The sequence below is a fragment of the Chiloscyllium plagiosum genome, unplaced genomic scaffold (genome assembly GCF_037043375.1).
Source record: "Chiloscyllium plagiosum isolate Xiang-an unplaced genomic scaffold, Cpla_swu_hap1 HiC_scaffold_37, whole genome shotgun sequence".
Lineage (NCBI taxonomy): Eukaryota > Metazoa > Chordata > Chondrichthyes > Orectolobiformes > Hemiscylliidae > Chiloscyllium > Chiloscyllium plagiosum.
This window is the reverse complement of record NW_028270175.1, coordinates 60,479,807-60,551,895: the sequence shown is the minus strand read 5'-3', so window position 1 is coordinate 60,551,895 and position 72,089 is coordinate 60,479,807. Positions and strand designations below refer to the sequence as shown.

The following is a 72,089-nucleotide window of genomic DNA, read 5'->3' as shown; positions in this document are numbered from 1 at the left end:
ATTCACCTAACCTGTACATCTTTGTGACTGTGGGAGGAAACCAAAGTACCCGGAGGAAACCCACGCACAAACGGGGAGAATGTGCAAACTCCATCCCAGACAGTAGCACAGATGATAACTATCATCTCCCAGTCCCATATTCCCATCCATCCCCTGTGTTCATCTTCCTTAGCTGTCAGGCCCCTCGCATTGAAATATATGCAGTTTAATCATCAGTTTTTCCCTATTCCCTGCTATGTTCTTGCCTGCCTTGTCTGTTGAAATTGCTCTCTTTAACTTGTGTACCAGCCTCAATCTTCTATCTGTCTTTATGACCGTTTAAGGTGCAACAGCCTGCCAGACTAGTTTATACACTCTCAAGCCGCTCCAGTAATTTGCCCCACCAGAATGTTGGTCCCCATCACACCCCCAGGTCAGGTCCATTCCCCACCCTGTCTCCCTTCAGGGATCTATGGACTTGTCCACCAAGGTACCTGTGTTCCTTAGTACTCCACAAGGACCTACCATTCACTATGTCTGTCCGTCGCTTCTCATTCCTCCCACAGGGTATTATCTCACTTCGATCACTACTAAACTCTGCTAAAATTATCATCTGAAAGACATCGGACTGTAGACTGAGATCATCCACCTCACTGTGGGCAAAACCTCACCTTTCAAGTCATTTGCAAGCCTACTAATGGTTCATTCTGCTTTCACATCCGAGTTGTTAATGCACATAATAACCAGCAATGGTTCCTGCACAGATCCCTGTGGTACACCCACTGGTGAAGGAATTTCAAACACGAAGCAGTCTGTCCATCAATTGTGGATCCAATTTACCAACTTGCCTTGGAACCCAATGGCTCTTTACTTTTGGATCAGTCTTCCGTGTGTGAACTTGTCAAAGGCCTTATTCAATTCCATGTAACATTTGCATTGCCCTCATCAATACTTTTAGACACCATTCCAAAAAGCTCCACTGAATTTCTCAGACAGTATCTTCCTGTCCCAAATCCGTGAGGATTGAGCCGAGATGATCCTCACCTTTGTAAGTGTTGATTCATCCTCAGAATTGTTTCCAATAATTTCCCTCCGCCTGTTATCAGACTATCTGCTCTGTAATTACCTGGCCTATCCCTGCTGCCCTTCTTAAACAAAGGAACTACATTAGTGAGCCTCCAATCATTCAGCACTTCACATGTGGCCAGAAAACTATTAAATTATATCCACCAGGGCCCCAGCAACCTCCTCCCTTACCTCCCACAGCAGCCTGGGATACATTTTATTGGGCACTGGGGATTTCTCCAGCTTTATGCCTATGAAAACATTTAATACCTCCTCCGTATTGATCTTAACATGTTCTCGAAACTCACCATCCCAATTAAAATCCCTGGCTCCTGTGTGAATACAGATGAGAATTATTCATTGAACACCTCACCTACTTCCTGTGGCTTCATGCACAGATTGTCTCTTTGGTTTCTAACAGGCCTCACTGTTTCTCAGTAATCCTCTTATTCTAAGCATACTGATAAAATACCTTGTGACTTTTCCTTAATAGTATCTGACAAGGATATTTTATGGTCGTTGTGTGTCCCTCATTTCTAAGGATATCCTTGCAGTCCCTATACTTTTGAATGGCTTCGCCTGGTTTTATTGCACTGTGTTTTCTTTATCAAACTCACGATGTCGCTTGATCAGTATTTACTGGATTTGCTGCCTTTACTATTCCCTCGTCAGGAGCACACTGGCCCTGAATTCTCACTGTATCACTTTAACATACTCCCACTTTCCAAATATGGACAAACTGCAGATAGTCTTCCCAGTATATGTTTGTCAGATCCTCTCTAATGATAGGGATACTGATTGGAGACTCAATTGTGAGGGGGGACAGACAGGAGACTGTGTGGCTGCAGAAGAGACCGCAGGATGGTGTGCTGCCTCCTGGGAACCAGGGTCAAGGATGTCTCTGAGCGGTTACTGAACATTCTGAAGGGGAGGGTGAATAGCTAGAGGTCATTGTGCACATCGGTCCACATGACAGAGGTAGACGATGGGACGGGGTCCTGTGAAATGAGTATCAGGAGTTAAGTAAGAAGTTAAAAAGCAGGACCTCAAGGGAAGTGATCTCCAGATTGCTCCCAGTGCCACCTGCCCCAGTGAGGATAGAAATAGAAAGATAGGCCAGATAAATGTGTGGCTGAGGAGCTGGGGAGGGGAGTGGGGGTAAGGTTTGGATCATTGAGATCTCTTTTGAGGTCGAGGTGACCTATACAAGATGACGGGTTTGACTTGAACCAGAGGGACGCCAGTATCCCAGCGGGGAGATTTGTTAGTGTTATTCGGGGAGGGTTTAAAAAAGTTTGGCAGGGACTCTCAATAAGGGAGTGTCATGAAAAATGCATCAGCCATCGAGAACAAGTGTGCTATTCTGGATATCCAGGGGCACAGACAAGGGAGGGAAAAGACTTTTGGTTTAACATGCATTTATTTCAATGGACGAGGCCTGACTGGTAAGGAAGACTAGCTCAGAGCATGGATTTGCTCTGGGGACTGGGATATTATAACCATAACAGAAACATGGCTGAGAGAAGGGCAGGACTGGCAGCTCAGTATTCCAGGATACAGAAGCTACAGGTGTGTCAGAAGGACAAGTAAGTGAGGAGGGGGAGCTGCCCTTTTGATAAGGGATGGCAGAACAACAGCGCATCGAGAGGATACTCTTTAAGAGTCATCAAATGAGGCCATATGTTGAGACGTTAGAAACAAAAACGGGATGGGCACTCTGTTGTGACAGTGTTCAAGATTCCCAAATTGCCAGCGGATACTAGAGGAGCAGATGTGTAGAGCGATTACAGGTATCTAATGAAATAATAATGTAGTATTGGGTGTAGATTTTAACTTCCCCTGGATGGACTGGGCCACCCACAGAGTAAAAGGCCCGTACGGAGCGCAATTTGTCAAATGTGTCCAAGAAATTTTCTTAAATCAAGATGTAACTTGAACAAGGCCTAACTCTACTCAGGTGGGTGTAACACTGGACCTCCCCTCAGACAACATGGTCAGGCAAGTGACTGAATAGTCAGTCAGAGAGCACTTTCGATCCAGTGACCACAACTGTCTTAGTTTTAACTTCGTTATGGAAAAAGATCAAACAGGTCCACAGAATAAGGTGTGAAACTGGAGCAGGGCCAATTTTGAGGCTATTTGGCAGAATCGAGCCGAGGTTGATCGGGTGAATTAAAAAAACACACAACACCAGGTTATAGTCCAACAGGTTTATTTCGAAGCACCAGCTTTCGAAGCGCAGGTGATCATCCTAAAAGTGGAAAGGCAGAAACTAAATGTGTTTGATATTACATTCCATGACACTGCAATCCTGTTGCTATAAATTCTGTGCCTTATGATTGTGCTCCACAATCACCTGATGAAGCAGCGCTCTGAAACCTAGTGCCTCCTAATAAACCTGCTGGACTGGAAGCTGGTGTTGTGATTTTTAACATTGTCCACCCCAGTCCAATAACGTCTCCTCCACATTATGATTGCCATCGATTGGGCGAGTCTGTTTGAAGGAAAAGTAATGACAGACAAATAGGAGGCTTTTAAAAGTGTGATCTCAAGAATCCAGGGCCAGTATGTTTGAGTGAAGGGAAAATCTGGCAGGTTCAGAGATCTCTGGCTGCTGAGGGATATTGAGGCTCTGTTCAGGAAAAAAGAAAGCAGCATACATTGACTTTAAGCTATTCGTATCTTTTTCCAGTCAGAAAGATACAATCAATCTGTGGAGACCGTACAATCCTCTCAGGTCTGTGCAGTACCCCTGATCTGTAGAACTCACTCCAATGTCTGTGACTATCTGATCCACTTCCGAAAAGCCTCACTTTATGTGTAGCATCCTCCTGTGGCAATCACCCATCCTGTCAATGCAAGCTCCTCCAGTCTCTCCATCCAACTACTCATCTCCATAACCTTGTCCAGCACTTACACCACTATCTGTGTAAACGTTACCCTCCCTGACAACCCTTCCCACTTTGGACAAACTGGAGGAGGTTACTATTGCTCCCTTATCTGTGAAACTGTCTCCAACCAAAGTTACTGTCCTTGCCTGCTGGTAAACATGTCCAACTCTGCACCTTCTATACCTAAATACCTGCAGAACCTTAGCCTTTCTATAAGTATAAACATCTTCAGTCGCGACTGCTCTCCACATAGCTGTGTGTTCTTCTAATCTATAAAAAGTCTTGATTTCCATAATCTGCTCCAATCTCCAAAAACATTGCTGTCTGTGTGAAACACCCCATCCTACCAACATCCTTGTGCCTGTAAACTGCTGCATCTCTCCCAACCTCCAATCTCCATGAACACCTGCAGGTCCTATAGCTCTTCACGTTTCTGTAACCTCCTTTGCGTCTATGGTCCTCCCTCCCTGTGAAACCACCTCCAGTCCCCGCACCCCTCCCAGTTTGGGTCAACTGTTCCATATCAGACCATTGCTGTCTCTGTTACATCCGACAATCCGAGCACACCTTCCTATTTGTGTCTCTTCATTCAGATCCCATCCTCTCCAGCTTTCTGAAACCTCTTTGTGCCATTGTAACCCTCCCTATTTAGATCGGAGAACAGGACAGCACAGCGAAAGGCCCTTCGGCCCTCAATGTGCCAATCTTTTATCCTACAGACCCTACATTTTACTATCAGCCATGTGCTTGGCTAAGAGTTCATTAAATGTCCCTAATGTATTGGACTCTACTACCACTGTTGGCAGGGCATTGTACGCACTTGCTACACTATGTGCAAAGAATCCACCCCTGACATCTCCTATAAATCTTCCTCTGATCACCTTCAATTTTTGTCCCCTCGTCATTTCCATTTTTGCAACGGGAAAAGTATGTGGTTATCCTCTCTATCTAAGCCTCAAATCATCTCGTTCACCTCCAATAAGTCATCTCTTGTCCCTTTTCATTCCAAAAAGTAAAGCCCTAACTCCCTCAACCTTTCTCCGTAAGATCTCTCCTCCAGTCTAAGCAGCATCCTGATAAATCTCCTCTACCCCTCTCTATAATTTTTACATCTTTCTGATGATGAGGCAACCAGAACTGAACACAATGTACTAAGTGTTGTCTAACCAGGTCTTGATAGAGTTGCAGCATAACCTCAAGGCTCTTAAACTCAATCCCCCTGCTAATGAAAGCCAACACACCATATGTCTTCTGAATAAGGCTAACCAATTGAGTAGCAGCTTTGAGGGATCAATTGACGTGGACCCCAAGATTCTTCTGTTCCTCCACACTGTCAAGAATACCGCCTTTCTCCCTGTAAAAGTTTTCCACGGAATTCTTCAATCTTAAACCCTCCCTATTTTGATAACTTCCTCCAAATCCTCCAACACTCGTAAACTGACCTGGTGCTGCTCTGATAAAAAGTATTCTCTGTGCATCTGATAACCTTCAGATCGATGTTACTGACCAGAGCTCACCTCATCGAACCCTTTCTTTGGAAAGTTCTTTGTTATGTCATTATTTTCAAACTGACATTTCGCGAGATGCAGGAATTGGGGAGTTTCCATTTTGAGGTTTAAGTTTTGAAAAAGAAGTAAACGTATCTCAGGAGAGAGTGTGAATCCTTACGAGAGTATAAAGGCAGTAGGAGTATAGTAAAGCGGGAGATCAGGAGGGCGAAAGGGGGACATGAGATAGCTTTGGCAAATAGGGTTAAGGAGAATCCAAAGGGTTTTTATAAAAATATAAAGGACAAAATGGGATCTAGGGAGAGAATAGGGCCCCTTGAAGATCAGCAAGGCAGCCTGCACCTGGAGCTGCAGGAGGTGGGGAGATATTAAACAAGTGTCTTACATCAGTGTTTACTGTGGGGAGGACATGGAAGATACAGAATGTAGGGAAATAGATGGTGTCAACTTGCAAAATGTCCATATTACAGAGGAGGAGATCCTGGACATTTTGAAATGCATAAAGGTGGATAAATCCCCAGGACCTTATCAGGTCATAGTCATAGAGATGTACAATATGAAAAATAAACCCTTTGGATCAACCCGACCATGCTGACTAGATGTTCCAATCCAACCTAGTCCCACCTGAGCACCGGGCCCATATCCCTCCAATCCCTTCCTATTCATATACCCATACAAATGCCTTTTAAATGTTGCAATTGTACCAGCCTCCACCACTTCCTCTGGCAACTCATTCCATACACGTTCCAACCTCTGCATGAAAAAGTTGCCCCTTAAGTCTCCTTTATATGTTTCCCCTCTCACCCTAAATCTATGCCTTCTGGTTCTGAACTCCTCGACACTAAGGAAAAGACTTTGTATATTTATCCTATCCATGCATCTCATAATTTTGTAAACCTCTATAAGGTCACCCCTCAGCCTCCGACGCTCCAGGTAAAACAGCCCCAGCCTGTTCAGCCCCTCCCTATGGCTCAAATCCTCCAACCCTGGTAACATCCTTGTAAATCTTTTCTGAACCCTTTCAAATTTTACAACATCTTTCCGATAGGAAGGAGACCAGAACTGCATGCAATATTCCAACAGTGACCTAACCAATGTCTTGTATAGCCGCAACGTGACCTCCCAACTCTGATACTCCATACTCTGACCAATAAAGGAAAGTATACCAAACACCTCCTTCACTATCCTATCTACCTGCGACTCCACTTTCAAGAAGCTATGAACCTGCACTCCAAGGTCTTTTTTGTTCAGAAACACTCCCTTGGACCTTTCCAGTCCCTGAGCAGGTGTACCCTAGAACTCTGTGTGAAGCTAGGGAAGTGATTGCTGGGCCCCTTCCTGAAATATTTGTATCATCGATAGACACAGGTGAGGTACCAGGAGACTGGAGGTTGGCTAACGTCATGCCACTATTTAAACAAAATGCTAAGGAAAAGCCAGGAAACTACAGACTGTTTCGCCTGACGTCACTGGTGGGCACGTTGAAGGAAGGAATCAGGGAGTACACGATTTGCATGTGTTTAGAAAGTCAGTATCTAATTAAGGATAATCAGCATTGCTTTGTGCGTGGGAAATCATGTCTCAAGAAATTGACTGTGGTTTTTGAAGAATAAACCAAAAGGATTGATGAGGGCAGAGCCGTCAATGTGAGCGATATGGAACTAAATAAGGTGTTTGACAAGTTTCCACCATGGTTAGCAAGGTTAAATCTCATGGAATGCAGGGAAAACCAGCCAATTGGATACAGAACTGGCTCAAAGGTAGAGGACAGAGGGTGGTGGTGGAGGTTTGTTTTTCAGACTGGAGACCTGTGACCAGTGGAGTGCCATACGGATCGGTGCTGGATCCACTATTGTTGTTATTTATATAAAGATTTAGATGTGAACATAGGAACATATTTAGGATGTGAACATATTTAGTAAGTTTTTAGATGACACCAAAATTGAAGGTGTTGTGATAGCAAAGAGTGTTACCTCAGATTACAGCGGGATCTAGATCAGATGTGCCAATGTGCTGAGGAGTGGCAGATGGAGTTTAATTTAGATAAATGTGAGGTGCTGCATTTTGGGAAAGCAAATCTCAGCAGGATTTACACACTTAATGGTATGCTCCGAGGGAGTGTTGCTAAACAAAGTAACGTTGGAATGCAGGTTCATAGCTCTTTGAAAGTGGAGTCGCAGGTAGATAGGATAATGAAGAAGGTTTTTGGTATGCTTGCGTTTGCTGATCAGAGCATTGAGTAGAGGAGTTGGGGGGACATGTTCTGGCTGTACAGGACATTGGATAAGTCACTTTTGGAATATTGTGTGCAATACTTGTCTCCTTCCTATGGGAAGGATGTTGTGTAAATTTAAAGGTTTCAGAAAAGATTTACAAGGATGTTGCCAGGATTGGAAGATATGACCTACAGGGAGAGGTTAAATGGGCTGGGGTATTTGAGGCTGATGGGTAACCATACAGAGATTTATAAAATCATGAGGCCTGGATAGGTTTAACAGACAAGATCTTTGAGGTAGTGGAGTGCAGAACCGGACAGCCTAGCTTCAGGGTGAGAGGGGAAAGATATAAAAGGAACCTAAGGGACAACATTTTCAGACAGAGAGTGATGCGTGTCTGGAATGAACTGCCAGATGAAGTGGTGGAGACTGGTACAATAACTGCATTTAAAAGGCATCTGGATGGGTATACGAACAGGAAGGGTTGAGATGGATTTAGGGGCAAGTGCTGGCAAATAAGACGAGATTATGGTAGGATATGTGGGTGGCGTGAACGAGTTGGACACCGAAGGCCCTGTTTCTGTGCTGTACATATCTATTTTCTGTAAATGTTTTCCACTGTCCATTTCCAGCCATACACATCACTGTTTCCCCTGTTTACCTTGGTCAGTTCTCCCATCAAACACATTCAAATGGCTTTGGTTGTGATTGTAGGGTGTGCTTTATGGTCACTTTAAAAATCCATCATCTCTTTGAATTCCACTACACTACAATTTCCCAGAGGATATCTCAGTGTGACATTACTCCTTCACTCAGCGTCATCACCCAGCGGTCGATCTGAGACAGTCACGTCCCTGGCCATTTGCACAATGTATTATTCAAAGAAACACTGACAAAAACATTCGGAGAGGAGTTCGGAGAATATCATTTTTGACAAAGATTGAAGTCTCCCAAAATTTGCTTTACACAGGAATTCATTGGAATGTGTAACAGGGATGAGCAATTAAATATTGTTAGGCAGCCTAAAAACTGTTCTCTTGCTTGTGTTTTTGACACGTGTTACCGAGAATCTGCATCAGGCTGATTCAGCTGCATCATCTGATGCCAAATGCTTTCTCTGTAATATCTTTGTTCCCCATTACTGTCAGGGTTACCCATCCTGCACTCCCTGAGACCCTCAAGGATGGGTACAATTGAATATTTATATTCAACCTTTTGTTTCTCCTGTAACCGCATCTTTCTGGTGACCGAATATTATTTATCTGTGTCACAAGTCTATTACCTTATTGCAGGTACTTTGTCCATTCCAAAGAAAGAACATTGTAATTTACCTTTTCCCAGAATGTCCTGTCACAGCCTAATTCAATGATAGACAGTTATAGTTAAATCTGTCCCATCCTGTACCTTTCCGGTTGTCTTCAGCCACATTCCCATGCTGTTCCAATTCTTCACCTTTTCTATTTGGACTTGGAAAGCTCCTTTCATCTGAACCCTGTCCAAGCATCCTCTCTGTCAGTTTACAGCCCGGTCCATAAACCTACAAACATGATTGGCCAGGACACTGCTCCCAGCAGCGTTGTTTTTAATTCAATCTTGGGATTTTGCTGTCTCTTTCTAGCCAGCATTTCATGCCCACCCCCGAGCTGCCCTTGAGCTGAGTTGCTTGCCAGGTCATTTCAGGGGGCAGTTGAGAGTCAACCTCCTTGCTCTGCGTCTGGAGTCACATGTAGGCCAGACCTGCTGTCGATAACCGATTTCCTTCCTTAAAGGATATTAATCAGTTAGATTGGTGTAGTTGACATCGGCATTAAATTCTGGATGAACAGTCGGGTGAGAATAACCTGAGGTTATCACCTGTCCCACTCGTAGTTCACCCGTCACTGAGTACTGATCCCCGTGCACTATGAATCGAAACCCTTTCACCATGACCATTGTTTGATCCTGACACCTTCCAGCACTCTGGTGATAGCACTCATTATCTCTCCATGTGGTATCCCTCACTGTGTGGGTCTAATTGCTGCCTCTGTCAGCTCCTCTCACTCTTGCAGCTGATCTGAGATCCTGATCCAAAATAATCCTCTGATCAGCAATAGCACAGACCAGGGACAGAGACTGGGATTTTCGTGATCTCTGCTGGACTCAGTGCTACTCAACATGAGTCATCCTCACTGCATCAGTCTAATTTTCCATTCTGTCTATTTCTGTCTCATGCAGGTAATCAGGATGTTGCTAACTCCTCTCTCATCCATCACCTCATTGAAGATGCTTGGTCAGCCAGAGAGAGATGGAGAGGGAGGTCTGGAGCCTTCAGTAAATCCTGCAGCCGGTAAGATCACTCGCAGTAAACAGCACAGGGAGGACTTTGTGGCCTTATGTATTCAGACCCGGAAGACAGGACATAGACACAGAACTGGGCAAGGAACAGCAACATTCTAGGCTTCATTCACATCATCTTGTCAGGGTCCTGCATTCACCTTTGCTGTACTGGTCCTCACAGAGACAGCACAGAAGCCCCAAGCATCAATCCTGGCCCATGTTGTACTAGTGATCTCTGTAATATCCTCCAGTCCCGATAATCCTTCCTCTGTTTGGAAGCTCTTCTAGTCCACACAATGCTCTCTGTTTCTGTCAGGTTCTCCAATCCCTAACACCCTTATCCCGAAACCTCTCCAGTGGATACTAAATTCCTTCATCCCTGTAAACCTCACAGTCCTGTCTGTCCCTGTAAGCCCCTCCTAATAACACCACTCTCTATGTCAATGTATTTGCCTTTAACCTCTCCATCCGTCCCTATCTGGGTAAACTTCTCCAGCTCCTACAACCCGTCCTTTTCTGTGAAAAAAATTGTAACTTCCTTATCGTTCTCCAAATCTTCAATCTTAATCTACATAAACTTCACCCTGTCTCCACCAACCCACCTGACCACAGGAACCTCTTCCAATTTGTGCAACCCTCCCCATCTGTATTACTGTCTCCAACCCCGTAACCTGGCATTCTCCATTGCCTTCCGATCTATGGAGCCTTCCTGAACCTAGAAGCCTTCTTATATCTGTGAACGTGTTCAGTCGCTATAAACTTCCATATCTCTGTTATACACACAATACTCTTCTCTCTGAAACACCACTTGTCTGTGCCTCACAGTCTGCCTACCTCTCCCTGTATCCATCCCTATCCCTATCTCCAGAAGCTAATCCAGCTCCATCTATCCGTATAAATTCCTCCAATCCCCAAACTCCTTTGTCCCACTGACATTCTTGACCAGATGTAACTTTGTTTAACTCTAACATCCTCCAGCCCCTGTAAGCCTCCCTATCTCTGTAACCTGTACCTTCTGTTCAACCTCACACTACTGAGGAATGACTCCCTGCATTCGACATAAGGCAGATGGAATGACAGTGAGCAGATATGATGGAACTGTCATTCTGGCGATGTAAAAACAGAATGATAATCGCTGGGAAGGGAATATTGAAGGTTTGTTGGGATCGAGGCAGGCTTGGCAAAAAGCCACCAAGGAGTGAAGAAAGGATGAGCTTAATGCTTTAATGAAATTGCAACGTGAAACTGAAATCCAAAATTTGGAGGCTATTGGATGGAGCTGGGAATAAACAAGCAGCAACAATCATTGGCCGGAATTCTTTTATAGGGACCAACCAGTGATGGGAATGCAAATGTGGTTACAGTCAGAACACTGAATATACTTACAGCCAGAACACTGAATATACTTACAGCAAGGGTAGTACAGCAACTGTGTGTGACAGTGGTCTCCATCCCCACTAGATAACTAATAAGTGTCAGTGCTGTATTAGATAGCATCCTGGATTGTGTATGAGATTGTTTATGATAACATCATTGAACAGGCAGAGAATAGAGGGATATGGACCATGTCGGGGCAGGTGGCATGTGTTGAGAATATCATCATGGTCGGCACAGCCATGGTGGGCCGAAGGGCCTATTGCTGTGCTGTACTTTCTAATTTCCTACTTCCCAGCATGTACTTGATCAAAGCTCTTCTGAATCTTGAATCTTACATTCAATTTTTCTGTCATGTTTTCTAAACATCAGTTGGGTGCAAACTCAACCTAATCCACCTCTTATTGGAAAATTCATCCATTTCCAGGATCAGCCAAGCGACCCTTCTCTGACCTGCCTCCAATAGAAGAATATCATTCCTTCGGGCACTCACACTGTTCATAGTATTCTGGGTGTGGTCTGACTTGTACCTTGCATAGTTTTAGCAAGACCTTCCTATTTTTAGACTCCATTCCCTTTCTAATAAGTGGTGGCATTTGATTTGCCTTCTCTATGACCTGCTGACCCTGTAAGTTACCTTTTTCAGATTGATAAACAAGAACTCGTACAACCCTTTCTGCTGTCAGTCTGAAAACAAAACAATGTTTGCCTGACAGTAAGTGAGGAGCATGCTGAAATGAGTGAGAAAGGACCTATCAATAAAAAATAACTGGACCCTTAGAAACACATTTTATAAAGAAGAATGTGTTTTTGAGCCTGTTGGATTTTAGATGTTGGTGTGAATATGAATGGCAGAATAGATAAGGGTGTGGTGGGTGATGGTATGGGGGAAATGTGCTATTTGAATTTTCAGAAGCCTTTATGCAAGTTTCAGTAAGGGCTTAAGAATACCTAGGAAGAGAATAGGGCCCCTTCAATATCAATAAGGTCGCCTATGTGTTGAACCAGAAGAGATGAGTGAGATCTTAAACAAAAAAAAATCTTGTCTGAATTTACTATGTAGAAAGACATGGAAGATCGGGAGCTTGGGGAAATAAATAGTGATGTCTTGGAAAGAATCCTCAACAGAGAAGGGAAAGTACTGGAATCTTAAAACAAATAAAGATAGATCAATCCTCAGTAGCTCATTAGGTTTATCCTCGACTATTATGGGAAGCTGGGGAAGAGATTGCCGTGTCTCTAACAGAGATATGTATATTATCAACAGGCACAGTGAGTTACAGGAAGACTGGAGGGTGGCTAATGTTGTTCCATCACTTAAGGGCTGCAGGGAAAAGCCAAGAGTGAGCCCAGTCATGGGGAAGTTGTTGGTGGAGATTCTGAGAGAAAGGAGCTACGCATATTTGGAAAGGTAAGGGCTGATTACAGATGGTCAGCATGGATTTGTGAGTGGGAAACCGTATTTCACAAACTGGATTGACTCTTCGAGGAGGTGGCCAAGAGATAGATGAAGGCAGAGAGTCAACGTTGTCCACATGGACTTCAGCAAAGCATTGACAAGGTTCCAACGTGTAGAACATCTAGTCAAGAGGAAGAAGGAAGCTTACATAAGGTTAAGGACGCAAGGATCGTTAGACTTCTATAGGGATATATGGGAGCGGCACAATGCCTGAGTGGTTAGCACGGCTGCCTTATAGCACCCGGGACCCGATTTCAATTCCAGCCCCGGGCGACTGTCCGTGTGGAGTTTGTACATTCTCCCCGTGTCTGCGTGGGGTTCCCCCAGGGGCTCCAGTTTTCACCCACAGCCCAAATCAGCCATACTAAATTATCCATAGTGTTCAGGGATGTGTAGTATTGACACGTTAGTTAAGGTACATGGAGAGAAATAGGGTCGGGGAATGGTTTTGGGTGGGATGTTCATCAGAGGGTCGGTATTGCGTTGTTGGGCCAAATGGCCTGTTTCCACACTCTGGGGACTCTGAAGGTAGCCAGGAAGGAACTAAAGAATGGACTTAGGACTGCCAGAAGGGGGCATGAAAAAGCTAATTTGGGAAGGATTAAGGAAAACCGTAAGGCATTCTCCACTTATGTGAGGAACAAGAGGATGGCCAGAGTGGGGGTAGGGCCGGTCAGGGATAGTGGAGGGAACTTGTGCCTGGAGTCACAGGAGGTAGGGGAGTTCCTTAATGTATACTGTGCTTCAGGATTCATACTGAGAGGGGCCTTGTCATTTGTGAGGACAGCATGAAAAGGACTGATATATGTGAACAGGTTGATGTTAAGAAGGAGGATGTGCTGTATGTTTTCTAAACATAAGGATAGGTATATACCAGATAGGATGTACCCAAAGTTACTGCAGAAATCAAGAGAAGGGATTGCTGTGCCTTTGGCGATGACCTTTGCACCCTCACTGTCCACCGGAGTCATACCAGATGATTGGAGGGTGTCAAATGTTACTCCCTTGTTCAAGAAAGGGAGTAAGGATAATCCTGGGAATTACAGACATCATGTTCTTATGTCTGTGGTGTGCAGATTATTGGAGAGGACTATGAGAGACAGGATTTATGACTCCTTGGAAAACCATAGTTTGGTTACAGGTAGTCAGCATGGCTTTGGTGGGGCCAGATCGTGCCTCACAAATCTTATTGAATCCTTTGAGAATGTGATAAAACACATTTATGGCTCATTCAGAAATTACAGAGGCATGGGATACAGGAAAGCTGTCTGTCTGGATACAGAATTCCTGCCTCATAGAAGACAGAGAGGAATGATAGATGGGAAGCATTCAGCCTGGAGCTCGGTGATTCTGCAGGGACCAGTTCCAGGACCTCTGCTTTTTGTGATTTTTTTAAAAATGACTTGGATGTGGGTGTGGAAGAGTGGGTTAGTAATTTTGCCAATGACATGGAGGTTGGTGGAGTGGTGGATAGTGTGGAGGTCTGATGTTGGTTGCAGCCGGATATTGACAGGATGCAGAGCTGGACTGAGAAGTGGTAGATGGAGTTCAATCTGGAAAATTGTGAAATGATTCATTGGGGGAAGATCAAAGTTGAATGGGTTAAATGCAGAATATTTGGTTGTGTTGTGGAACAGAGGGATCTTGGGTTCCACGTCTATCGATCCCTCAAAGTTGCCACCCAAGCTTACAGGGTTGTTAAGAAGGAATATGTTGTGTTGGCTTTCATTAGCTGGGGGTTTGAGTTTTAAAGCTGTGAGGTTATGCTGCAGATCGATAGAGCCCTGGTTAGACCCCACTTGGAATATTGTGTTCAGTTCTGGTCCCCTCATTACAGGAAGGCAGTGGAAGCTTTAGGGAGGGTAAATTAGAGATTTACCAGGATGCTGCCTGCGCTGGAGGGCATGTCTTATGAAGAAAGTTTGAGGGAGGTAAGGCTTTTCTCATTGGAGTGAAGAAGGGTGAGGGGCGACTTGGTAGAGGTGAACAACATGATGTGAGGCACAGAGAGAGTGGATAGTGAGACACTTCTTTATACCATAGCATAAATGGCTATTATGAGCAGGCATAATTTTAAGGTGATTGGTGGATGGTTAAGGAGAGATAGGTTCTTTACACAAAGGCTGTTAGATGGGTGGAATGCACTGCCAGCAGTGATAGGAGAGTCAGATACATTCGGGACATTTAATACACTCTTGGATAGACACATGGATGACAGTAAAATGAAGGGTATGTAGGTTAGTTTGATCTTACCGTCGGATAAAGTTTGGCATGGCATCATGGCTTAGGGGTCTTGTGCTGTACTGTTCTGTGTTCTACGTCCCGTATGGTAAACTGAGTCATAAGCTCAGGTCAATCTAAAAGGATATGGCATTCAGGAGGAGCTAGTCAACTAGATACAAAATTGGCTTGATGGTTGGAGGCAGAAGGCGGTGGCAGACATGTTTTTCTGACTGGAGATATAGGACCAGCGGTGCAGTGGCTGCAGAGTTGTTGTAATGTGGATAAATGGTTTGGATGGGAGTACTGGTTTCCTGGTAAGTTTTTTTTTGGGTGGTACTGAAATTGGTGGTAAAGTGGACAGTGATGGAGGTTATCTGATTCAACAGGATGAACAGTACAGCTGGGATAGTGGGTGAAGAATAGCAGATGGAGTTTAATTAGATAAATGTGAAGTGTTCCATTTTGATGAAACAAACCAGGGTGGGACTTGTACAGTTAATGTTCGGGCCCTGGGTAGTGTTGTCAGTCAGAGACCCAGGGATGCAGGTAGACAGTTCTTTGAAAGTGGTGTCACAGGTAGACAGGCTGGTGAAGCAGGCCTTTGGTATGGTTACCTTGACTGCGCAGAGCATTGAGAGTAGGAGTTGGGATGTCATGTTGTGGCTGTACAAGACATTAGTGATAATATAAAAGACTATAAAAGCATTGTTGATCAGTCTGAAGAACTCCTCTCATTCACTTACCTCCTTCAGGGAAGGACATCTGAAATTCTAACCTGGTCTGGCTGACATGTGCATCCAGTCCACAGCAATATGGCTGCCTCTTAACTGCCCTCTGGACAATTAACTGTGGGGCAAAGTATGCTGGTCTAATCAATGACAACTTCATCCCATGAATAAATAAATAAGTATGTATATGCTCCTCACTACCTCTGCAAACACCTCCAGCTGCAGCAATCCATACTGGCTTTGTAACACCGTTCAGGCCCTGACCACTCTCTGTAACACTCTCACCACCTTCAGCAACTTCATTTCTCCCTGTTCCTATCGTGTCATTAGCTCCTGACAATGATTCCCCTTCCCACTGCTCTCCTCTTGTTAGCAGACCCTTTGCAATACCTTTAACACTTACTGGTTAAACTCTCTCTGATTTCAGGATTTTAAATACTTTGTAGTGATCTTGTAAGCCTCATAATCTAATATGATCCATTTTGTCCTCAGTGAGGGATTGGTGGGAATTTCTTGCTGAGGATTTTCTGTTTCAATAGGATGTCCTTTTGTTGAGTGTTTTTTACACTGTTCCATCAAATGTTTTCCACTGTTCATTTACAGGCACATGTTTCAGTCTGTTTAGCCTGTTTACCTTGGTCAGTTCTCGTCTCACACTCATGTAATTGGCTGTTTTTGTTTCTAGTTGTATCTTGTCGTATTTGTAATTCACTTTAAAACTTTATATTTCTTTAAACTGCACTTACTCACAATTTCCCAGAGGATCTCTCCAGGTGACATTACTCATTCACTAAGTTTCATCACACAACGGTCGCTCTGAGATAGTTACGTCCCTAGACAGTTGCACAATGTGTTCTTCAAAGAAACACTGAAAAAATTCTACAATCCCCTCTTCGAATATCACTCTTGTCAGTGGGATTGTCAAGATTATATGAATATTGAAGTTGCACTGAATTATCACAATGCTCTTATTAAAAATTCCAATGAGTTCCTGCTTAATGCAGTGATAAGCAATGCAATGCTGTTCGGTGGCTAAAACTGTTCTGCTGCTTGTGTTCTTGTATTACATTCAGACTGACTCTACTTCATGATCTGAGACCAAATGCTTTCTCTGTAATACATTTGTTATCATTATTGTTCGTGTTGCCCATTTTGACTGAGTTTCCGCAAGCTTGTGATCCATTGAATATTTATGTTACAACTTTTGTTCGCCCTATAACCACGTGTCCCTGGTGTCTAAATCTCTGCGCCACAAATCAGTCTATCTTATCGCAGACAATTTGTCCATTCCAATAAAAAACATAATTTACTCTTTCCCACAATTTCCTGTCACAAATTGATTCACTGATGTACAGATTTAGTTAAACTTTGACTCATCCTGTTCCTTTCTGCTTGTCTTCAGCCACATTCCCTTGCTGTTCCAAAGCGTCACCTTTTCTCTTTGGATTTGGAAAGCTCCTTTCACCTGAACCCTGTCCCTGCATAATCTCTGTCAGTTTAAAGCCCTGTCCATAAACATACTGACATGATTGGCCAGGACACTGCTCCCTGCATGGTTCCAGTGGGGCCATCCGAATGGATTTTTTTTTTTTAAATCTGGTATGCGATGTGGGTGTCTCTGGCTGACCAGCCTTTCTTGCCCAGACCTAGCTGCACTAAAGCTGATTAACTTGCTCGGTCATTTCAGAGGGTAATTAAGAGGCAAACACTTTGCTGTGGGGACGTCGTGCAGACTACGTGAGGATGGGCAGATGTCCATCTCGAAAGGAGAAGTGTTTGAATTTATTGTACCTCAGTCATGGTATGTATTGATTGTCAATTACTATTTTAAAAATAATTTATTTCAAATTCCACCATTTCAGCTGGTGAGGTTCAAACCTGCCTCCCCTGAACATTAGCTGAGGGTTTGGATATATGCTCTAGCAATAATACCACTAGGCCATCACTTCGCCTGCTCACAAGCTATTCATCCCTGAACACTGATATCAGTGCATCATGGAGCCACGCCTGTTTTTGCTTCATGATTGTTTGATCCTGATACCTTCCTGCACTCTGGTGATATTACTCAGTGTCTCTCCATGTGGTATTCCTCATTGTGTGGGTCCAATTTCTGCCTCTGTCAGTGTCGCTCACTCTAACAGCTACTTCAGATCCTGAGCCAACAGAATTCTCCACTCCAGGGTGACACAACAGCACAGGCCAGGAATGGAGACTGTGATTTCCCAGATCTCTGTGGGACTCAGTGCCATTCTCCATGTGTAATCCTCACTACATCAGTCTAATTTCCCATCCTGCCTATTTCTCTGTCTCCTGCAGGTAATCAGGAAAAATAGACTTCCCAACTCCTGGGTATCTCGTCCATCGCCACATTGAAGATTGTTGGCCAGCCAGAGAGAGAAAGGGCAGGGAGATCTGGAGCCTTCAGTAAATCCTGCAGTGAGGTAAGATCATTCACAGTGAGCAGAGCAGAGATCAATGAGAGGGCTCCAAACATCAGCTAACAAGACACGACTTTGATACAGTGCTGGAGGGGGAGCACAGTACTGACACACCCTAGGACAATCACCACCCTTACTGTAAATTTTGTTGTACTGATACAGCATCGGAGTGTCACAGTTATCCATCCAGGCTTGTGAGGTCTTAGTGAACATCAGTATAACAGAGGTGAAAGCAGACTTCCCATGAGTGTGTGGGAATGCTGCCTGGGATCTTTCTGTTCTGTGTTCCCCCTCCAACACTGTACATATACAATGTCTCCTGGACCAGTGTCTTCAATACTTTTTAACTCCTATAACAGTTCCTGTCCCTGTAACCTCCTCCATTCCTGATAGTCCCTCCACATATTTGAAATATACTGCATTCCAGAGTACCATCTGTATCGCTGTAACTTGCTTCAGTGCCTATAGCATGCCTTATCTCAGTAGTCTCCTCCTCCAATAACTGGAGAAAGAGCCATGCAGAGCAGAAACGGTTCCTTCGATCCAACTAGTCCATGCTGACCACGGTTCCTGAACGAGTCGCATTTGCCTGCGTTTGGTCCCTATTCCGTCAAACCTTCTCCTCTGCATGTACCTGCCCAAATGTCTTTTCCATGATGTAATTGTACATTTGTCTACCACTTCAGCGGCAGCTCATTCAATATGTGCACCATTCTCTGTGTGGAAATGTGCTCCTCTGGTCGCTTTTAAGTATTTCCTCTCCCACCTCATATTTATGCCCTCTAGTTGTGGATTCCCTTACCCTGGGGTAGAGACCTTCACTATTCACCCTACATATATCACTCATGTTTTTTATAAACCTTTATAAGGTCACCCCTCAGCCACCTACACCCAATGGAAATACGAAGGATATTGATACAAATATCTCTGCCACGGTCCCCACTGCGACTTTGCTGCAATGTTCTGAGATACACTTTTTCAGGATCTAGGGCTTTCTCCGCATTTGTGTTCAAAGACTTCCAGCACCAACTCTTCTGTAATGGGGACTCTTTTCAATACATCACTGTTTCTTTCTTTTGTTTCATAATCTTTGTCCATAGTACTTTCTGACATGAAATATTCATTTTGGGTCGCTACCATATCCTGTTGTTCCAGGCATGGATGCCTCATTGATCTTTGACGGGCTCTATTGTCTCTCCCGTTGCTTTTTTGTACTTGTATGCTGTAGAATCTTTTTGAATTATCCCTAACCTTATTTGCCAAATCTATCTCATTCCACCCATGTTGCTTTCCAGCTTATCCAGCCTCCCTGTTTCTGTCAAATCCTCCAGTATCAGTAACTTCTTCGTCAATCTTTGCTCCATTTTCAGTTTCAGAATATGCTTCCTAAAGCAGGAGGATCAGAATTCTACACAGTACTCCAACTGGAGACCCAGCAATGTCTGATACAGCCGTATCATGATGGACCAACTCAGGTACTGAATGCTCTGACCCATGAGGGCTAGTGTGCCTAACCGCTTTCCTTGCCCTGTCCACCTGTGACGCCACTTTCAAGGAACAATGTAATTGCACCCCTTGGTCTCTCTCTGTTCAACGACACTGTCCAGAGCTCTGCCATTAATTGTATTAGTCGTCTCTGGTTTGTCTTAACAAAATCCAACACCTGAATTCAGCTCCATCTTTCATTTCTTGACCCACTGGCTCAGTTGGTTCATATCACCTTTGATAACTGTAATCCCTGCCCACTATAACACTTATTTTACTATCGACAAACTTACTAACAATAATTCATATATTCTAGTTTATGTCAATAATGCACATGCGTGGCCCCAACACCAATGCTTATGGCACACCGCTGGTCAGAGGCCCTCAGTCTGCACAACAACCCTCTCCCAGCATCCTCTGTCTCCTACTGTCAAGCCAAATTTGTGTCCGTTTTTCTCGCTCTCCCTGATCCCATGTGATTTAAGTTGAAACTTTATTGCTGGAACAGCACAGCAGGTCAGGCAGCATCCAGGGAACAGGAGATTCGACGTTTCGGGCACAGGCCCTTCTTCAGGAATGGCCCATTCCTGAAGAAGGGCCTGTGCCCGAAACGTCGAATCTCCTGTTCCCTGGATGCTGCCTGACCTGCTGTGCTGTTCCAGCAATAAAGTTTCAACTTTGATCTCCAGCATCTGCAGACCTCACTTTCTCCTCCCATGTGATCTAACCTTACCAACCAGTGCACCACGCTAACCCCTGTCTAAGGTCTTCTGAAGTCAGGATAGGGACGTCTACTGCTCTGCCTTCATCCATCTTCTTGGTCACCTCTTCAACAAACTCTATCATGTTTGAGAGGCACGACTTTGTATGCACAAAGCTATGCTGACTATCCCTAATCAATCGTTGCCTTTCCAAATGCATGTAAGTCCTGTCCTGTGGAATCGCTTCCAACAACATTGGCACCACTGACACCAAGCTAATTGGTGTTTATGTCCCTAGCTTTTCGTCGCAGCCTTTCCTAAATATTGGCACAACATTAGGCAAGCTCCAGGCTCCGAGCTCATCACCCGTGGCTGTCAGTGATAGAAATATCATTGTAAGTTTCTTCCTGAACTTACTCCAATGTCCTAGGATATACTTGATTAGTTCCCAGGGAGTTGTCTAATTTTAATGTGTTTGAAAACCTTCAGCACCTCCTGTCCTCCAATGTGGACTCTTTTGAAAACATCACTGTTTATTTCCCTGCTTCTCCAGTGTGTCTTCCACAGTAAGTTCTGACGTGAAGTTTTGTCTTGGATCTCACCCATTTCCTATGGGTTCACACATGGATGGCTTCATTAATCTTTAAGGAGTCACATTCTGTTCAGAGTTAATGATAATCTTATGTTGCTAATATACTTGTAGAATCTCTCTGGGTTTTCCTGAACCTTCTCTGCCAAAGCTGTCAGTTCCCCTTTAGGCCCTCATGGTTTCCCTCTTAAGAGCATTACGACACCCACAATGTTCTTCAAAGTATTGACTTAATCCAGCTGGCTATATAGGATATGTACCCCCTTTTGCCTTGACCAGAGCCTCAATATCCCAAGTCATCCAGTATTTCCCACTGGTGTCAGCATTGTCCTTCACACTAACAGCAATATGCTGCCCCTGAAATCTTAATTTATCTCTCTTTTGAAAGAATCCTACTTGACCAACGTCCCTTTATCTGCAATTTTTAGACAGTTTTGTCTAATACCTTCTAGATTGCAGCAAGGCCAGTTTTGACGTTTAACTTGCGGACCAGGCGTGTCCTTTTCCATCGCTATTTTCAAACTAATAGAATTGTGGTGACTTTGCAAAAGTGCTCCCCCACAAACTCTTCAGCCCCTTTCACAACCTTATTTCCCAAGGGGAGGTCAGGTTTTATCCCTTTCTCCAGTCGGGCCAGTCACATACTGATTGAGACAGTTTTCTTGAACACACTGAACAAATCCCTCCCATCCAACCTATGGAACACTCTGGCAGTCCCAGTCTAGGTTTGGAAAGTTAAAATCCCCCACCATTACAACCCATCCTTCTTATAGATATCTGAGATCTCTGACATATTTGCTGTTCAATTTCCCGCTGACTACTGCAGGCCTGTAGTACAGTCATATCAAACTGATTATTCATTCTTATTTCTCAGTTCCATTACATAGTTTCAGTGGGCGATCCCCAGGAATATCCTGTCTCAGTGCTGCAGTGATGTTTTCACTGATCGAAAACTCCACTCCCCCTCCTCCCTTGCCTCCCCATCTATCCATCCTGTTGAATCTGTCCTCTGGAACAATGATCTGCGAGTCCTGTCCCTCCCTCAGCTGTGTTTCTGTAATTCCTGTCATTTCCCAGTCCCATCTTCGCATCCATGCCGTGCGTTCATCTGCCTTACCTGTCAGGCATTTTACATCAAAGTAAATGTAATTTAATTGATGAGTATTCCCTCATTGCCTGCTGTGCTCTTGCCTGGTTATCAATTGAAATTACTTTGTTGAAATTCTGTCCCAGCCTCAACCTTCAGACTGCAGCCAGAGACCGTCCCCCTCTCTGTAGACAACACCCTCATCTTTCCTGTCTTTTGCAATCCTGATAATGATACCTTCTGCTTTCACTTCCGAGTGATTAATGTCCATTAGGAACAGCAATGGGTCCTGCACAGATCCCTGTGGTACACCTGCTGGACAAAGGCTTTCAATCACAAAACCAACCCTCCACTAATTGTGGTGCCAATTTGCCAACATGCCTTCGATCCCATAGGATCTTCCCTTTTGGACCAGCCTTCCTTGTGGGACCTTGTCGAAGGCCTCAATGAACTCCATGGTATCCACATCATCTGCACTGCCCTCATTAATATTTTCAGACACCATTTCATCAGACAAGATATTCCTGTATCAAATCCGTGCTGACTATCCCTAATCAATCCTTACCTTTCCAGTTATTAATTCAAACTGTCCCTCAGAATTGGGACATTGGGATCACTTCTTGGGTAGAGGTGACCTGTACCAGGGGATGAAAGGCACTGGATGCAGAGGGGCACCAGCATCCCAGGGAGGAGATTTGCTTGTATTACCTTGCAGAATTTAAACTATTTTGGCAGGAAGTTGAGACTCTGAATAAGACAGGGGCCATCAACTCGTCAGGGGAAAATACATCAGCCATCGAGAGCATGTTTCCTATCCAGGATATCCGGGGCACAGAATAGGGAGGGAAAAGACGTATGGTTTTCAATGCATTAATTTCAATGCACGAGGCCTGACTGGTAAGGCAGACAAGTTCAGACCATGAATTAGCTCTGCGGACTGGGATATTATAGCCACAACAGAAACATAGCTGAGAGAAGGGCAGGACTGGCAGAGCAGGGTTCCAGGATACAGAAGCTACAGGCGTGACAGAAGGACAAGTAAGTGAGGAGGGGAAGTTCTCCCTTTGATTAGGGAGGACAGAACAACAGTGCTGAGAGACAGTATTGTTGAGCAGTCATTAAATGAGGCCATATTTTGAAAAGTTAGAAACAAAAAGGGGATGGTCAGTCTGCTGGGTTGGTGTTCTAGATGCCCAAATAGCCAGCAGATATGAGAGGAGAAAATGCGTATAAAAATAATAGAGTAGTATTGGTTGGAGATTTTAACTTACGATGGATTGACTTGGTCACCCACATTGTAAAAGGACCATACGAGGTGGAATTTGTCAAATACGTCTAAGAAAGTTTCCTAAACCAAGATATAGAGGATTCCACGCTACTCAGACGGATGGAACACTGGACCTCCCCTCAGAAACCGAGGTTGGGCAAGTGACTGAAGTGTCAGTCAGAGAGCACTTTGTGTCCAGTGACCACAACTGTCTTTGTTTTAACATAGTTATGGAAAAAGATCAGACAGGTCCACAGATTCAGGTCTTAAACTGGAACAGGGTCAATATTGGGGCCATTCAGAAGGATCAAGCAAGGGTTGATTGGGTGAAGGGAAAAATCACACAACACCAGGTTAACATCCAGCTGTTTACACAGGAACCTTGATTATCTGAACGAGATGGGCGGGCAATAGTACATTCAGATAATTGGTTATTCGATTAATCGATTGCATGTCGTTCGTTGAGGGCTCAGGGTTTTCGGTAATGCCTAGTCCCCGTTGAGGTGACTAGGCAGCAGCAAACCATGCGTGAGGCCTCACGCCCCATCAGCCCCCCAAAACGTCCCACTGCTCGCCCCCAAACTCTTCCAGCACCGCCCCCCCACCCCTCAACATCGCTTCCCCGCCCGCTCGCAAACCCATCCAACACCACCCTCCGCCCACCTCCAACAGATCACCCCGACCGCCCCGAACGCATCCAACATCACCCTCCGCTCGCCTCCAACAGAGCACCCCGCCCGCCCCCAAATCCATCCAACATCACCCTCCGCCCACCTCCAACAGAGCACCCCGACCACCCCCAAACGCATCCAACATCACCCTCCGCTCGCCTCCAACAGAGCACCCCGCCCGCCCCCAAATCCATCCAACATCACCCTCCGCCCACCTCCAACAGAGCACCCCGACCACCCCCAAACGCATCCAACATCACCCTCCGCTCGCCTCCAACAGAGCACCCCGCCCGCCCCCAAATCCATCCAACATCACCCTCTGCCCACCTCCAACAGAGCACCCCGACCGCCCCAAACCCATCCAACATCACCCTCCGCCCACCTCCAACAGATCATCCCGCCCGCCCCCAAACCCATCCAACATCACCCTCCGCCCACCTCCAACAGATCATCCCGCCCGCCTCCAAACCCATCCAACATCACCCTCCGCCCACCTCCAACAGATCATCCTGCCCGCCTCCAAACGCATCCAACATCACCCTCCGCTCGCCTCCAACATCACCCTCCGCTCGCCTCTAACATCACCCTCCGCTCGCCTCCAACATCACCCTCCGCCCGCCCCAACTGAGCACCCTGCCCGCCCCCAAACCCATCCAACATCCCCCTCCGCCCGCCCCAACCGAGCACCCTGCCTGCCCCCAAACCCATCCAACATCACCCTCCGCCCACCTCCAACAGAGCACCCCACCCGGCCCAAACCCATGCAACACCACACTCCGCTCGCCTCCAACAGATCACCCTATCCATCCCATACCCATCCAACATCACCCTCTGCCCGCCTCCAACAGAGACCCTGTCTGCCCCCAAACCCATCCAACATCACCCTCCGCTCGCCTCCAACAGAGCACCCCAACCGCCCCAAACCCATCCAACATCACCCTCCGCTCGCCTCCAACATCACCCTCCGCTCGCCTCCAACATCACCCTCCGCTCGCTTCCAACATCACCCTCCGCCCGCCTCCAACAGAGCACCCCACCTGCCCCCAAACCCATCCAACATCCCCCTCCGCCTGTCTCCAACAGATCACCCCGCTTGCCTCCAAACCCATCCAACATCCCCCTCAGCTCCCCCAAACCTGTCAAATACTGCCCCGCCCGCCTCCAAAAGCGCCCCCCGCCCGGCCCCAAACCCATCCAACATTACACCCCCTTACCCCCAGCTGCCCCGCCCCCCCCGTGCGCCCCTGCCCTATCATCTCCTCCCCCTCCTGGGCAGTCAGAACGGACACCAACAGTAAGACAGATGGGTAAGTCTCCAAATAGCGCACGCGCACATGCACACATACACGCGCGTGCACATGCACACATAGCTACACACAACTTTTCCTTCAACATTTTGAAAAGTTACACGTCTGCCCTGTGCAGGACAATGTTCGAGAGAATATCTGGGGAAGGGGGATTTAGAATTTAGCCCTATGCAGAACTCCACTCTAAGTCTGGAGAGCCAGACAGGGTGGGAGGTCAGTCATTTGGAGATGTAACCTGGGCTCAATATCTCAGCAGTATTTCAGTAGCTGAGATCTGTTTTAATCAGTGTGAACAAAAAAACACGCAGTCAGGGTTCAAGCAGCTCTTTGATGTAATGTTTCTATCGGGACCTCGAGATCTCCTTTGGATAATCCGATATTCAGATAATTGATACTTGGATAATCGATGACCCACTGTGTTTGGAAGCACTAGATTTAGAAGCACTGGTGATCATTCAAAAGATGAAAGACTTAATCAAAACTTGTTTAATATTTCATTCCATGACACTACCATCCAGTTACTATAACTTCTGTGCCTTATGACTGTGCTCCACAACCACCTGATGAAGAAGCAGCACTTCGAAAGCCAGTGCTTCTAAATAGACCTAGTGCACCTGGAAGCTGGTGTTGTGTGATTTTTAACTTTGCCGATCCCAGTCCAACACCGACACGTCCAAATCATGGGTCAGTCTGTTTGATGGAAAAGGAATAACTGGCAAATGGGAGGCTTTTAAAAGTGTGATCTCAAGAATCCAGTATGTCCCTGTTAGTGTGAAGGGAAAATACCCTACAACCCTTCCCACTTTGACCATTCTGGAGATGGTTACTAATGCTCCCTTATCTGTGAAACTGTCTCCAACCAAAATTACTGCCCTTCTGGTAAATCTGTCAGATACCATACCCTTCATATCTGGCTCACCTGCAGAGCCTAAACCTTCCTGGATCGATAAACATCTTCAGCCATGACTACCCTCCATATCTCTATTTGTTCCTCCAGTCTATACAACCCACTTTATCACTGTAATCTGCTCGATTCGCCTGAAACATTCCTGCCTGTATAAACCGCTCCATCCAATCAACGTCCTTATCCCTGTCAACTGGCCCATCCCTCCCAACCTCTCCATCTCCCTGAAATCCTGCAGGCCCTACAGCTCTCCGCATTTCTGTTCTCTCCTATGGCTCTATGGTCCTCCTTCCCTGTGAAACCACCTCCAATCCCCACACCCAGCCCAGTCTGGGTCATCTGCTTCAGATCAGGCCACTGGTGTTTCTGTTACCTCTGGCACTCCGAGAAAACCTTCCTAATTGTGTCTATTCATTCACATCTGATCCCGTTCAGCCTCGTGAAACCTCTTCCTGCCATTGTAACCCACCCTGTTTGGAACACAGAACAGTACAGCACAGTTTCTCCTGTCACCACATCTTTCTGGTGACCAAACCTTGCTGATACTTTGACAATTCAAAAAAAAAAACTGAAATTGACTTTTTCCTAGAATTTCCTGTCAGAGCCTAATTCACTGTCCCTTCCTGTTCCTTTCTGCTTGTCTTCAGTCACATCGCCATGCTGTCCTGATGCGTCACCTTCTCACTTTGGATTTGGAAAGCTCCTTTCACCTGAACTCTGTCCCTGCATCCTCTCTGTCAGTTGAAAGCCCTGTCCAGAAACCCACTGAAATGTTTGGCCAGGACACTGCTCCCAGAAGTGTTGTTTTTAATTCACTCATGGGATGTTGCTGTCTCTGGCTGGTCAGCATTTCATGACCACACCCAAGCTGCCGTTTAGCGAGTGGCTTCCCGATCATTTCAGGGGACAGTTGAGAGTCAACATCCTTGCTCTGGGTCTGGATTCATATGTAGGCCAGACCGGCAGTCCATAACAGATTTCCTTACTTAAAGGGTATTAATAAGTTAGATGGGTATCCCTGCTACCGGCGTTAAATTCTGGATGAGGAATCGATTGAGGGTAACACTAGGCCATTGCCTAGCCCACTGATTGCTCACTTATCCCTGAGTACTGCTCCCAGTGCACCGTCGTCCTGACCGTGATTTGATCCTGATACCTTTCAGCACTCTCGTGCTATCACTCAGTATCTCTCCATGTGGTGTCTGTCACTGTGAGGGTATAATTGCTGCCCGTGGCTGCACCTTTTGCTGTTATTCCAGATCCTGACCCAACAGTATTCTCCACTCCAGGGAGACGCAGCAGCACAGGCCAGGGATGGAGTCTGGATTTTCCAGGTCTCTGTGGGACTCAGTGCCATTCTCCATGTGTAACCCTCACTGTATCAGTCTAATGTCCCATTCTGTTCATTTCTCTGACTCCTGTAAGTACTCAGGATGCTCCTGACTCAGCAGAATTCCCAATTCCTGTTTCATTCATCACCACATTGAAGACAATCGGTCAGCCAGAGAGATGAAGAGAGACATATGGAGCCTTCAAAAAATCCTGCAGATCTGTAAGATCACTCACAGTGAACAGAGCAGAGTGTATTTAAGGGATCGAACTTTGGTCTAGAAGACATGACATAGATACAGTGTTGAAGAACGAACACAGTGCATGATGGTGCCAGGCTCAAACACCCCCCTCTTGTTAATTTTTAACTCTGCTGTACTGAGCCTTCCTGTGTCAATCCAGGCCTGTGCTGTCTTAGTAAGGATCTATACAATAGAGGGGAAAGCAGGCCTTCCTCAAGGTGATGGTATTGAATCCTGGGATCTTTCCGTTCTATATTCCCTCCTCACGCTGTCTCTTGTCATGTGATAGAGTCATACAGCAAGAAAACATGCCTTTCGGTCCAACTCGTTTGTGCCAATGTCTTGAATGCTTGTAATTCCCAGAATTTTTCCTATTTCTGTAACCTCCACCACTATCATATTCCCGCTGTATATTTGAAACCTACTCCGATGCTGACAACACTCCCTATGTGTAAATTGCTCCAATGTCGATAACATGCCAATCTTAATCATCTCATTCTGCACCCAGTAAAATAATTCCTTTTTCTGTAGTTTTGCACAGTATTTACAGTGCCCCCATCTCTGTAAAATCATCCAGCCGGGACCAAAATACCCACGTGTGTACTTTCCTCAAGCCCCAAGAGAACATGATGTCACTGTAACCTTCTGCAGTTCCGATCACACTCCTGAATCTTGGCCTATAGCACCACACGACTTGAGTAACCTTCTCCCATCCCTATCACCTTCCTTATCTGTATAAACACCTCCAGACCTTTTTCAAGCCACAACAGCAGGCCACATCTCTGTTTGCTCGTCCACTCCCTACAGTCCTCCCAGCATCTCAAACACGCTCCGCTTGCGTAATTCTGCAATTTGGGGCAGCACGGTGGCTCAGTGGGGTACAATAGTGCTTCACAGCACCAGAGACCCAGGTTCGACCCCAGCCTCGGGTGACTGTCGGTGTGGAGTCTGCGCATTCTCCCCGTGTCTGCGTGGGTTTCCTCCGGGTGCTTCGGTTTCCTCCCACGGTCCAAAGATGTGCAGCTCAGGGGAATTGGCCATGCTAAATTGCCCATAGTTTTAGGTAAATTGTCGGAGAGAAGCGGGTCTGGGTGGGTTACTCTTTGGAGAGTTGGTGTGGACTTGTTGGGCCGAAGTACCTGTTCTCATGCTGTAGGGAATCTAATCTAAACTCTCCCTCTGCGTTCCATATTACTGTCCTAAATATATCCCTCTATCCATAAACAGTCCCAAACCCTTCACACCTCAAGACTCTGTGAACTCCCACAGCTCCAACATCCCTCCTTCACTGTGTAACCTTTTCCATTTCTGAAACACTCTGAAAATGTGGACATCTGACAATCCTCCCTATCTGCGTAATCCTCTCAGGTCCCTGTAAAACCCCCGATCTGTGGAAACAACTCCAATGCTTGTGACTCTCCCGATCAGTTTCTACAAGACTGGCTATCTATGTAACATCCTCCTGTCGCTATCACCAGCCCTGTCAATGTAAGCTTCTCCAGTCTCCCCAGCAATCTAATCATCTCCATAACATTTTTCAGCTCTTAGACCCCTATCTGTGTAAACGTTACATTCCCCTACAACTATCCCTAAAGCAGAAACCTCCTCCAGTGTCTGTAATACTCCCTATCTGTGTTTGTGTCTCCAGGCTCTATTGCTGTTCCTGTCTCTGTAAGCTCTGACAGATTGTACAGCTTTCCGGTCCATATAATTTCCAGAACCTCAGCATCTGACATCAACAAATGTCTACATTAACTACAGCCTTCCGTATCTCTGTTTGTTCCTCAATTCTATACAACTTCATAGTCTCTGTTAATAGCACCATTCCATAAAATACTCCCTGTCTGCGTAAACTGCCCCAATCCTCCACTGAGAAGCCTCCCTGTCCTTTTGATCACCTGTAATCCCTTCAGATCTCCCTGTATCTTCCCTGATTCCATTGAATACGGTTCATCTCATATTGTAACTCCTCTAACTCATGTGTTACTCCATATCTCTGTGGTATTCTTCAGTTCCTGCAATTCTCATTCTTTATCTCCAGAGTTTCTAATCCCCCTGATCGATGTAAGGTTATTGATCCCTTACAGCATGTTTAACACCTGTAGCGGCCGTCAACTCCTCAACGCATCCTGTCCCTGTAACCTCCTCAAGTACGACAGCTCACTGTCTTTGTAATATCTTCCAGTATCTGCAACCCTGTTGGTTTTTGTAACCCCCTCCAGAACAGCACTCCACATCTCTGTGTAACTGATGGGAATGCTGCAAACCTGCCTTCACAGTCCTCAATAACTCTCTGAATTCCTGCATCCCTACAACCCTCAGTATCTCTGGTTCCTCCAATCCCTACACTTCTCCCTGGCTGTGTGAACTGATCCAACCTCTTCAACCCTCCCTATCTCACTCACTCCTGCAGCTCCATCTATTGTCCATGTCAGTGTAATTCCCGACACCAACAATCCTCCCGGTCTCAATAAACTCCTGCAGCTCCAACTACCACGACAATCTATGTAATCTCCAGTCCGTCCAACCCTCCCTTTCTCTATAAACTCCTGTAGCTCCAAATACCACCCCATCTGTCTACTCTCCAGTGCCTATAACCCTCCCTTTCTCTATAATATCCTGTCTCTCCAACTACTACTGTGTAATCTCTAGCCCCTATATTCCTCATGATCTCTGTAACTCCTTCAGAACTGATAACCCTATAACTCTCCTTGACATCTTTCAGCCCGACAACCATCTGATCTCTAACCACCAATAGTGATCTCAAACCACCCAAACTCTGTAATATCCTCCAGTCTCTACAACCCAGCTTTTCTTTGTTCTCTTCTCTGGTGTCTGTATTCCCCTTTATCTCCGGTTACAGATCCTTGCTCAGGGAAGCAATGTCTCAGTACCTAATCCGTAAGCAAACAGGAATCTTTGGTGTATCAATAAATGTGCTTCATTTTCTAAATTTTAAAAACTGCAAGTTCAACCTTCTCCACCTCTTCTCATCAATATCCCTCCATTTTGAGGAACAGTCTGGTTAACCTTCTCTGGGCTGCCCCCAATGCAAGGACATTTTCCCCCCAGATAGGGGACCAACCTGTTCACAGTATTCTCAGTGTGGGCTGACTGGAGTCCTCTATATTTATGGAGAAAGTGAGGTCTGCAGATGCTGGAGAGCAGAGCTGGAAATGTGTTGCTGGAAAAGCGCAGCAGGTCAGGCAGCATCCAGGGAACAGAAGAATCGACGTTTCGGGCATAAGCCCTTCTTCAGGAATGAGGAAGGTTTGTCCAGCAGGCTAAGATAAAAGGTAGGGAGGAGGGACTTGGGGGAGGGGCGTCGGAAATGTGATAGGTGGAAAGAGGTCAATGTGAGGGTGAAAGGTCAGACTGGGGTGGGGGCGGAGAGGTCGGCAAGAAGATTGCAGGTTAGGAAGGCGGTGCTGAATTCGATGGATTTGACTGAGACAAGGTGGGGGGAGGGGAAATGAGGAAACTGGTGAAATCCGAGTTCATCCCTTGTGGTTGGAGGGTTCCTAGGCGGAAGATGAGGCGTTCTTCCTCCAACCGTCGTTTTGTTGTGGTCTGACGATGGAGGAGTCCAAAGACCTGCATATCCTTGGTGGAGTGGGAGGGGGAATTGAAATGTTGAGCTACAGGGTGGTTGGGTTGGTTGGTCCGGGTGTCCCAGAGGTGTTCTCTGAAACGCTCCGCAAGTAGCCGGCCTGTCTCCCCAATATAGACGAGGCCACATCGGGTGCAGAGGATGCAATAGATGATGTGTGTGGGGGTGCAGGTGAATCTGTGGTGGATATGGAAGTTTCCTTTGGGGCCTTGGAGGGAGGTGAGGGGAGAGGTGTGGGCGCAAGTCTTGCACCTCCTGCGGTTGCAGGGGAAGGTGCCGGGCGTGGAGGTTGGGTTGGTGGGGGGCGTGGATCTGACGAGGGAGTCACGGAGGGAGTGGTCTTTACGGAATGCTGATAGGGGAGGGGAGGGAAATATATCCTTGGTGGTGGGGTCCGTTTGGAGGTAACGGAAATGACGGCGGATGATGCGCTGTACATGGAGATTGGTGGGGTGGTAGGTGAGGACCAGTGGGGTTCTGTCCTGGTGGCTGTTGGAGGGGCGGGGCTCAAGGGCCATCATGTATAGGGATAGAATTAGGCCATTCGGTCCATCAGGTCTATTCTACGATTCGATTATGGACGCATTGTTTCTCAACCCCATTCTCTCACTCCCTGTAACCATTGATCTCCTTATTCATTCAGAACCTGCTTATCTCTGAGTTAGATACACTGAATCACTTAGCATCCACAGCCCCATAAGGGAGTGAGTTCCACAGATCCATCGCCCTCTGGCTGAATAAATTTCTCCACTTCTCCATTCTGAAGGGTCATTCCTTCGTTCTGAAGCTGTGCCCTTGGCCCCTAGTTTGTCCTACTACTGGAAACATCCTCCCTACGTCCACTCCATCCAGGCCCCTCAGTATTCTGTAAGTTTGAATGAGATTCTACCGCCGTCTCTGAAACTTCATCCAGTGCAGACCCAGACACTTCACCTGCTCCTCATATGACACGAATTTCATTTCTGGGATCGTTCTTGGAAACCCATTTCTCGTACCCCTTCACATCCTTTGTCCAGACTCTGAATGAATATCGTGTAGAGTGTAGTCCCAAAACTGACCCCTGCAGAGCTCCCCTCATCACCAGTTCCCATCGTGATAAAATCCCCTTTCTTCTCACACTCTACCTTGTGCCAATCAGACAAATCCACTATCCGTGTTAAGCATGTTGGTCTGAAATGAAAATTTCATTTCACACACACTGTTGTTTATGTTTCGATCTGGCTGTAAACAGCAGAGTTTCACCATTACCTTCCCATCTGTAATTCCCTGGAGAAGGTGGTGGTGAGCTGGCTTCCTCACCCACTGCAGTCCTTTGGGTGTAGGGACAGACACAGTGCTGGGAGGATGGAGAGTGGCTTGGCGGGCACCTTGGAAATGCTGGTGTTCCCGTGCACCCGGAGCTCCTGTCCTTCCAGGATATAGTTGTTCCAGGTTTGTGAAGGGCTGTTGAAAGAGACTTCTCTAGTGATCTCAGTGCTACTTGTAGATATTTTATTCATTTATTATGAAGATAAGCTTTGTTGGCTGAGCTCGCATGTGTTGTTGATTTGGAGTTGTCCCTGAGAAGGTGGCGGTGAGCCACTGCATCAGCTGTTGGAACTGTTATTATCTGTGTCCCCTCCAGCAGGCGCTACAACACTCCTCACGTCTATAACTGCACACAGACAATGCAGCTCTACCTTTTATATCTGGCATCCTCCCCGACTTATAACTCTTGTAGTTCCTCACAATATCTCACCTCCTCCATTCCCATCTGTGCCTGAGATCTCTAAAATTTCTTTATTCTTGTTTAAACTTCTGATCACCTAAACTCGATCCCTTTTTAAATTTGTAAACCCTTAAGCTTCTGTAACTCTCCACATAACTGTATTCAATGACAGCACAGGTTCCCTTCCTAAATCTCTATAATTACGATGGTTGTGTGTGCTAAATTGGCACTTTTCATCCTCCTTATCCTTCTAAGAACTTCCAGCCCCTATAATCCCATATTTGGAATGCTCCCATTCTCTGCACCTCCTCAATTCCTGAGGGTCCTTGAACACCACAAGTGCTCCAAAAGTTTATATTCCGCCCAGTTACTGTAAGTTTTCTAACTCTGTAACATTCAACAGTCTCCAGTACCTTACACCACTTGCTGTCAATTTGTATTTGTTGAAGTCTACACATTTCTGTCAGCAGCTCAGAAAAAGCCTTTTAGGTTCTCCAAAGCTCCGTCATGGACAAGCCACCATCTCTGTATTTCCTTTGCCTTCTTCAATGTCTGAAACTCTCACTGTATCTTCCAGCAAACGTCTTTAGTTGCTGCAGGTCTGCCTAGCTCCCCAGACAATTTGTTCCATCCCATACAGCTCGCTCAATCACTGTAACCCCCTCTGTTCTGTCTAATCCTCCTCTTTTCCACTGTCTTCCAGGCACAACAGAGATCCTATAAGAGAGCAATGCGGAATGGGATGTTATAAACCTCAGCTGAGGCTTGAGGCCTACCAATACCTGGGAGTCACAAAGGAAGGAACCTGAGAGAGAGCACCACAGAGCGGGAGAATATTCATCAGCAGCGAGGATCGAGGCTGACTGGGACTTGGAGTTGGAGAAACAGCAGAGCAGGAACCTCGAAATCAGCACCGAATCACAGGTGGAGTGAACATGTGACAGAACAACTTGGAGAGGGAGCAGAGGCTAACTCACACCTGGGAGTTGCAGAGGCAGCAATGTGGGAGGATATAAATCAACACTGAGGATCAAGGCCTAATCGTGCCTGGGAGTCACAGAGACGGTGACCCTGTGAGGGAGCAGAGTGGAGTGGGATCTGGAGGTTTACACGTCCCTGAGAGTCACAAAGACGGTGACCCTGTGAGGGAGCAGAGTGGAGTGGGAGCGGGAGGAGGACACGTACCAGGGAGTCACAGAGACGGTGACCCTGTGAGGGAGCAGAGTGGAGTGGGAGCTGGAGGATTACACGTGCCAGGGAGTCACAGAGACGGTGACCCTGTGAGGGAGCAGAGTGGAGTGGGAGCTGGAGGATTACACGTACCTGGGAATCACAGAGACAGTGACCCTGTGAGGGAGCAGAGTGGAGTGGGAGCGGGAGGAGGACACGTACCAGGGAGTCACAGAGATGGTGACCCTGTGAGGGAGCAGAGTGGAGTGGGAGCTGGAGGATTACACGTACCTGGGAATCACAGAGACAGTGACCCTGTGAGGGAGCAGAGTGGAGTGGGAGCTGGAAGATTACACGTACCTGGGAGTAACAGAGACAACTTTCTGCTGCTGGGTCCTGCCTGCACTGAGTTTGAAAGAAGTGCAAGAGCTATCACAGAAAAGTCTGCAAGTTCATTGGCTGATAAATACACCGGTATTAGCGACTGTCAGTTAATTGCTGTAAGTTAGCAATTTTTTTTAAACTTCTCAAATAAGGGTTGAGCACAGAAATAAGAGGGAGAAGTGAAATTGTGAGCCAATATCATAAATTCAAAGTTGGGGATAAGACTTATAGCTCGGGTGCTCACTGTTGTAGATCTGTTCGCCGAGTTGGGAATTTGTGTTGCAGACGTTTCGTCCCCTGTCTAGGTGACATCCTGAGTGCTTGGGAGCCTCCTGTGAGGCACTTCTGTGATGTTTCCTCTGGCATTTATAGTGGTTTGTATCTGCCGCTTCCGGATGTCATTTCCTGCTGTCCGCTGCAGTGGCCAGTATATTGGTCCAGGTCGATGTGTTCATTGAATAAATCTGTGGATGAGTGCCATGACTCTAGGAATTCCCTGGCTGTTCTCTGTTTGGCTTGTCCGAAAATAGTAGTGTTGTCCCAATATACCGACCACTGCAGCGAACAGCTGGAACTGACAACCGGAAGTGGCAGAGACAAACCACTATAAATGCCGGAGGAAACATCACAGAAGCGCTTGAAAGGAGGCTCCCAAGCACTGAGGATGTCACCTAGACAGGGGACGAAACATCTGCAACACAAATTCCCAGCTCGGCGAACAGAACCACAATATAATAAATTACCCTCAGTCAGCCACAGTTGAATAAGGGACTTAACAATATTGTTATTTGCCAGATGTTAACTTCATTCTAAGTAATGAATTAAGTTACTCTAGACACGTTGAATTTTACGACATGGCAAGCCATGTTTATCAGATGGAAAATGTGTTCTGTTACATTGGGAATTCATAGCCCCCTGCTCGTGTCCTAGATGGACACTGGGTCTTGAGCTCAGACAGTGACTAGAGACTCTATGGGCCATCTGTGATGCTGAGAGTTAGGGGGATAGCACACAACCAGAGCAAATCACCCTGCAGACATGACAGCCTGTAAGAAGGAAGGGAATGAGGGACTAGGCAATCGAAGAGAAACAGTCAGGTAATACAAGAATATCTTGGTGTCTCCCTCCCAATTCAGTTTCCCAGTTTGGAAGCTGATGAAGGTATTGGCTGCTCAGGGGTGTGCAGTCAGAGCCATGTCTGTGGCCCCACAAGAAGCCTGACTGTACAGGAGGGGAGCGAGAAGGAAGGAGGAGCAATAATCAAAGGGGAGTCAGGAAAGTGAAGAAGGTGTCAGCGTTTCTGTAATTCCAGTATAGTGGACTTAAGGATGTCACGGTGTCTGCAGGACATTTGTCTGGGGGACAGTGAGCAGTCAAAGGTCATGTCCATGTTGGTGGGAATGACCAGGGTAGGAAGGGTGAAGTGGTCTGAGAGTCGGAATTTAGGGAGCTAGATGGATGCTTAGCAAGTGGTACCTCAAATGTAGCAATCCCTGGAATACTCCCCGTGCCGTGTACAAGTGAGACCAGAACTCAGAGTTTTAGGTAGATGAGAGTGTGACTGGAACGATGGTGCAGTAGGAAGGGCTTCAGCTTCCTGGGACATTGGGACTGGTTCTGTGGAAGGCAGCAACTGGACAAGCTGGATGGGCTAACGTGACAGAGCTGGGACTGAATTCATTGTGGGCTGTGTGGGAGGGATTGAAAATAACTTGATGTGTGCTTAGGATCCAAAAAGGAATAGTAGAGGAGACTACCAGGATTCTCAAAATAATGGGAGATGCAGTTGGTACTAATTTACAACAACAAGTTAATTAGTGGAAGATGGAGTAAGAAAGGAAGCCTTAATCTGACGTACTCTGCATGAACATAAATACTCGGAATATAGGGAGTTCCAGATGTAGATTAGTGTGTGGAAATCTGATGTACTGATCACCGAGAGCTGGCTCAAGGAATGGCAGGACTGTGTGTTAAATATTGCTGAGTATAAAGGATTCCAAAATGATAGAAGGGAAGGGAAAGAATGAAGGTAGAAGTATTGGTTTAGATTAGCATTAGTTAAGGCGTCCAAGAGAAAGAGGATCCGTCCAAGGACAGAATTTGGCTGGAGCTACAGAACAAAAAGTGTACAATTACTGTCAGGTACAGTCTGTCTGCCAGGAACCAAAGAAATGATGGAGAAAATAAATACGCAGGGTCATTTGAGACCGATGACAATACTACAGATCAGTTATACTGAGAAAATTAATGTTTCCAGATATTGACAGGGATACTGGTGGTGAAGGTTTACGAGGGTCAAGTGTTCCTGGATTACATGGAGGAGAGCTCACTGCAGGAGTATGTATCCAACCCAAGAGAGCATGTACTATTGGATCTGGTCCTTGGGAAAGAGGTGGGGCAAGTGGATCCAGTGTCAGTAGGGGATTGTTTTGGGGCGCAGCGATCATTTTATTGTAAAGTTCAGGATAATGGTAGAGAATGAAATGCAATAATTGAGAGGGAGAAACATTAGTTGACTGACAGCAGCCTTCAATGGGGCAAGAATGAAGCTGGGAACATTTCAACAAGGCCAGTGAAATGGTAGCTTTAAATAGTGTGAACCAGGTCAGATGGAGCTGTCATTATGGAGATGGGGCTGCAGTGTGACCACGACAGACCAGGATAATCAAATCTTTTCCCCATTTCTACAGGAAGGATAAATAGGCCAACACAGTGAAGGAGCATTGTGTATAAAGGATGGGATCAGTATTATTGTGATGCTCATCAATTTACACACTGCTCCTCCCTGCCCTCACCCCTCATCCCTGCGTATTAATCCTATCAGATATTGGTCACCTTTGCAAACTTCAGAAAATAGCACAGTTTCGAGGAGATAACTCTGTTCACTGTCTACGTTGGACAAGATGTAACGTTGTTTTTTAAAGCCCGAGTTCTGTCTCCCCAGACAGTGTAGGACTTCAGGTGCAGATTCCAACACCTTTTTAAAATTGTTTGAGAGTTTCTGCCTCTACTCCACTTCCATGTGTGACTCCCAGATCCCGACGATACTCTGGGTGAAATAACAACTTTCCTCATCACGTCTCTACTATTTAACCACATACATTAAGTATTCGCCAAAGGTAACTGAGGTCTCCAACAGGAACAATGTATTCTCTCCCTTTCTATCCAGGCTCCTGACAATATGCGCACCCCAATCAAATCTCCTCTCAGTATCCTCCATTCCAATCTTTTCCCATAACTGCACTTCCACTGTGACAAGGTAACGGATCTCCTCTGTTCCCTCTCCAGTCCAATTCCTTCCTCCCATATGATGGGGTGACCAGAAATGCACACAGTCCCCAAGCTGTGACTCATTATTTATACAATTCCTGTATAAGCTTCCTGCTCTGAAATTCTGCACTTTGGCTGACAGAGGAAATGATGCCATTTGCTCCATTAATGAGATTATTGATCTGTCCAGCCTACTTCATTTACCTGCCCACACTGACCATGCTCTCATTTATTGTTCATTCCTCTCTATTGCTGATGTCCCCAAATGCCTTGCCTTGCACTTCTCTGGGTTGTTTACTTCATTCACTTGGCCCCCATATTTTCTGTTTTTTAACAGTCTGCCATGGGATCTCTCGTCAAATCCAAGAAATTCACGTGCAGTCACGAGTTACTGACTCAAACCGACCCAGTCAAATTAATTACACACGATCTTCCTTGACCAAGTCCAGACCGACTATTCTGGAGTCCCTGAGACGTCCTCAGTGACCGTTTATCCACTGTCTCAGAATTCCAGCCGTGACCTATTCAGTCAGCCCCTTGCTCTACATTAAACAAAGTTGCGGTATTAGCCATTCTCCAGGCCTCCGGCACCATCCCTGCATCCAGTGAGGATTGGATAATGTAGGTAACTATAAGGCCGGGGATTTTCCCCAGCTCCTTTTTACAGTCTGGAACATTGTGTTACCCCTTTTTGAGGATTTGAATCTCCTGTATATTTGTCCACTCCAAGTTTGTTGCTCCCAAAATGTCATCCCTATTTTGATCCAGACAGACAAAGGCCTAACCCATCTTATGATTGGTCAAGTCTCATTTTAAACAGGTTTTATGGAGGGTTTCTCTCCACAAGGTGAATTGCATGTTCTCATGATACCATCCCCAATCTGCCTCATTAACTACTCTCCCTGCCCGCGTGGTCTTCCTCTCATCTGACACTAACGCGATGATTTTTCCCCTTTGACACAACAACTGCCCTCTGCCTGGATATCCCAGAATGCACCGGCCTCCTTGTTTCCCGGAGCTATCTTTAAAAAGTCATTTTACTCTTGGATTGTGAATCTGAAACTGCCCTGGACATGGCAGAGGGGGTAAAACTGGGGCCTCACTTTGTGGCCTAGCCCCTGAGTTTCTGGTGGATGGCATGGTGCAGGAGAGGGACATTATCTTCCTAAAGGGCTGGCAGGGGAATCTATGACACCAGACACTGCCAGCTTAGTCCGAGGCTGACCCCTAGGTCAGTGAGGTACCAGCCTTCTGGGTGAATACCCAGCAATATAGGAAGGAGGTCAGTGACCTTCTCCACTCCACCAGGGTAAGTGCCACCATCTGAAATTTGTGACCTCACCGTCACTCTCTCTCTCTATTACTGCACCCACCTCCAACCAAGGCTCATGTTCTCCCACCGTCAGTGCATGCAGCACCTTCTCTCAGTCTCTCTGTAATCTCTTCTCTGCCCCTCTGCCCAACTCTGCCTGTTGTCTGTGCTGCCCATTCACTCACTCAGAAGAACTCGACATCTTTCCCCCAGCTGTGCCAGCACTAACAGCTGTACCAACCACTTCCATGTCCCTAATCCTACTTGGTAATTCTCACATTCCAGAAGGAATCATCCCACACTAGGGCACAAAGAGCGAAGAGGGATATGGGGCAGCCTAACATTCATCTCCTCACCCCCTCATAGGAGAAGGACCCTGACCCTAACAACCACGAGAGGCTGACTGACTGTGTCCAAGGTCCCGAACTGGGATCTGAGACTCCCCCTGGCTCACTGTGCTGGGCACTGTGACTTCCTGTGGACAATGATATCAAGCTTCCTGGGTTTGTGTCTCTGCTAAACACCAACGCAACACAGCAGACGGGTGAGCCTGGTAGATGTAGCTGAGGAGAAACGCTGCTAAAGGCAGGGTAAGGCAAGGCAATAATTCTGTGAGCATTCAAATCAGTTAAAAGTGAATGTGTACAAATATGGATTGAGCAGCCCAGAGAGACAGCCCATGAGCGGGGTGGGTGTCCCTGAGCACAGTGTCCTTGCAGCAGGATTGTGTGCGTACAAACACGGAGTGAGCAGCCCAGAGGGACAGTCCATGAGCTGTGTGTGCGTCCCTGAGCACAGTGTCCTTGTAGCAGCATTGCAATGAGAGTTGTCAGTGCACCCTGAGCTGCAGCATTGAAGTACAGAAGCGTACTGTCAGTGGGTCGGAGATGTGCTGGGATGGCATGGTGAGTCTGGCATGTGTCAGATGACAACATTGGTGGGTGTGGAGGACATGCAGCTTCTGTCAGTGCAGTGTCATTCGAGACGTTGGTGTCCAAGGAAGAAGGCCACAGGAGCGAGCGGCGTGATGGCGTCACCAGGTACCCGCTCTGACATTCATGTCAAATTCTCAATATTGAGTTTCCCCAAATTGGGAAACGATCTGAAGCTGCAAGATGATGAGGGGAGGAATCCACAATAATGTGGCTGTTGATCATCAGTAATCATTCAGTGAGCATCTCGCCACTCCCGTGCTCAATTCTTGTCTTAAAGAACAGTCCAGCACAGGGACAGGCCCTTCAGCCCAACAAGCCCGTATTGACACAGGATGACCTTCTAAAGTTAAAACAAAAGGTTTTGTTCCAATACCTTCTGTGTCATTCTATTCCCTACTTATTCATACTTGTGCCAAGATCCCTCTGAAACCTTGCTATATTGGCTTCTTCCCCTCTATCAGTGCATTCCAGGCATTTTCACGTTCTGTCTGGAACAGCAGAAATAAACTTACCTATCACATCTCCTGAACTTTCTCCCTTTTACCTAAAACCTACGGTCCTGAGTGATTGATATTTCTCCTCTGGGTGGGGGAAGGATGTGGGGGTTGGGGGAAGCCTCTAGCTGTCCTTCTATCTATGCCTCTGATAACTTTGTAAATATCTATCAGGTAGCCCCATAGCCAGTGATGCCCAGGTGCAAATAAACCATGTGTGTTCAATTTCTCCTTCCGGGTAATACCCTCCAAACCAGACAATATGCTGGTAAAACCTTTCCATACCCTCTCCAACACTTCAGCATCGTGTGGCAACCAGTACTGTACACATAATTCTAAATGTACTTTGAACTAAGTTTCTCTACAGCTGCAATGTGACCTGCTAATTTTCATACTGCATACTCCGATGCATGTCTGCAATTTTGCCATCAGTCTTCTTGATCACCCTCTCCACCCATGTTACCACATTCAGGGAACTGTGGAGCTGTACACCAAAATCCTTCGGATGTTGATGCAATCAATAGTTTTTCCATCCACTTTATACTTCTCTCCTGCATTAGACCTTCCAAAATGTATCACGTCACAACTCTCCAGATAAAGTTACATCTGTGTTTTCTCTGTCCAAGTCTGCAGCTGACATATATCCTGCTGTATTATCTGGCAATCATCCTCACAATCTGCAACTCCGCCAAACTATTTACAGATCTCCAATCACAAAAACACTGTTCCACCACTACTCTGTATTCTATGACAGTTCTCTATCCATCGAACGAACTGACCGCTGATCCCATTTCACTTCACCTTCTGCATGAACCTGCCATAAGGAACCATATCAAAGGACTTGCTAATGTCCAATTGACCAACATTCAGCCCCATGCTCTCATAAATCAATTTTGTCACTTCCTCAAAACATTCAATTGAGTTTATGAGACATGATCCTCCCCACACAACTGTGTTGCCTGTTGCTAGTAAGTCCATACTAGAGTACTATTGGAGCTGCACTCATTCAGACAAGTGATTATTCCATCATATTCCTGACATGAACCTTGCAGAGTAGATTATATTCCCTACAGTGTGGAAACAGGCCCTTTGGCCTAACCAGTCCACATCAACCCTGTGAAGAGTAACCCACCCACATCCAATTCCCTCTGACTAAAACACTTAAAAAATTAGCATGGCCAATTCACCTGGCCTGCGGGAGGAAACCCATGCAGACACGGGGGGAATGTGCAAACTCCACACAGACGGTCGCCTGAGGCCGGAATCGAACCCAGGACCTTGGTGCTGTGAGCCACCATGCCACTCTTGATGGTTCCCGTAGAGTGGGACTTATGATGGGCCGTGATGGTTACTGTACAGTGGGAGGTATGTTAATCTGATGGTTACTGTACAGTGGGAGGTATGTTAATCTGATGGTTACTGTACAGTCGTAGGTCTGTCTGGCTGTGAGGTTGAAGAGTGTATGAGCTGTACAGAGTATGATTCTACTGCTGCCGATGGCCCTTGCACCTCATGGCTGCATCATCATTGTTTATTCAATCTGTTTACAGTCTGTCCCACTCAGTATTTAAGGGGCTACATATCATGGCGAGGAGGGCCTGCAAAATGTGAAGGTCGCCCTTGCTCCCCATTGTGGAGTGACCATTCTTACTGATATTTGAAATGGAGAGGTGTATCTGCAGCAGGCAGATCGGTGGCGATGTGGTCAATTATATGTTCCCCTTTTATTGATTCCACCATAATCTGCCACAGAGCAGTCTAGCAGCCACTGCATCCAGCATCAATGCTGAACACTATCATTAGATTGGATTCCATATAGTATGGAAACTGGCCCTTCGGCCCAACCAGTCCACACTGACCCTCCGAAGAGCAACACACGCCTTTCTGACTAATGCACTGAACACTATGGGCAGTTTACCATGGCCAATTCACCAGAGCTGCACATCTTTGGACTGTGGGAGGAAACCCACGCAGACAGAGGGAGCATGTGCAAACTCCACACATGCAGTTGCCCGAGGCTGGAATCAAAGCTGGGACCCTAGTGCTATAAAGCAGCAGTGCTAACCACTGAGCCACCATGCCACCGTATATTGACTATATACCAAGGAGCTGTCCCCCTCTGCCTGGCTGTGTCCTGTCAGTGGGACTGAACCTACCAGAGAGGGTGGTGATGTTGCCTGGGACATAGTCCTGTTCACAGAATCCTGCATTACAGACAATATCTGACTGTTGCTTGATTAGTTAATGGGAAATATATAACAGGTCACTTTCACATTTTCTGTAATGAAGAGTTAATATCACTTGATTTCTTACATATTTTAAAATAAACCAAATATCATTCTTTTTCAGTTGAAAACAATTGAAGTGAACAATAATTGAATTACTAGAGCGCACAGCTAACTATTACACAATTCAGTGACTGTAGTAAACCGCCGATTCATGTTCAGATCAGTGAACACACCATCTTGCAGGCAGCAAAGCTGTTGGAAATGACTTTGAGGAAAAGCCTGAATTCAGACACAATGTTACTGGCCTCACCATAACCTCCAAAACACTGGCAATCTCCAAAATCAGTCCAGAGAGCTCCTAAACTGGAGCTGGGCAGTTACTCACACAATCCCTCACAATAGACTGGTTAGAGACATACCTGAACAACGGGGAGATGTGAGTGGGGCAGACTGGTCAATGGACTAGCACATGGCGCTGGTCCAGAAACAGTTCAATATTTATAACAACGACCTGTAAACAGCCATGTCTTGCAAGTATATCTTTTCTTGTGTGCCACCTAAATTCTGTAATTCTGCACCTTGGACCTGATCCTGAATGAATGTGTTTTGAAGGTGATGGACTCCTGCAGCACATGGCATCTGACATTGAATCCATCATAAACCACATCCAGTGTATGTTAGCCCCACAATGTCAGTATCCAAACAGAATTGTACAGCTCCATTGATGGCCGCATGATCCCAGCCCAACGAGCTTGAGTTTGACTTGAGCCGGTTATTTCTGTGTAAATGTTTGCAGCTTTGTTCTAACCGTTAACAGCCATGAAGTAAAGTCTCTTTCCTGAAGGTCCGATATCCTTTCATAATACCAACTTTTCGATTGTCCAATAAGCACAAAATCCAACCATTTATTCAGTACACTGTTATAGCAACAATATGATGAAAACTCACAGTAAGGAGCATTGAAATGATGAGTCGCATTGCCACACCCAAGACCAAATTGTTATTAAGTACAAGGACTTTGAAAATATACAATTATTTTCCCTTGAATTAATATTGTTAACTAATAGTCGATTCTCCTGCTCCTCAGATGCTACCTGAACATCCGAGTGTTTTTTTTTCAGAACCACACTTTTTGACTCTTATCTCTAGCATCTGCTGTCCTCACTTTCTCCCTGCTAATATTCACTCATAATCATTTTCGTGACAACAGTATCACTGTGTTTAAACATGTTCCAGTCAGATATGAGTACGTTTTCAGTTGCTTCAGTCTATCTCGGAGCTCAGTATTGTGGGATGAGATTGCCAGTGTCTGTGTGATGCTTGGTGTTTAGGCCATGCCTCTGAGAGACTAACAGATTATTTCAAACAGCATATCCCTTCAGCTGTTCACAACAAGCAAGGTACTGCCTGGACCAACCAGCCTGAGCTCACAAAACCCAAAACTCAGTGTCCAGCATTGAACAGGTCGAGATATTTTTTTTAATGTTAATTTATTCATGCAATGTGATTGGAACGGCATTTATTGATAGATAGCGAACTTGAAACAGTGACACTGAAGGAACGGCAATACACTTCCCATTCAGGATGGTAGATGGCTTGGAACTGAAGCGAACATGGTGGGGGTCCCGTGTATCTGCTTCCTTTGTCCTTCTTGATGGTCGGGGGTCCAGAGGTACGTTGTAAGGAGCCTTGGTAAAGTTCTGCAGAGCACCGTGTAGATGGCAGGTATTGCTGCTACTGAGTGTCAGTGGATGAGGGGTGAAGCTGCATTCACACAGGTAAATGGAAGTATTTAATCACACACACATTCAACATGTGTCTTAGCAATAGGGGACAGGCTTTCGGAAATTTTGAGGTGAGTTATGCATGCAGAAGTTCTCGCCCCTTGACACATTCCTGTAGCCAATGAATTTATATGCTTCAAAACGTGGCGCTGGAAAAGCAAAACAGGTCAGGCAGCATCTGAGGTACAGGAGAGTCAATGTTTCAGCATAAGCCCTTCACAGAAATGGGTAATGAAATCATATGGTCAGTCCAGTTCAGGTTAACGGTAATCCCCGCGATATTGCATTTTGTATGTTCAGTTATGGTGGTGGCATTGAACGTTAGAGGGTGTGGTTCAATATTCCATTGTTAGAAGTAATCGTTGTCTGGCACATGTGTAATGGAAATGGTATTGTCACTGTTAAGCACACACCTGCATATTTCCAGGTCCTGGTACATTTGCACAAGGACTGCTTCAGTATCTGAGTAAATCACGAATGGTGTTGAATGTTGCATAATCATTGGCAAACATGCCAACTTGTGATTTTTCAGTCATTTATGAAGCAGCTGAAAATTATTGGGCCTAGGGCAGAGAGCACTCTTATAGCTCACTGATGCTGCCCCTCTCTCTGAGTTAGGAAGCTTGCTTCTAGTTCCACCTTATCCAGAGGTGTCTAACAACATATCTAAATAGAATAATATTACAATATCTAACCCAAGGAGCGGAGTGAGGACTTGGTCAGCACAATCAGTTGGACGGCTAGTTTGTAATGCAGGTTAATACTAACAGTGTGGGTTCAATGCTGCACTGACAGAGGTGACTGAAAAGGGCTGTCCTACCCAACATTTCCCTTACTTGAGGCATTTTGACTGTCCAGTTAAACTACCGCCTGTCGTCTTTGTCTAACGAGAGAGCAGCCCTATCATCCTGAAAGAGTATGGTACCTTACTTTTCCATTTTTTATCTACAGGCTCACTCGAACACCAACGCAGGGGAACTGCTGCGGAGCTGTCCTGGAGCTGAGATGGCTGCTCTCCTCCAACTCCAACCCCAACCTCCTTCCTTTGTACCAGGTATAACTTCAGCCAGTGCAAACGATTCCTATTTGCTCCAGTTTTTCCGTTAATCCTGGATACGACACTTGGTCAAATGCAGTTATGATGATGTTAAGTGCAGTCACTATTGCCTCACCTCTAGAATTCAGCTGCGTGGTCTCTTGTTGTACATCGTTAAACCAAGGCTTCAATGAGCCCAAGGGATGAGGGCCCAAACTGAGCTTCAGTGAGCAAGTTGGTGCTGAGGAAGTGCTGCTTGATCCCACTGTGTGACATCTGCCATCCCTTTATTAATGACAGGGATTAGAGCAATGGGGCAGCCATTGATTGTCTGATGGTTTGTGTCTGTATGTACAGGACACACCTGGATAGTTTCCCTCATGGACAGGTGGATGCCAGTGCTGTATCCCAGCAGGAACAGCTTGAATGGAATGTTATCAGCGCCAACAGCCTTTGCATTCCCCATCCCTCCAGCCGTTTGGAATTACCACACACAGTGAATCGAATTAGCTGAAGACTGCCATCTGGAGGAGACTAATATAGATCATCCTATCGATACTTCTGTCTGAACATTGTTGTGGTTGTTTCAGCCTGAACTTTTCTATTGTTGTGTTGGACTCTTCCATCATTGAGGAAGGTGATATGTGGGCATCCCCCTCCTCCAATGAGTTGTTTGATTGACACCACCATTCAACCTGACTGCATGTGACAGGATTGCGGAGACTAGGTCAGATTAGGTTAGATCTGTCTGTCACTAGCTGTTTATGTTATTTGGTGAGAAAGTGGTCCTATTTGGTAATGTCACCTCATTTTGAGGTGTACCTGGTGCTGCTCTTGGCCAGCCCTCCTGTATTCTCCATTGAACAAGGGTTTATCCCCTGGCCTGATGGTCAGGGTAAAGTAGACCATATGCCAGGCAGTGACAGTGAAAATTGTGCTGGAGTACTATTCTGCTGCTGTAATGACCCAAAGCACCTCACACAGGGTAATGCTGAGTTCTAGATCGCTTCAAAATCTGTCCCGTTCAGCATAGTGATAGTATCTCTCACATGTGCGCTCACGCATGTACACACACACACTATTCACAATAGGTCTTTGTCTCCAGAAATATTGTGTGCATTAATCATTATTCCCAATATGGTCATCGATCAATGTCTTTGCAGCCATGGTGAAGATGAGGTCAAGTATGTTTCTCCCTGTCAGTCGTTCCCTCCCCACCCGGTGCATGCCCAGTCTCGCAGCTATGTTCTTTTGACCATGACCATCTTGGTCCAGAATGCTGCTGCTGAGCCTTTCTTGGTGGTGAATTTGAAATTGCCCACCCAGTATACTTTCTCCAGCTCATTCACTCTGTCAGTGCATTCTGCAAGTGTTCAATGGAGAGGGACACTGAACCATTAGCTGAGAGAAGGGAGTCAGCAGGACGTTTCCGTGTCTATGTTTGATCTGACACGTGAGGCTTCGTTATGTCACGTTGCTGCTTGAGTCGTCTGTAGGACGTCTCTTCCACATTTAGCCCTAGTCCCCAGATGTTAAGAAGGAGGGATTTCCAGTGTCCAGTGTCTGCAGGGCTTTTAATTTTTTGCCACTGTCAATCGAAGGGTCTCTTCTGTGCTGTATGGCATTTACTCTTTCACTCTTGTGATTGGACAGGCCAAGGTCTCACTCCTTCAGTTCCTCCAAGTGCCTTGTCTATTCCATAGATTTTCAAAGTTTGTGCGAAGATTTGTAGCTCGGGTGCTCGTTGTTGTGGTTCTGTTCGCCGAGCTGGAAGTTTTTGTTGCAAACGTTTCGTCCCCTGGCTAGGCGACATCATCAGTGCTTGGGAGCCTGCTGCGAAGCGTTTCTTTGATGTTTCCTCCGGTGTTTATAGTGGTCTGTCCCTGCCGCTTCCGGTTGTCAGTTTCAGCTGTCCGCTGTAGTGGTTGGTATATTGGGTCCAGGTCGATGTGTTTGTTGATGGAGTTTGTGGATCCTAGAGGCATGGCATTCATCCACAAACTCCATCAACAAACACATCGACCTGGACCCAATATACCAACCACTACAGCGGACAGCTGAAACTGACAACCGGAAGCGGCAGGGACAGACCACTATAAACACCGGAGGAAACATCAAAGAAGCGCTTCGCAGGAGGCTCCCAAGCACTGATGATGTCGCCGAGCCAGGGGACGAAACGTTTGCAACAAAAACTTCCAGCTCGGCGAACAGAACCAATATTCCATAGATTTCTACAATATTGTCTCTATTAAGACATTGCACAATTCCATTTTTAAACTATTTACGTGTATCTCTGTATCTTTCCCTGTCATCCCCTCTAGCCGCTACATCCATCTGTATTTCAGGAACCCTCTGTATCACTACAAACTTTATATCATATTACAGCCTCATCTATCACTGTAAACTCCGCCAACACCTACACCCCTCCCTATCTCTCTAAATTCCAGCTGCTTCACCTTTCCCCATATCCTGTGAATGAGTTCAAAATATCTCACTAACCTATTCTAGCATGTACAGGCCACACTATTTCTGTAATACCTCCAGTCTTACTTTCCTCTCTCTGTAACATCTCGCACCTTGCTTTCCTATCTCTGTAACATCTCGCACCTTGCTTTCCTATCTCTATTACGTTTCCAGCCTTGTTTTCACTCTCTCTCTGTAACATTTCCATCCTTTCTATAGTCTCTCTGTAACATGTTCAGCCTTTCTTTCCTATCTCTATTGCATCTCGAGTCTTGCTTTCCTCTCTCTAAAACATCTCCAGCCTTGCCTTCCTATTTCTGTAACATCTAGAACCTTGTTTTCCTCTATCTGTAACATCTCCAGCCATTCATTCCCACCTCTGTAACATATCTTGCCTTGCTTTCCTATCTCTTGAAACATCTCCAGCCTTGCTTTCTTCTCTCTCCGTAACATCTCTAGCCTTGCTTTCTTTTCTCTGCAACATCTCCGGCCTTGCTTTCCTCTCTCTCCGTAACATCTCTTGCCTTGCTTTCCTATCTCTGTCACATCTCCAGCCTTGCTTTCCTTTCTCTGCAACATATCCAGCCTTGCTTTCCTATCTCTCCGTAACATCTCCAGCCTTGCTTTCCCCTCTCTCCGTAACATCTCCATTCTTGCTTTCCTCTCTCCCTCATATCTCCCGCCTTGCTTTCCTATCTCTGTCACATCTCCAGCCTTGCTTTCCTATCTCTGTAACATCTCCAGCCTTGCTTTTCTCTCTTTCTGCAACATCTCCAGCCTTGCTTTCCTCTCTTTCTGTAACATCTCCAGGCTTGCTTTCCTATTATCTGTAATATCTCCAGCCTTACTTTCCTCTCTCCCTGTAACATTTCAAACATTGCTTTACTCTCTCCCTGTAACATCTCCAGCTTTGCTTTCCTATCTCTATAACACCTCCTGCCTTGTTTTCCTCTCTCTGTAGCATCTCCAGCCTTGCGTTCCTCTCTCCCTGTAACATCTCCAGCTTTGCTTTCCTACCTCTGTAACATCTCCAGCCTGGTTTCCTTCATACCTCAGTGAATTGGTTATATATTTGCTTCTGCATTTTCATCTTTCTGGGGCTCTATAAAATATCCCCAGCAGTGTGCCTGTCATCATTTGGAACCTCACCTGGACCCAAAAAGCCTCATTTGAAGACACGTCCAAGATATCATTTCTCCTTACTGCAGTAACTGTTCTTTGATTAATAATGCAACAGAACCTCCTCTTTAACACCCTCTCCTGTCCTGACTATAATTCCAGTACAACAGAATACTGAGTTGTTAGCCCTGACCTCCCTCAAACACGTCTCTGTGATGGCAAAAAATATTCCACCTCCACATGTCGACTCATGCCATTGTCACAACAGTCTGTCTGATAATATTCCCAGCATTCATGTAAGCTGGAATATAACACCTGGAATACTCTGTGTATCGGAGTTCCTCAATCATTCACTATTTGTTATCAGGCTGCCCAAACCATGAACCAAAATTGTAACTATGGGACTGAATGAATATTTGTTGAATTGTAATTTTAAAAAAAAAAAGAAAGTATTCATCAAGTGCAACTTTCCAGAACTGAGCAGTCAGCTCCACATACAATGAGTATCTGATGGTTAATTCTCCCTCCGTGTGCAGAGGGGACAGCCCTCAGTAATGGATAAAGTGAAGACTGCAGTTGATGGAGATCAGAGTCGAAAAGTGTGGTATTGGAAAAGCACAGCATGTCAGTCAACATCCGAGGAGCAGGAGAGTCGATAGTTCGGCCATGAGCTCTTTATCAGGAAGGCATTGGTGCATTCCTTTTTTTTTGATTCTGTGATTTGCAGGCCGTTGGGAACCATACTTGCTCAGCAAGACAGCACTGTATATAGCACTGAAAACGAAAGCAGTCAATCAATTGGTTGGACAGCGTGTAGACAGATTGAGGGGAAATACAGAGTGATTGACGTACAAACATAAGGATGGATAAATCCCCTGGGCCAGAGGAGGTATACACAAGGTTACTCCAGGAGGTGATGGAAGAGATTGGTGTGACTTTGGTAATAATATAAGCGTCTTCATTATTCACTGGAGTAGTGCCAGATGTTTGGGGGGTGGCAAATGTTATCCCCTTGTTCAGGTAAGGGAATAGGGATAACCCTGGGAATGATAGAATAGTCAGTCTTACACCAGTGGAGGGCAAAGTATTGGAGACGATTCTGAGAGACAGGATTTACAATTACTTAAAAAAAACCATAGTATGGTCAGCATGGCTTTTTGAAGAGCAGATCATGCCTCACAAACCTTATTGAATTCTTTGAAGATGAGAAAAAACATGTTGATGAAGATAGACCAGTAGATGTGGTGAACACGAATTTTAGAAGGCGTTTGATAAGGTTCCCCTTTGTGGGCTCATTCAGAAGTTAAGGAGGCATGGGACGCAGAGAAATTTGGCTCCCTGGATACGGGCGTGGCTGGCCCATAGAAGACAGAGGGTGATAGCAGATGGAAAGTATTCAGCCTGGAGGTCAATGAACAGTGGCGTTCCACAGGGATCGGTTCTGGGGCCTGTGCTGTTTGTGATTTTTATAAATGACTTTGATGAGGAAGTGGAATGGTGGGTTAGAAAGTTTGCCGATGGCAAGAAGGTTGATGGAGTTCTGGATAGTGTGGTGGGATGTTGTAGTTTGCAACAGGACATTGACAGGATACAGAGCTGGGCTGATAAGTGGTAGATAGAGTTTAACCATTAAAAGTGTGAATTGATTTAATTAGGAAAGGTTGCATTGCATACAGGGTTAAAGGCAGAATTATTGGCAGTGTGGAGCAACAGGGATCTTGGGGTCCATGTCCGTAGTTTCCTCAGTGTTGCCACCGACATTGATAAGGTTGTTAAGGAGATGTATGGTGTGTTGGCTTTCATTATGGGGGATTATGTTTAAGATCGGCGAGTTTAATGCTTAGGTCAATAAAGCTGTGGTTCAACCACACTAGGAGTATTGTGTTCGGATCTGGTTGCCTCAGTATAGGAAACTTGTGGAAGCCTCAGACAGTGCCGAGAGGAGATTTACCAGGATGCTGCCAGGACTGGATGACATGTCTTAGAGAGAAAGTTTGAGGGAGCTGGGCTTTTCTCCCTCGAGCGAAGAAGGATGAGAGGTGACTTGATAGAGGTGTACAAGATGTTGAGAGACGTAGATAGATTGGATAGCCAAAGTCTTTTCCCATGGCAGAAGTGGCTATCAACAAGGGCCGTAATTTTAAGGTGATTGGAGAAAGGTTTCGGGGGCTGTCAGAGATAGGTTCTTTACACAGAAAGTGGTGGGGGCGGAATGTACCGCTAGTGGTGGCAGTAGAGTCAGATACATTAGAGATATTTAAGAAGACTCTTGGACAGGCACATGGACGTTAGTACACTGAAGGTTATGTAGGTTAGTCTGATCTTAGTGTAGGATAAAAGGCTGCCAAAACATTGAAAGCTGAAGCGCCTGCAATGTGCTGTACTGTTCTATGTTCCAAGTTTCACTCAGTTTGTGGCTTCTCGTCGGTTGGTGAATGTGGGAGGAAGTGAGGCGGGTGAGGGAGTGAGGTGTGTGAGGTCAGGAATCTGGGGTGGGGCGTTAGACCAAGACTTCCAATTTTGATGTGCTTTGTTACATTCACCTGAATGTCAGCACAATATGTGAGGTTTCCAAGACCAGAGAAAATCCACCAAGTTTAGTTATTAAAACGATTCTTGGCTTGCCATTTGCTCCTGGTTTCTTCAGATACATTCTGTTGGATGACCTATGAATTAGTATCTGAGCATCCACAGGCATATACAATTTTATTTTGATCCTGGTTAATGTGAAGGTACATTTAGTGGATATAGTTTCGGAGGGTTCACTGTGAGACATAAGATGCTGCAATAGACTGTCAATTGTGAACGTTTTCACCCAGTGTCTGGTCCAGGATGCAGATGTATGGAATCTGGAGGTCATGCCAGATATCATCACCATAAGTAACGTGTGTGATGTGATTATGAACTCCATGTCCATGCATCTGCTCCCTGGGCCAGGCTCTGACTGATGATGAATTTATAAGGCATGGTTCTGGTCAGTCAGTGGTGTCTAATTTAGACAGCATTTGTATCTACACTGAGAGCAGTGATAGCCTGTTGGCTAGTTTCCTCCTGCTCAAGGCGGATCCCAAATGAATCTCTGTCAGAGAATGTTTGAATGACTGCCCTGACCCAGGTTGGAAACTGTCTGGTCAGATTCAGGAGCAGGCCAGTGTCTCACTCAGTGCCACAGGCAGCTGTGAAGTCCAGTAGCACTTTACCCGAATTCAGGCCTTTTGGAATCCACTTTTAATGATGGTCATGATGCAAAGTCATAGGTTTACTGATCGGAACAATGATCAGCAGTTTGCCATGTTTGTGAATTGGGCAATAATAAGATATGAGCTACAATTATTCAACTGAACAATAACTGCATCATCTCTGAAACAATTAAGTTGATTCTATATTGATGGAATTAAAATATAAACACGAAAAACCTTTTATTATACAAAGGTAAGGAATCACATTTTGTTTTGTATCGAAAACGAACATGTCTGGCTATTTTGGTGATCACAATTACACATTGAATCTCAGTATTCAAATACATACATTGTCGCTCTATCATTTACAAAGTGACTGACCTCTAACTGATTACGTATTCAGATTGAACAAATGATTGAAAAATCAAATAGACTTACAACTCTTACACATTTAAATATAATCAATCGATTTAATTTCTCACCTGAAATATGTGAGCTTCAGCTATTTGCCAACAATTCTATTAGTTTTAAAATAATGATGGAAAAGGATAGACTCGATGTAAATGTTAATGTTCTAAATTGGAGAAATGCCAATTTTGATGGTATTAGACAATAACTTTCAAAAGCTGATGGCAGCAGGGAAAGGGATGGCTGGAAAATGGAAAGCCATCAGAAATGAGATAATGAGAGTCCAGAGACAATATATTCCTGTTAGGATGAAAGGAAAGGCTGGTAGGTATAGATAATGCTGAATGACTAATGAGATTGAGGGTCTGGTTAAGAAAAAAGAGGAAGCATATGACAGGTGCAGGCAGGATAGGTCGAGTCAATCCTTAGAAGAGTATAAAGGCAGTAGGAGTATACTAGAGAGGGAAGTCGGGAAATCAAAAAGGGGACATGAGATAGTTTAGGCAAATACATTTAGGGCGAATCCAAAAGGACTTTACAAATACATTGAGGACAAAAGGATAAATAGGGAGAGAATAGAGCTCTCAAAGTTCAGCAAGACAGCCTTTGTGTGGAGCTGCAGGAATTAGGGGAGATACTAAATGAGTATTTTGTATCAGTGTTTACTCAAGAGAAGGACATGGGCGATGTAGATATACAGAGGAATAAATGGTGATATCTTTCAAAATGTTCATATTACAGAGGAGGAAGTGTTGATGTCTTGAAATGCATAAATTTGGATAAATCCCCAGGACCCGATCGATCAGGTGTAGCCTAGAACTCTGTGGGAAGCGAGAGAACTGATTGCTGGGCCTCTTGCTGAGATACTTGTACCATTGATAGCCACAAGTGAGGAGCCAGAAGACTGGAGGTTGGCAAACGTGGTGCCACAGTTTAAGAAAAGTGGTAAGGACAAGCCAGTGAGTCTGACGTCAGTGGAGGGCATGTTGTTGCAGGGAATCCTGAGGGACAGGATGAACCTTTATTTGGAAAGGCAAAGACTCATGAGGGATAGTCAACATGGCTTTGTGCGTGGGAAATCATGTCTCACTAACTTGATTGATTTTTTTGCAGAAGTAACAAAGAGGATTGATGCGAGCAGAGCGGTGGACTTGATATATATGGACTTCAGTAAGGCATTCGATAAGGTTCCCCATGGAAGACTGGTTAGCAAGGTTAGATTTCATTGGAGTACAGGGAGAACTAGCCAGTTGGATATAGAGCTGGCTAATGGTAGAAGACAGAGGCTGGTGGTGGAGTGTTGTTTTTTCAGATTGGAGGCATGTGACCAGTGGAGTGTCACAAGGATCGATGCTGGGTCCACTACTTTTTGTCATTTATATAAATGATTTGCATGTGTGTATAAGAGGTATAGTTAGCAAATTTACTGATGACAACAAAATTGGAGGTATACTGGACATTGAAGAAGGTTACCTCAGATTACAAGAGGATCTTGATCATATGGGCCAATGGGCTAAGGAGTGGCAGATGGAGTTTAATTTAGAAAAATGTGAGATGCTACATTTGGGGAAAGCAAATCTTAGCAGGACTAATACTCTTAATGGTGAGGTCCAATGGAGTGTTGCTGAACAAAGAGACCTTGGAGTGCAGGTTCATTGTTCCTTGGAAGTAGAGGAACAGGTAGGTAGGTTAGTGAAGAAGGCATTTGGTATGCTTTCCTTAATTGGTCAGAGCATTGAGTACAGGAGTTGCGAGGTCATGTTGCAGCTGTAAAGGACATTGGTTAGGCAACTTTTGGAATATTGCATGCAATTCTGTTCCCCTTCATATCGGTAGGATGTTGTGAATCTTGGAAGTGTTCTAAGAAGTTTTACAAGCATGTTGCCAAGGTTGGAGTGTTTGAGCTATAGATGGTGGTTGAATGGGCTATGGCTATTTTCCCTGGAACGTTGGAGACTGAGGGGTGACCTTAAAGAGGTTATAAAATCATGAGGGCCATGAATGTGGAGATAGACAAGGTCTTTTCCCTGGTGTGGGGGAGTCCAGAACTAGAGGGCATAGGTTTAGGTTGGGAAGGAAAAATATAAAAGATATGCAAGGTGCAACCTTTTCACGCAGAGGGTGGTTTGTGTATGGAATGAGCTGCCAGAGGAAGTGGTGGAAGTTAATACAATTGCAACATTTAGATGGTGTCTGGATAGGTATATGAATAGAAAGGATTTAGAGGGATATGGGCTGAGTGCTGGCAGGTGGGACTAGATTGGTTTGTGTTATCTGGTCGGCATGGACAGGTTGGACCGAAGGAACTGTTTCCACTCTGTACATCTCTTTGACTCTGTGACTGTAATTTAGAAATGACAATAATTTGATATGTACTGTCAAATAAATGGTTTATATCATTAAATTGTAGCATACAATAGTTGAAACCTTGCTAGTTTTAGAATGAATGATAAAGAACAAAGAACATTCCAGCACAGGAACAGACCATTCGGCCCTCCTAGCCTGTGCTGATCCAGATCTTCCTATTTTCTAAACGTGCCACCTATTTTCTAAGAGAATGTTTCCCTCTGCTGCCTGCCCATTCATGTATCTGTCAGATACATCTTAGATAACGCTATTGTACCTGCCCCGATCTCATCTGTTGGTAACACGTTCCAGGCTGCCACCACCATATATATAAGCAACTTCCCACATATATCTACCCTAAACCATTCCCCTCTCACTTTGAACTCATGACGCCTAGTAATTGAGTTCCAAAATCTGGGGAAAAAGCTTCTTGCTATCCACTCTATCTATATCTCTCTTGATTTTGTAGACCTCAATCAGGTTCCCCTCAACCTTTGTCTTTATAATTAAAATAATCCTAATCTACTCAATCTATCTTCATAACCAGCACCTTCCATACCAGGCAACATCCTGGTGAACCTACTCTGCACTCTAATCAAAGCATCCACATCCTTTTGGTAACGTGGTGACCAGAAATATATGCAGTATTTCAAATGTGGTGAAACCAAAGCCCTATGCAACTGTAACATGACCTGCCAACGTTTGGACTCAACAACTGATCCAATGAAGGAAAACATGCCTTATGTTGCCTTGACCAGTTTACTTATCTGCGTTGCCAACTTCAGGAAACAATGGACCCAGGTCTCACTGTATGTCAATTTTCCCCAAGATTTTTCCGTTAATGTATTGTTGCTCTTGAACTGGATCTTCCAAAATGCAAGGCCTCGCATTTGCACAGTCTGAACTCCATCTGCCATTTCTGTGCCCATCTCTCCAATCTATCTATATTCTGCTGCATTCTCTGACATTCCCCTTCACTACCCGCTACTCCACCAATCTGGGTGTCATCTGCAAACTTGCTAATCAGGCAACCGATACCTTCCTCCAAATCATTGACAATATATCACAAACAACAGTGGTCCCAGCACAGATCGCTGTTGCATACCACTGGTCATAGGTCTCCATTTTGAGAAATCCCCTTCCACTACTACTCTCTCTCTCCTATTGGCCAGCCAGTTCTCTATCCATCTAGATAAAACATCCTGGACCCCATACGGCATCACCTTCTCCATCAGCCTACCCTGGAGAACCTAATAAAACACCTTACTCAAGTCCCTCAGTATCTTCTCCAGTAGCTTCCATCCCATTGATCTGAGGCTTGCCAGTCTTTTAATACCTGGATAATTCCCGCTATCCTTCTCAAACAAGGAGACAGCATTAGCAATGCTCCAGTCCTCCAGGAACTCACCCATGTACAAGGGTGCTGCAAAGATATTTGTTAAAGCCCCAGTTATTTCTTCGCTCACATCCCTCATTAACCTGTGGTAGATCTCATCCAGACCTGGGAGCTTGTCTACATTTCTACCTTTTAGAATATCCAAAACTTCCTCCCTCTTTATGTCGACTTGACCCAGAGTACGCAAAGACCTATCCCTCACCTCAACATCCATCATGTCCCTCTCCTTGGTGAATACAGATGCAAAGTACTCGCTAAGAATCTCACCCATTTTCTCTGACTCCATGCATAACTTTCTTCCTTTGTCCTGTGTGGGCCAAACAGTTCTCGAGTTACCCTCTGGTTGCTTATATATGAAACGTAGTCTTTGGGATTTTCCTCAACCCTGTTTGCTAAAGATATCTCATGACCACTTTTATCCCTCTTAATTCCTCAATATTTACTGTGAAATGTGGTTCGTGTAAAGAAAATAAACATTTATTCGTGCGAGTGGGAACTCAGACCTCTTTTGCGCCAAAAAATATTTGAAATCCGTCTCAGTGCAAATAAAAAGCAAGAGAAGAAACATCTTGGGAAGAGTAATTTTCAGCCACTGTCCCCCCAAAGTACTTCTGATGTTGAATATAGTGAGGGCTTGTAACAGGGGCACAATTTTAACTATGGGTGTTTTGAACATGCAAATTGACTCCATTAATCAACTTGACAGTGATATCCTCGAACAAAAATTCATGGAGTGTATGAGAGATTATTTCTGAGAGCAGGATGGCATGGAACCAACCAGAGAATGGGCTAATTTAGATTTGATATTATGTAACAAAGAAGGATTGGTGGATGAGCTTTGCCTTGGACGGAGTAAACACAACATGCTGGAGTGTCACATTCATATTGAAAGGGTGAAGACTGAGTCATAAATGAGAGTTTTAGTGTTAGGCAATGGTAATTATACTGGCCTAAGGAAGGATTTGGCCGGGATGGACTGGGGGGAGGGTGGGGTTGGGAGAAAAGAATAGGTAAAGGCAGACAGATGAAGAAATTTGGCAAATAATTAGGGAGATACTGAAGACCGAACATGAGTTGCATAACGGGAAAAAAAATCCACATCTTGATAAGAAAGTCACGGATAACATGAAGGCAAATCCTAGTGCATATCATACTGCACATGTTAGTCACACTATGGAGGATTGGGCAAGTCAGTGGCCTCTTGGTGTTATCACTGAATTCTTATGTGATAAGCCCAGATAATGTTCTGGTGACCTGGGTCCAAATCCTGCCACAGCAAGTAGGGGAGCTTGAATTCAAATCTGGAATTAAGAGACAGATAGTGGTTATGAATCGATTGCCAAGAACACCCCACCTGGTTCACTAATGTCCTTTAGGTAAGGAAACTGCCATCCTTACTATAGACTCACCACTCTCAGGCTGAAGGCCTTCCTGACCAGACGTGCCACCTGAAAGAATAATCTTACGATGGGCAAAAATAAATTTACCATGGAGTTACAAAAATGAACAATTATTAAAGCATACTGTGAAATGGACCCCAGCTTTGACTAAAATCTCTGTGCTAATCCACATGCTGCAGAATCCAGACAGGCTGCAGATACCCACAGACGGTTAGCAAACAAACCTGAAACTACAGATCCTGTAATGCTCACCTGAAGTTGGACCTGAATAGGACAATGGAATGTTGCCCTTGAGCCAACCCATGATTGAGTCTGATTGATCAGGGTAAATGAACCTGATCATTCAATTGACAGATCCTCCTTATCTTCCCAAAAGGGCGTGAAGACTTGGAAGGATACGAATCACCACAAAACCCCACACAGTGCAGTAACTGGAGAATAACCAGGGAAAGAGAAGACACCTCCAAGATCATCAGAAGAACAAGAAAACATCACCAAGTCGAGCCTGGTCAACTTCTAGTGGGGTGGTTTGTGATCATCCAAAGTTAAGTTAAAGCATAAGATAATGTGTAACGTTTATCATTGCGTTATAATACGTTTTATTGTTCTAATATTAATTGTGTTCAAAAAACAAATATTGTTTGTAAGAGTTAACTCGGTTCTTTTGCTGAATATAAGATTTCAATCACACTGTGCACCAGAAACTACACCTTCCTAATTGCTAACTCAACCTACAAGTTTATCTAGAGACAATCCTTAACTGGAACTCACAACTCTCTCTGCACTTCAGACTTCTGATTTTTCTCTCCACTCAAAAAGTAGTCCATGCCTGTCTTCTTCCTACTAAAATGCATCACCTCGCACTTTCCCATGTTGTACTCCATCTGCCACTTATTTGCCCACTCTCATAATAGTTATTCAATTTCTCATCTATTATTTGTTCCACACGACTATCTCTCCAGCGTCATTTTCCAGTGCCCCAATATCCACTTCTGCTTCTCTTCTGCCCTTTATATGTCTAAAGAAACTCTTACAGTTGTCCTTTATATCACTGGATAGCTTAAACTTATATTTAATCTTCTCCGTCCTTATTTCTTATTTTGTTGCCATCTGTTCATCTTTGAAGCTTCCAAATCTTCTGGTTTCGCACTGCTATTTGCTATGTTATCTACTTTCTATTTTCCTTTTACGCCAGCCATGACTGTCCCAGTCATCCATTGTTGCCTCATCCTCGCTGTACAATGCATCTTTTACCTCGGGATAAATCTCTGCTGTGACTCCAAACTTGCTCTGAGAAACTCCCGCCATTATTGTTCCACTGTCTTTCCTGCTCGGCTCCTCTCCCAGTCAATTCTATCCAGCTCCTCCCTTGTGTCTTTGAAGGTGTTTTTAGTTAGCTGTAATATTAACTCCGATTCTACGTTCTCCCTCTAAAATTGAAGAGTAGGTTCAATCATAGTAAGATCACTGCCTCCGAAGGTTCCGTCACCTTAAGCTTCCTTATCAAGTCTGCCTCACTGCACAGCTCTAAATCCAGTATTGCCTGTTCCCTTGTTGCCTGCACCATAAGCTGATCCAAAAAGCCATCTCGTAGACATTCCACAAATTCCTTTCCTTGCAAACCATTACCACTGATTTTCCCAGTCCACCTGCATATTGAAATCCCCCCAGTCACTGTAACTTTGCCTTTTCTACATATCGTTTCTATCTCCTCGTCTATCATGCGCCCCAGCTTCTGACTACGATTTGTCGACCTGTACATAACTCCAACTATGGGTTTTCACCTTTATGGTTCCTCAATTCTACCCAGACACATCCCACACCATCTGACTCTATATTAAGTAATGGAACTGAGTGATGTGACTGCAAACACTTTAGCATTGTCTCAAATTTATAGTTTAGACATGAAGTAACAATATTTCATTGTCAATTACTTTGCAATATGGCCACAGTGTATTTCTTTGGCCAAATATTCTGTCTTTTTTACGGAAGAATACAAACTTCAGCGTGGGTTTCCTCCTGGTGCTCCAGTTTCCTCCCACAGTCCAAAAATGTGCAGGTTAGATGAATTGGCCAAGCTAAATTGCCCGTAGTGTTAGGTGAAGGGGTAAATGTAGGAGAATGGGTCTGGGTGAGTTGCGCTTCGGCGGGTCGGTGTGGACATGTTGGGCCGAAGGACCTGTCTTCACACTGTAATTAATCTAAAAGAAACCTTGAAACTGTTCGAGAAGGAAGATATGAAGAGGACATGAGTCTGTAAGGAGATTAAGGTGGGTCAAGTGAACAGGCAAATGTTGGTGTATGGAACATAGTAGGAAAAATGTGTCTGTGCTAAAAGATATTGGCGGGTTGAATGGAAACGTAATGTATTATTTCAGTGGAGAGATTGGCTTTAGGCACAGAGGAACCGGGCTCTTGGATTACAAAATAAAAATTTTACGTGTACATCAAATGTTTAGGGAGATTAGATTAGAGTGTGGAAACAGGCCCTTCGGCCCAACAAGTCCACACCGACCCGCCGAAGCGAAACCCACCCATACCCCTACATTTACCCCTTACCTAACACTACGGGCAATTTAGTATGGCCAATTCACCTAACCTGCACATCTTTGGACTGTGGGAGGAAACCGGAGCACCCGGAGGAAACCCACGCAGACACGGGGAGAACGTGCAAACTCCACACAGTCAGTCGCCTGAGTCGGGAATTGAACCCGGGTCTCTGGCGCTGCGAGGCAGCAGTGCTAACCACTGTGCCACCGTGCCGCCCACCAAGACAAATGTTGAAACTTTCTGAAACAGAATACATTTAAAAGTTGGGACGATTTTGTACAGATTTACAATGTAGTGGTGTAACCACATCCCGAGAACGATGGCCACAATGATATAAAATGCAATCCAGGGAAGATTCACTCAGCTGACTCTTGTGAGGAGCGTTTATTTCAGGAGGAAATCTTGAAATGACTGGCTCTGGATCTGCTGGGGTTTTAGGCGAACAACATGTGGTCTTGCTTAACCTCAAAATATTCCAAGTAGTCTTTCAAGTTGAATTCTAAAACAATATTTCAGCTTGTTTGAGAGATTACCATGAGTGGATGGAGAGTAAAACAGAAAAATGTCTCTGTTAAGAAGATGGTGATTTGGTGTCATCCTTTCAGAGTGTTGTGTCTTTGTACAATTCTCTTCCCAGATAGCGATGGAGGATAAGGCATTGAATATTCCTAAGGCAGAGGCAGGCAGATTCTTGACTAAGAATGATGCACGGTTATTGTAAGGGTAAATGAGGAATGTGCAATTGAGGTCGCAATCAGATCATCCACGACCTTATCACATGATGGAGTTGTTTTGATTCCTAACTCCTGATGATAGGTTTTGCATTTCTGTTGTCTTTAGATACTGAAAATAAAATAACACAGTTCTCACAATTTCAAAGACAGCGACAAACTCTTCCGATCAACAAAATGCCCTTGTTGTTTAATAATTATTAGAAAATCGGATTGTATTTTTAGTTCATTAGGGGTTTTAATGGAGCTAGACCAGCATTAGTTGCCCTTGAGAAGTTCCAGTCCAGTTGATGTTGGTCCATCCAAGTGGCTGTTGGGAGGGAGTGCCAGCAGTACATCTCATGCGCTGGTTTAACTGAGAGTAAATATTACTGGTGAGGAACAGCTCGCACGATAACAGACTCTTTGCCAATACGAATATATGGGAAGGAATTTATTAGTCTTCAGAGAAATAACAACCTTACACGAGAAGTCTATTTAATAATGAAATGAAGTCTGTTTCTATGTTATTGGTGAACTTAAAATAATGGTGTCAAACAGCTGGAATAATGTTGATGCTGTGTTGGACGATTCTTACACTGAGCATGTGAATTATCCGGGATGATTTCAGAGATGGCTGGGCTATCCTAGGTTGAGTAAGTGTTGATACTCCATGGGATGATGCTTGTTTGTAATCTCACCACTTACTGAGCACAGTTCGTTGGAACAAACCAAGTCCAATTGGTTGCTGCTTCAGAATATATCAGACATTTCATGGCTGCCACCAGATGGAATCATGTAATAAAGACAAGGCCCGTCGAGTCTGCACCACCCAGTGCTGATACAAGTGTTTTATAATGTTTGTGAGGTTACCTTCCTGAACCACCCTCCCAGGCAATGCATCTTTGACACATATCATGCTCTGGGTTCGAAACAGATTTCACAAAACCTCTGTTTGCATATTCTCTTTCACTTCAAACGTATTTCCCATTGTTTTTGACCCTTTGACTAAGGAGAACAGTTGTTGTCTGTTCATTCGTCCCATACCTCTCAACCTCTGTCAGGTTCACCCCTCACCTTTCTCTGCTCCAAAAGCAAATCTAAACTATCTTCATGGTTTGTGTTCTCCCTTGTCTTGTTACATCTTCCAAAGTGCAGCATCTCACACATTTCAGTGTTATCTTTTATCAGTCATTGATCTGGCCATCTGAAAATCTGTTTGTACCCTCCTGTAACCAACACGTTCCTGCTCACGTTGACCCACCTCGATAATCATTGTGTCTTCTACAACATTGTTTATCATCGTCCAATATTGTTTATCAACCACTAACATCCCCCCCCCCCCCCCCCCCCCCCCCACATATACCACATTCTTATCATCACAATTTATGGATTTTAGAAACAAACCTTGATTTTCTTCCTGTTCTACCGATGTGGTTGCAGAATTGGGAATTCCAGTATCTTGTTTTTCCTATTTTGGTGAATTTACTCCGTGAATCAGTTGTGGTCTTTTGTGAGGGAGCCACAAACATTATTTTGAACATGGAGCTGAATTCTACTTTTATACTCCGCCCTTCTGCATGTATTATTCATAATGCTTGGACATAATTAATCTTGGACGAGCGTTTCATTTTACGTGGGCCTGCAGCTTATTCTTTACAACATTCGCTGCAATAGTCAGAGCTGAAAGAAGTTTTTCATTTGCATGATGGACACAGGCTCATTCATCATTTTTGTTTCAAAGAGCTAGAGCAATGATGATAAAGATTGAATTAAATTCTGGATTATAAGCACACTATAGAAGATCAATTCACGTTCTCATTTCTACGTTAAATTGGAAGCAAATTAAAAGAACAAATACCCACCATTCTGAATATTGTTTAAAACGTGGTGTCATGTTGAAATAATGCATTAAGGAAGGCCATGCATCAATTTTCTTTTGAATATTGCGAGGACATTGTTCAAACAAACAGTGTTCTTGTCTTTTGCTCCTTACTCTTCCAACTGATCTTCCCGTGTAATTTGAGGTGAGATCAGAGTGACTTCCCTTTCAATCGAAGCAGGACTTGACTGAAGGTGGAATCAAGGACCCTGAGCAAAACTGTTATTAATGAGAATTAGAGAACATTCTGCACTGGAAATGGGAACAAGAGAAAAATCAGTCTCTGAAAGGTATCTTCCAAATTGCATGTCATCCTGACTAGGGACTAATTTGCTGATCCTTCACAAGCATTTGTTAAAAATCTTGGAATGCCCCTACAAAAAGCTCTGTCTGGATTTGCATCACTTTGGATTGAAGAAGTAAAACAGGGCAACTCTGTGTCACTTATTCCAGAGTCATTGGGGATGACAAATAAACTCTGCCCTTGCTAGTGCCTTCCAAAACCCTGGATGAATATGTCTTGTTAAAAAATACAAAGATATTTTATGTTTTTATAGATATATGAAAACTCTCGGAAAGGGAAGATCTTGCTGGATGAGTACGATGCCAGTGACATCAGGAGCATTATAAGACATTGATAACAATTGGGATCAGTACTTCAATCAGTTACTTTCAGTGGATTGATCATGACCACCGAGTTCAACATTTTCATAATGCATGATGACAATGGGAATAAACTATCGGTATTTGGGGAGTTGTCAGGCACATAGTTTTTCATTTTTCATTCAAAAACCATAACCAAATTCTTGAGCGTCAACAGAAATGGCAGCTTCGCCTTTCCCTTTCAGATCAGACAAATATCCACTGTCCAAAAGAGTAGCTAAATTGAAAGTGCAGGAAAGTGCGTCTGCAGTGGGCGGCACGGTGGCACAGTGGTTAGCAGTGCTGCCTCACAGCGCCAGAGACCCGGATTCAATTCCTGCCTCAGGCCACACGACTGTGTGGAGTTTGCACGTTCTCACCGTGTCTGCGTGGGTTTTCTCCGGGTGCTCCGGTTTCCTCCCACAGTCCAAAGATGTGCAGGTCAGGTGAATTGGCCATGCTAAATTGCCCCTAGTGTTAGGTAAGGGGTAAATGTAGGGGCATGGGTGGGTTACGCTTCAGCGGGTCGGTGTGGACTTGTTGGGCCGAAGGGCCTGTTTCTACGCTGCAATGTAATCTAATCTAATCTAAAAACATCTGCAGGTTCTGAGCAGATCGAAACACAATTAACTTTTTGATTCCAATATGAGGTTTTCAGAAGAGGATCATATCAGACTCAATATGCTGCCCCTCGTTCTACCTCCAGATCGTGACTCATCTGTGGTGTTTTGTCACTGTTTACTGTTTAGAACATAGATCATAGAACAGTACAGCACAGAAAAGGCCCTTCAGCCCACGAAGTTGTGCCGACCATTCATCCTCATGTGAGGTAAACCTAATGTACGAACTCTCAAATGTCTGTGACCATACGCATGTCCAGCAGTCTCTTAAATATCCCCAATGACCTCGGTTCCACAACTGCTGTTGGCAACGCAATCCATGCTCTCACAACTCTCTGCGTAAAGAAACCGCCTCTGACATCTGCTCTATACTTTCTGCCAAACAGCTTAAAACTATAACCCCTCGTGTTAACAATTGCTGCCCTGGGAAAAGGTTTCTGGCTATCAACTCTATCTATGCCTCTCATTATCTTATACACTTCAATTAGGTCCCCTCTCTTCCTTCTTTTTTTCCAACGAAAAATGTCCGAGCTCAGTCAACCTCTCTTCGTAAAATAAGCCCTCCAGTCCAGGCAGCATCCTGGTAAACCTCCTCTGAACCCTCTCCAAAGCATCCACATATTTCCTATATTAGGGCGACCAGAACTGGACACAGTATTCCAAGTGCGGTCTAACCAAAGTTTTATAGAGCTGCAACAAGTTCTCATGGCTCATAAACTCAATCCCCCTGTTAATGAAAGCCAAAACACCATATGCTTTCTTAACAACCCTGTCCACCTGGGTGGAAATTTTAAGGGATCTATGTACCTGCACACCAAGATCCCTCTGTTTCTCCACACTGCCAAGAATCCTGTACTCAACTTTCAAGTTCGATCTTCCAAAATGCATCACCTCGCATTTATCCAGTTTGAATTCCATCTACCACCTCTCAGCTCATCTCTGAATCCTGGCAATGTCATGCTGCAGCCTACAACAATCCTGTATACTGTCAATGATACCTCCAACCTTTGTGTCCTCTGCAAACTTGCTGACCCATCCTTCAATCTCCTCATCCAAGTTATTGATAAAAATTACAAAGTGTAGATGCCCAAGAACAGAGCCCTGTGGAACACCATTCATCACTGGCTTCCAGGCAGAATATTTTCCTTCCACTACCACTCGCTGTCTTCTGTCGACCAGCCAATTCTGTATCCAGACAGCTAAATTTCCCTGTATCCCATTCCTCCTGACCTTCTGAACGAGCCTACCGTGGGGAACCTGATCAAATGCCTAACTGAAGTCCAGATACACAGCATCCACCTCTCGGTTTTGGGGATAAATCCATTGAAATTGAGATAAACCCTTACTCCCCTCGTCCACCTCTACGTCTGTCCCTGTTCAGGTTATAGTCATAAAATGCCACCCTCTGCTGGTCTCCCCATGCCAATGCACAAATGTCAGTTTTTTTCTGTCTGATGACATCAAATACTGTGAATCTCTCACATTGTACGGCTGTTTGGTTTTTCAAAATTCTCTGGATGCACAGAACAGTTTTGTCTGATACCTAGATATATTACACCACCACTGGGCCAGTTTCAGGCCTTTTCAATCCTTTCTCACTTACACCTTGTAGGGGTGAATTATAAAATATTTCAATTTAAAGAACGTGGTATAAATTCATGGCATCACCTTACAGATGATTTGGTCAAAGTTGCTTGGATGCAGTTGCAGTGGAAATACTCTTCAAGGTGTACACTTTGTGTAACGAATAATCTTCAAAGACAAATCACTTTCACATTGCAGAGCGAGTACAGTTATTACTCAGGAGCATTCGCCACTCTGAGTGTCCTCAGTACAATTATGCTCCTCCCTATACCCAAGTGTGTGTGTGTGTGTGTGTGTGTGTGCGTGTGTGTGTGTGTGTGTGTGTGTGTGTGTGTGTGCATGTGCAGATAGTGCTGTCAGTTTGGATGGTGCTATGATCTAACTCCCTCTCCCCACCTCCTAGACGGAATCCCTTATGGTTTTCTCCCTCCACTGCCATCAATGCAGTAGAGTGTGAAGGCCAGCAGAGGCGGACATTGCATCACTTTAAACACCACAGAGGCTGGCAGATCCGCTGTGCACACGGATACGCACAGAGACACGCAGATACACACAGATATGAATATAGATACACAGGCACATGTAGAGACTGGTGCACTCACACAGATACTAAAGCACACAGAGACAAATCCCGATCCACTGATGCACGTGGACACACAGATATACAGGCATCAGTACAGACACACCACAAACACTGACACACTGACGTTTATACAGACATGCAGAATCTGCCAGTATTTATTTTTCACGTGGTGACTTCCTCAATATTTCGCTCAATCGTGTGGTGTGTGCCAATATTTCTGTTGATTCCTAGGGATTCCTCTGCACCCTCACTCTCGCTTCTACATCTTTCCTATAACAAGGCGACCAGAACTGAACACAATGTTCCAAGTGTGCTGTTACGACACAGCAATGACCCGTTTGTGAATTCAACCAATACCCAGAAAAGCTTACCTTGCCTTATAATCTGTTAAAGCACCCATCCTCCTCCTCGAACCATAATCAAATTACCTGTGCCACAGCATGGAAAGTTAACGAGTTTTTTATTCCTTATTTTTTTTTTCAACAGACTCTTTGGGAATTTAGACTAGTGGGAATGGAGGTTAGGGCAGTTGAATGTTCCTCCTGCAGAATATGGGAGGTAAGAGTCACCACCAGTGTCCTTGCTGACTACATCTGCTGGAGTGCACCTGACTCCAGCTCCTTCAAAACCGCGTTACGGAACTGGAGCTGGAGCTGGATGAACTTCGAATCATTGGGGTGGCAGAGGGGATTATTGAGAGGAGTTACAGGGAGGTGGTCACTCCTAAGGCACAAGAAAAAGGCAAATGGGTTACAGTCAGGGGACGGAAAGGGAACCGGCATGCAATGCAAAGATCCCCTGTGGCCATTCACCTCAACAATAAATATACCCTTTTGGATACTATGGGGGGGGGGGGGGACTTACAAGGGTAAAGCAGTGGGTAGACGGCTCTGGCGCAGCGTCTGTCCCTGCTGCTCAGAAGGGAAAGGGGAAGAGGAGCAGAGCAGTAGTCATTGGGGAATCTATAGTTAGGGGGTCAGATAGGAGGTTCTGTGTGGACGAGAGAGACTCACGGTTGGTGTGTTGCCTCCCAGGTGCCAGAATTCGTGATGTCTCTAATCGTGTTTTTGGGATCGTTAAGGGGGATACGGAGCAGCCCCAAGTCGTGGTCCACATAGGCACCAACGACATAGGTAGGAAGAGAGATGGGGATTTAAGGCAGAAATTCAGGGAGCTAGGATGAAAGCTTAGAGCTAGGATGAACAGAGTTGTTGGCTCTGGTTTCTTGCACGCGCCACGTGCTAGTGAGGCAAGGAATAGGGAGAGAGAGAAGGTGAACACGTGGCTCCAGAAATGGTGCAGGAGGGAGGCTTTTGGATTCTGGGGCAGGTGGAACCTCTACAAGCAGGATGAGCTTCATATAAACCAGAGGGGTACCAATACCCTGGGGGGGTGGGGGTGGGGGGGGGTGGAATTCGCTCAGGCTATTGGGGTGGGTTTAAACTAATCCAGCAGGGGGATGGAAACCAAAATTGTAGTTAGTGTATAGAAAGGGTTGAGAGTAGGAAGGTCCAAAATCAAGTTTCAGAGATGCAAGATGGCACCGGCAAGCAAGAGGTTGGTTTGAAGTGTGTCCATCTCAATGCGAGGAGCACCCGGAATAAGGTGGGTGAACTTGCAGCATGGGTTGGTACCTGGGACTTCAATGTTGTGGCCATTTTGGAGACATGGATGGAGCAGGGACAGGAATAGTTTTTGCAGGTTCCAGGATTTAGATGTTTCAGTAAGAACAGAGAAGATGTTAAAAGAGGGGGAGGTATTACATTGTTGGTCAAGGACAGTATTGCAGTTGCAGAAAGGATGTTTGATGACTCATCAACTGAGGTGGTATGGGCTGAAGTTCGAAAGAGAAAAGGAGAGGTCACCCCGTTGGGAGTTTTCTATAGGCCTCCGAATAGTTCCAGAGATGTAGAGGAAAGGATAGCAAAGATGATTCTCGATAGGAGTGACAGAGACAGGGTAGATGTAATGGGGAACTTCAACGTTTGAAATATTGAACGGGAACACTATAGTACGAGTACTATAGAGGGGTCAGATTTTGTCCAGTGTGTGCAGGAGGGCTTCCTGACACAGTATATAGACAGGCCAACAAGGGGCAAAGCCACATTAGTTTTGATACTGGGTAATGAGCCTGGTGAGGTGTTAGACTTGGAAGTAGGTGAGCACTTTGGTGATAGCAATCACAATTCTGTTAATTTTACTTTAGTGATAGAAAGGGATAGGTATATACCACTGGGCAACAGTTACAGCCGGGGGAAAGGCAATTACGATGCCATTAGGCAAGATTTAGGAAGCATATGATGGGGAAGGAAACTGCAGGGGATGGATACATTAGAAATGTGGAGCTTATTCAAGGAAAAGCTACTGTGTGTCCTAGATATGTGTGTACCTGTCAGGCAGGGAGGAAGCTATAGAGCGTGGGAGCTGTGGTTTACGAATGAAGTGGAATCTCTGGTCAAGAGGAAGATGGCGACTTATGTTAGGATGGGATGTGAAGGCTCAGTTAGGGTGCTTGAGGGTTACAAGGTAGTCAGGAAAGACCTAAAGGGAGAGCTTTGGAATGCTTTGTCTGCAATGGTAGTAGATTCGCCAACTTTAATTACATTTAAGTCGTCATTGGACAAGCATATGGACGTACATGGAATAGTGTAAGTTAGATAGGCTTCAGATTGGTATGACAGGTCGACTCAACATCGAGGGCCGAAGGGACTGTACTGCGCTGCAGTGTTTTATATTCTATGTTCCCCTACCTTCTCTGACTCCTGGCGCAAGTTCCCTCGACTATCCTGATGAGCCCTACCCTCATCTTGTTCCTCACAAAAGTGTAGAACATCTTAAGTTTTATCTTAATCCTACTCACCAAGTCTTTTTCATGCCCCCTTCTCGCTCTCCTGAAATTATTCTTCACTTCCTTCCTGACTACCTTGTAACCCTCTCGAGCCTTGTCTGATCCTTGCCTATTTAACCCTAAGTCATTTTCCTCCTTCCTCTTGAGATATTCTACATCCATTGATACAATAGGGATATGGAGCTGAAAATGGATTGGAGCTGCACATCCTGTCACTTCCAGCATGGGCTTCAGGTTTCCCCACGCTGGGCAGTGATCTCACACAGTGCTACTGAACAATGCACTGGGGCAGTGTACACAGCTCTACATGCTGGGACGGTAACTGCTCCTGGTTTACAGTTCAATGCACTGGGGTGGTGTACATTGCTCTACATGCTGGGAGGAGAAAGTGAGGTCTTCCTAAAGAAGGGCTTATGCCCGAAACGTCGATTTTCCTGTTCCCTGAATGCTACCTGACCTGCTGCGCTTTTCCAGCAAAACATTTTCAGCTCCTGGTTAACATAACAATTCACTGCTGTTCACGGCATAGCTCCCAGTGCTGGAGAGGCAGTTCTTGGACTGGTGTGGTCTGCACAGATTGCTGGGTTGTATTGAGCAGGACACTAGCCTGGTCTGAACACTGCTACATGCTACACAGATATATCATCTGGATTTTGGTGTCTGATTCTGTGACGTGGATTTCAGTTGATTTGTCAGCACATTTACTTTATATTCTTATTTTTGTTATTGGACCTACGAAAATACTACTCAACCAGTTTATCCCATTTGGCTCTTTACTGAACTTGTTGATCAAGTAATCATCCAATTATAACATGAATATCCGTCCTTCTGTACCTTAACCTGGCCGTTGGTGCTCATATCCATGGAATCCCGGGGAAATCATTATGAAGCTCAGAAGCAGTGTGCAAAACGTATGGCTCGTGGTCTCCTGGACGACCCGTCTGTGGGTCCCATTTGGATCCCTAGTGTATCGAGAGCTGGCATTGCGAAGCTCAGAAACAATGAAATGGTATGCGTCAGACTGCTGTTCACTTCCTGGTGTGTTCCATGTGGTGCTCCATGGACAGGGGTGTGTGTTTGACTGTTGCTCACTTCCCGGCGTGTCCCATGTCGTACTCCATAGACAGGGAGGTATGTGCTGGGCTGTTGTTCACTTCTGTATCCACACCGGTTTTTCCAGGAACAGCTCCCCAAGTTACATTTAACTCAGGAGCAGAGTGTGAGGGGACCCTGATTGAACAAGAAGCTAGTCACAGAGTGGTGTCACTTCCTTTAGCCCTCATCCTTCACAATTTCAGTACTCACTTGTCTTGTTCATTCAGATGTGCATCATCTCACATTTATCAGTGTTAAAACTCATCGGCCATTAATCTGGACATAGAAATCATCTGTTTATATCGTCCTGAGGCTAACCCTTTCCTCCTCACTGTGAACCACCCAGCTAATCTTGGTGTCATCCCCAGCATTAGTTATCATTCCACTGCCATCCATCTTCCACATTCTCACCATCATCATTTATGAATATCACAAACAAATCTTGATTTCCTTTCTATTCTCCAGATGTTATTCACAGAAGAAGAATTATGAATTCCAGTCTCTTGCTATTCCTATTTTGAGGAATTTACAAAGTGATGTAGTTAACACCTATTATGAGGGAGCTGCAAATAGCATTTTCGACATAGAGGTGAATTCACCTTTTACACTCTACCCCTTAGCATGACTTATTCATAAAGCGTGTACCAAATTTAGGATGAACTAGGGTTTGGCACCTTGTACTGGAACATTAATCTTTTATGTGGTACTGTTCTTCGTAACAATAGTCAAAACTGAAGAATTTTTCATATGCAGGATGGACACAGACTTATTGCTTTAATCAGCTAATGTGATGAGGATTAACACTCAATTAAATTTTACGTTATGGACAAACTGCAGGAGATCAAATCTTTTGCTCATGTCTATCTTGAATTGGAAGCAAATACATACTGTTAAAAAAAAATCAAAAATGTTGAGACACCATACAAGAGGAAAAAAACATGTCATCTGCATTTGTTGGAGATACAGATATACAGAGTGAATGTGCAATCTGAATAAGAATCAAGTGATAGAAAAAGAAGTACATCAAATCTTAATTTTCAATGGAACCAGATCCCAATTTTCCTGAACAGTGACGTTTTTCACCCAACCTCACTTCTGCTAAAGCAAGTTTTTTTTCCCAGCCACTAAAATTTCATTAGCCATTCTTCCTCCACCTTCCTACTCCGTTTTTACACTTCTACTTCCCTTGCATTAACTCTTCTACTGCTACATTCTCTTCCACTGATGATATCTCTTCACATCTTTCTTCTCCCACTCCCACTGGAAGTTACATCAGTTCCCTAGTTACTCCCACTTCCAATGGCCATTCCTTTCCCTTTTTGCTTTCCAACTGGGGTGATGGGAACTGCTGTCTTCTGTGCTCCTATTGGTCATCATTGAATGATAAGATTGGGATGATCAATGTCCAATAGGAACAGACAATGGTGTATGTCTGTCACTGTCCAATCCAACGTGAAAAGGGTGGTTTTGTTCCCCATACAGAGTGGAACTTTGTTTCTGTCTCTATGTCACAGTGCTAACTAAACAGCCTCATCCCAATAGGACAAACCTCTC

The 72,089-nt window shown here is 45.0% G+C and overlaps 1 long non-coding RNA gene across 1 annotated transcript; it reads left to right on the top strand.

The window, feature by feature from the left end:
- Positions 1 to 18,082: 18,082 nt before the first annotated feature.
- LOC148139822 (uncharacterized) lies at positions 18,083 to 33,928 on the top strand. Its single transcript, XR_015753431.1, has 3 exons — positions 18,083 to 18,200; positions 19,568 to 19,672; positions 33,801 to 33,928. It is a non-coding gene; the product is annotated as an uncharacterized LOC148139822 (long non-coding RNA).
- The last annotated feature ends 38,161 nt before the right edge of the window (positions 33,929 to 72,089 follow it).